Here is a 72,089-nt window from a genome sequence, read left to right as displayed (position 1 = left end):
AGAAAGCGCGTTTGCTGCGTTCTTAGAGCTGTACGAGCTCAGGAAAGTGGTTTTCTCACACAACTAATGGATATTTATGTAAAACATACAAAATAAGTTTGTAAACATTTTTAAACAGCAAAATCTCAAAAATAATAAACAAAAAACTTGTTTTTTAACATGTCATCCAAAATGCATGAATGTTGTGGAAATGATCATTCATTTGATTTTTTGCCTTGTTGAGCTGAGAAAACGCGTTTGCTGCGTTCTTAGAGCTGTACGAGCTCAGGAAAGTGGTTTTCTCACACAACTAATGGATATTTATGTAAAACATACAAAATAAGTTTGTAAACATTTTTAAACAGCAAAATCTTAAAAATAATAAACAAAAATAGTTGTTTTTTAAGATGTATGCCAAAATGCATGAATGTTGTGGAAATGATCATTCATTCGATTTTCTGCCTTAGTGAGCTGAGAAAGCGCGTTTGCTGCGTTCTTAGAGCTGTACGAGCTCAGGAAAGTGGTTTTCTCACACAACTAATGGATATTTATGTAAAACATACAAAATAAGTTTGTAAACATTTTTAAACAGCAAAATCTTAAAAATAATAAACAAAAATAGTTGTTTTTTAAGATGTATGCCAAAATGCATGAATGTTGTGGAAATGATCATTCATTCGATTTTCTGCATTAGTGAGCTGAGAAAGCGCGTTTGCTGCGTTCTTAGAGCTGTACGAGCTCAGGAAAGTGGTTTTCTCACACAACTAATGGATATTTATGTAAAACATACAAAATAAGTTTGTAAACATTTTTAAACAGCAAAATCTCAAAAATAATAAACAAAAAAGTTGTTTTTTAACATGTCATCCAAAATGCATGAATGTTATGGAAATGATCATTCATTTGATTTTTTGCCTTGTTGAGCTGAGAAAACGCGTTTGCTGCGTTCTTAGAGCTGTACGAGCTCAGGAAAGTGGTTTTCTCACACAACTAATGGATATTTATGTAAAACATACAAAATAAGTTTGTAAACATTTTTAAACAGCAAAATCTCAAAAATAATAAACAAAAAAGTTGTTTTTTAACATGTCATCCAAAATGCATGAATGTTGTGGAAATGATCATTCATTTGATTTTTTGCCTTGTTGAGCTGAGAAAACGCGTTTGCTGCGTTCTTAGAGCTGTACGAGCTCAGGAAAGTGGTTTTCTCACACAACTAATGGATATTTATGTAAAACATACAAAATAAGTTTGTAAACATTTTTAAACAGCAAAATCTTAAAAATAATAAACAAAAATAGTTGTTTTTTAAGATGTATGCCAAAATGCATGAATGTTGTGGAAATGATCATTCATTCGATTTTCTGCCTTAGTGAGCTGAGAAAGCGCGTTTGCTGCGTTCTTAGAGCTGTACGAGCTCAGGAAAGTGGTTTTCTCACACAACTAATGGATATTTATGTAAAACATACAAAATAAGTTTGTAAACATTTTTAAACAGCAAAATCTCAAAAATAATAAACAAAAAAGTTGTTTTTTAACATGTCATCCAAAATGCATGAATGTTGTGGAAATGATCATTCATTAGATTTTTTGCCTTGTTGAGCTGAGAAAACGCGTTTGCTGCGTTCTTAGAGCTGTACGAGCTCAGGAAAGTGGTTTTCTCACACAACTAATGGATATTTATGTAAAACATACAAAATAAGTTTGTAAACATTTTCAAACAGCAAAATCTTAAAAATAATAAACAAAAATAGTTGTTTTTTAAGATGTATGCCAAAATGCATGAATGTTGTGGAAATGATCGATCATTCATTTGATTTTTTGCCTTGTTGAGCTGAGAAAACGCGTTTGCTGCGTTCTTAGAGCTGTACGAGCTCAGGAAAGTGGTTTTCTCACACAACTAATGGATATTTATGTAAAACATACAAAATAAGTTTGTAAACATTTTTAAACAGCAAAATCTTAAAAATAATAAACAAAAATAGTTGTTTTTTAAGATGTATGCCAAAATGCATGAATGTTGTGGAAATGATCATTCATTCGATTTTCTGCCTTAGTGAGCTGAGAAAGCGCGTTTGCTGCGTTCTTAGAGCTGTACGAGCTCAGGAAAGTGGTTTTCTCACACAACTAATGGATATTTATGTAAAACATACAAAATAAGTTTGTAAACATTTTTAAACAGCAAAATCTCAAAAATAATAAACAAAAAAGTTGTTTTTTAACATGTCATCCAAAATGCATGAATGTTGTGGAAATGATCATTCATTAGATTTTTTGCCTTGTTGAGCTGAGAAAACGCGTTTGCTGCGTTCTTAGAGCTGTACGAGCTCAGGAAAGTGGTTTTCTCACACAACTAATGGATATTTATGTAAAACATACAAAATAAGTTTGTAAACATTTTTAAACAGCAAAATCTCAAAAATAATAAACAAAAATAGTTGTTTTTTAAGATGTCATCCAAAATGCATGAATGTTGTGGAAATGATCATTCATTAGATTTTTTGCCTTGTTGAGCTGAGAAAACGCGTTTGCTGCGTTCTTAGAGCTGTACGAGCTCAGGAAAGTGGTTTTCTCGCACAACTAATGGATATTTATGTAAAACATACAAAATAAGTTTGTAAACATTTTTAAACAGCAAAATCTTAAAAATAATAAACAAAAATAGTTGTTTTTTAAGATGTATGCCAAAATGCATGAATGTTGTGGAAATGATCATTCATTGGATTTTCTGCCTTAGTGAGCTGAGAAAGCGCGTTTGCTGCGTTCTTAGAGCTGTATGAGCTCAGGAAAGTGGTTTTCTCACACAACTAATGGATATTTATGTAAAACATACAAAATAAGTTTGTAAACATTTTTAAACAGCAAAATCTCAAAAATAATAAACAAAAAAGTTGTTTTTTAACATGTCATCCAAAATGCATGAATGTTGTGGAAATGATCATTCATTAGATTTTTTGCCTTGTTGAGCTGAGAAAACGCGTTTGCTGCGTTCTTAGAGCTGTACGAGTTTAGGAAAGTGGTTTTCTCGCACAACTAATGGATATTTATGTAAAACATACAAAATAAGTTTGTAAACATTTTTAAACAGCAAAATCTTAAAAATAATAAACAAAAATAGTTGTTTTTTAAGATGTATGCCAAAATGCATGAATGTTGTGGAAATGATCATTCATTGGATTTTCTGCCTTAGTGAGCTGAGAAAGCGCGTTTGCTGCGTTCTTAGAGCTGTATGAGCTCAGGAAAGTGGTTTTCTCACACAACTAATGGATATTTATGTAAAACATACAAAATAAGTTTGTAAACATTTTTAAACAGCAAAATCTCAAAAATAATAAACAAAAAAGTTGTTTTTTAACATGTCATCCAAAATGCATGAATGTTGTGGAAATGATCATTCATTAGATTTTTTGCCTTGTTGAGCTGAGAAAACGCGTTTGCTGCGTTCTTAGAGCTGTACGAGCTCAGGAAAGTGGTTTTCTCACACAACTAATGGATATAATTATGTAAAACATACAAAATAAGTTTGTAAACATTTTTAAACAGCAAAATCTTAAAAATAATAAACAAAAATAGTTGTTTTTTAAGATGTATGCCAAAATGCATGAATGTTGTGGAAATGATCATTCATTCGATTTTCTGCCTTAGTGAGCTGAGAAAGCGCGTTTGCTGCGTTCTTAGAGCTGTACGAGCTCAGGAAAGTGGTTTTCTCACACAACTAATGGATATTTATGTAAAACATACAAAATAAGTTTGTAAACATTTTTAAACAGCAAAATCTCAAAAATAATAAACAAAAAACTTGTTTTTTAACATGTCATCCAAAATGCATGAATGTTGTGGAAATGATCATTCATTAGATTTTTTGCCTTGTTGAGCTGAGAAAACGCGTTTGCTGCGTTCTTAGAGCTGTACGAGCTCAGGAAAGTGGTTTTCTCACACAACTAATGGATATTTATGTAAAACATACGAAATAAGTTTGTAAACATTTTTAAACAGCAAAATCTTAAAAATAATAAACAAAAATAGTTGTTTTTTAAGATGTATGCCAAAATGCATGAATGTTGTGGAAATGATCATTCATTCGATTTTCTGCCTTAGTGAGCTGAGAAAGCGCGTTTGCTGCGTTCTTAGAGCTGTACGAGCTCAGGAAAGTGGTTTTCTCACACAACTAATGGATATTTATGTAAAACATACAAAATAAGTTTGTAAACATTTTTAAACAGCAAAATCTTAAAAATAATAAACAAATATAGTTGTTTTTTAAGATGTATGCCAAAATGCATAAATGTTGTGGAAATGATCATTCATTCGATTTTCTGCCTTAGTGAGCTGAGAAAGCGCGTTTGCTGCGTTCTTAGAGCTGTACGAGCTCAGGAAAGTGGTTTTCTCACACAACTAATGGATATTTATGTAAAACATACAAAATAAGTTTGTAAACATTTTTAAACAGCAAAATCTCAAAAATAATAAACAAAAAAGTTGTTTTTTTAACATGTCATCCAAAATGCATGAATGTTATGGAAATGATCATTCATTTGATTTTTTGCCTTGTTGAGCTGAGAAAACGCGTTTGCTGCGTTCTTAGAGCTGTACGAGCTCAGGAAAGTGGTTTTCTCACACAACTAATGGATATTTATGTAAAACATACAAAATAAGTTTGTAAACATTTTTAAACAGCAAAATCTCAAAAATAATAAACAAAAAACTTGTTTTTTAACATGTCATCCAAAATGCATGAATGTTGTGGAAATGATCATTCATTTGATTTTTTGCCTTGTTGAGCTGAGAAAACGCGTTTGCTGCGTTCTTAGAGCTGTACGAGCTCAGGAAAGTGGTTTTCTCACACAACTAATGGATATATTTATGTAAAACATACAAAATAAGTTTGTAAACATTTTTAAACAGCAAAATCTTAAAAATAATAAACAAAAATAGTTGTTTTTTAAGATGTATGCCAAAATGCATGAATGTTGTGGAAATGATCATTCATTCGATTTTCTGCCTTAGTGAGCTGAGAAAGCGCGTTTGCTGCGTTCTTAGAGCTGTACGAGCTCAGGAAAGTGGTTTTCTCACACAACTAATGGATATTTATTTAAAACATACAAAATAAGTTTGTAAACATTTTTAAACAGCAAAATCTCAAAAATAATAAACAAAAAACTTGTTTTTTAACATGTCATCCAAAATGCATGAATGTTGTGGAAATGATCATTCATTAGATTTTTTGCCTTGTTGAGCTGAGAAAACGCGTTTGCTGCGTTCTTAGAGCTGTACGAGCTCAGGAAAGTGGTTTTCTCACACAACTAATGGATATTTATGTAAAACATACGAAATAAGTTTGTAAACATTTTTAAACAGCAAAATCTTAAAAATAATAAACAAAAATAGTTGTTTTTTAAGATGTATGCCAAAATGCATGAATGTTGTGGAAATGATCATTCATTCGATTTTCTGCCTTAGTGAGCTGAGAAAGCGCGTTTGCTGCGTTCTTAGAGCTGTACGAGCTCAGGAAAGTGGTTTTCTCACACAACTAATGGATATTTATGTAAAACATACAAAATAAGTTTGTAAACATTTTTAAACAGCAAAATCTTAAAAATAATAAACAAATATAGTTGTTTTTTAAGATGTATGCCAAAATGCATAAATGTTGTGGAAATGATCATTCATTCGATTTTCTGCCTTAGTGAGCTGAGAAAGCGCGTTTGCTGCGTTCTTAGAGCTGTACGAGCTCAGGAAAGTGGTTTTCTCACACAACTAATGGATATTTATGTAAAACATACAAAATAAGTTTGTAAACATTTTTAAACAGCAAAATCTCAAAAATAATAAACAAAAAAGTTGTTTTTTAACATGTCATCCAAAATGCATGAATGTTATGGAAATGATCATTCATTTGATTTTTTGCCTTGTTGAGCTGAGAAAACGCGTTTGCTGCGTTCTTAGAGCTGTACGAGCTCAGGAAAGTGGTTTTCTCACACAACTAATGGATATTTATGTAAAACATACAAAATAAGTTTGTAAACATTTTTAAACAGCAAAATCTCAAAAATAATAAACAAAAAACTTGTTTTTTAACATGTCATCCAAAATGCATGAATGTTGTGGAAATGATCATTCATTTGATTTTTTGCCTTGTTGAGCTGAGAAAACGCGTTTGCTGCGTTCTTAGAGCTGTACGAGCTCAGGAAAGTGGTTTTCTCACACAACTAATGGATATTTATGTAAAACATACAAAATAAGTTTGTAAACATTTTTAAACAGCAAAATCTTAAAAATAATAAACAAAAATAGTTGTTTTTTAAGATGTATGCCAAAATGCATGAATGTTGTGGAAATGATCATTCATTCGATTTTCTGCCTTAGTGAGCTGAGAAAGCGCGTTTGCTGCGTTCTTAGAGCTGTACGAGCTCAGGAAAGTGGTTTTCTCACACAACTAATGGATATTTATGTAAAACATACAAAATAAGTTTGTAAACATTTTTAAACAGCAAAATCTTAAAAATAATAAACAAAAATAGTTGTTTTTTAAGATGTATGCCAAAATGCATGAATGTTGTGGAAATGATCGATCATTCATTAGATTTTTTGCCTTGTTGAGCTGAGAAAACGCGTTTGCTGCGTTCTTAGAGCTGTACGAGCTCAGGAAAGTGGTTTTCTTACACAACTAATGGATATTTATGTAAAACATACAAAATAAGTTTGTAAACATTTTTAAACAGCAAAATCTCAAAAATAATAAACAAAAAAGTTGTTTTTTAACATGTCATCCAAAATGCATGAATGTTATGGAAATGATCATTCATTTGATTTTTTGCCTTGTTGAGCTGAGAAAACGCGTTTGCTGCGTTCTTAGAGCTGTACGAGCTCAGGAAAGTGGTTTTCTCACACAACTAATGGATATTTATGTAAAACATACAAAATAAGTTTGTAAACATTTTTAAACAGCAAAATCTCAAAAATAATAAACAAAAAACTTGTTTTTTAACATGTCATCCAAAATGCATGAATGTTGTGGAAATGATCATTCATTAGATTTTTTGCCTTGTTGAGCTGAGAAAACGCGTTTGCTGCGTTCTTAGAGCTGTACGAGCTCAGGAAAGTGGTTTTCTCACACAACTAATGGATATTTATGTAAAACATACGAAATAAGTTTGTAAACATTTTTAAACAGCAAAATCTTAAAAATAATAAACAAAAATAGTTGTTTTTTAAGATGTATGCCAAAATGCATGAATGTTGTGGAAATGATCATTCATTCGATTTTCTGCCTTAGTGAGCTGAGAAAGCGCGTTTGCTGCGTTCTTAGAGCTGTACGAGCTCAGGAAAGTGGTTTTCTCACACAACTAATGGATATTTATGTAAAACATACAAAATAAGTTTGTAAACATTTTTAAACAGCAAAATCTTAAAAATAATAAACAAATATAGTTGTTTTTTAAGATGTATGCCAAAATGCATAAATGTTGTGGAAATGATCATTCATTCGATTTTCTGCCTTAGTGAGCTGAGAAAGCGCGTTTGCTGCGTTCTTAGAGCTGTACGAGCTCAGGAAAGTGGTTTTCTCACACAACTAATGGATACTTATGTAAAACATACAAAATAAGTTTGTAAACATTTTTAAACAGCAAAATCTCAAAAATAATAAACAAAAAAGTTGTTTTTTAACATGTCATCCAAAATGCATGAATGTTATGGAAATGATCATTCATTTGATTTTTTGCCTTGTTGAGCTGAGAAAACGCGTTTGCTGCGTTCTTAGAGCTGTACGAGCTCAGGAAAGTGGTTTTCTCACACAACTAATGGATATTTATGTAAAACATACAAAATAAGTTTGTAAACATTTTTAAACAGCAAAATCTCAAAAATAATAAACAAAAAACTTGTTTTTTAACATGTCATCCAAAATGCATGAATGTTGTGGAAATGATCATTCATTTGATTTTTTGCCTTGTTGAGCTGAGAAAACGCGTTTGCTGCGTTCTTAGAGCTGTACGAGCTCAGGAAAGTGGTTTTCTCACACAACTAATGGATATTTATGTAAAACATACAAAATAAGTTTGTAAACATTTTTAAACAGCAAAATCTTAAAAATAATAAACAAAAATAGTTGTTTTTTAAGATGTATGCCAAAATGCATGAATGTTGTGGAAATGATCATTCATTGGATTTTCTGCCTTAGTGAGCTGAGAAAGCGCGTTTGCTGCGTTCTTAGAGCTGTATGAGCTCAGGAAAGTGGTTTTCTCACACAACTAATGGATATTTATGTAAAACATACAAAATAAGTTTGTAAACATTTTTAAACAGCAAAATCTCAAAAATAATAAACAAAAAACTTGTTTTTTAACATGTCATCCAAAATGCATGAATGTTGTGGAAATGATCATTCATTAGATTTTTTGCCTTGTTGAGCTGAGAAAACGCGTTTGCTGCGTTCTTAGAGCTGTACGAGCTCAGGAAAGTGGTTTTCTCGCACAACTAATGGATATTTATGTAAAACATACAAAATAAGTTTGTAAACATTTTTAAACAGCAAAATCTTAAAAATAATAAACAAAAATAGTTGTTTTTTAAGATGTATGCCAAAATGCATGAATGTTGTGGAAATGATCATTCATTGGATTTTCTGCCTTAGTGAGCTGAGAAAGCGTGTTTGCTGCGTTCTTAGAGCTGTATGAGCTCAGGAAAGTGGTTTTCTCACACAACTAATGGATATTTATGTAAAACATACAAAATAAGTTTGTAAACATTTTTAAACAGCAAAATCTCAAAAATAATAAACAAAAAAGTTGTTTTTTAACATGTCATCCAAAATGCATGAATGTTGTGGAAATGATCATTCATTAGATTTTTTGCCTTGTTGAGCTGAGAAAACGCGTTTGCTGCGTTCTTAGAGCTGTACGAGCTCAGGAAAGTGGTTTTCTCACACAACTAATGGATATAATTATGTAAAACATACAAAATAAGTTTGTAAACATTTTTAAACAGCAAAATCTTAAAAATAATAAACAAAAATAGTTGTTTTTTAAGATGTATGCCAAAATGCATGAATGTTGTGGAAATGATCATTCATTCGATTTTCTGCCTTAGTGAGCTGAGAAAGCGCGTTTGCTGCGTTCTTAGAGCTGTACGAGCTCAGGAAAGTGGTTTTCTCACACAACTAATGGATATTTATGTAAAACATACAAAATAAGTTTGTAAACATTCTTAAACAGCAAAATCTCAAAAATAATAAACAAAAAACTTGTTTTTTAACATGTCATCCAAAATGCATGAATGTTGTGGAAATGATCATTCATTAGATTTTTTGCCTTGTTGAGCTGAGAAAACGCGTTTGCTGCGTTCTTAGAGCTGTACGAGCTCAGGAAAGTGGTTTTCTCACACAACTAATGGATATTTATGTAAAACATACGAAATAAGTTTGTAAACATTTTTAAACAGCAAAATCTTAAAAATAATAAACAAAAATAGTTGTTTTTTAAGATGTATGCCAAAATGCATGAATGTTGTGGAAATGATCATTCATTCGATTTTCTGCCTTAGTGAGCTGAGAAAGCGCGTTTGCTGCGTTCTTAGAGCTGTACGAGCTCAGGAAAGTGGTTTTCTCACACAACTAATGGATATTTATGTAAAACATACAAAATAAGTTTGTAAACATTTTTAAACAGCAAAATCTTAAAAATAATAAACAAATATAGTTGTTTTTTAAGATGTATGCCAAAATGCATAAATGTTGTGGAAATGATCATTCATTCGATTTTCTGCCTTAGTGAGCTGAGAAAGCGCGTTTGCTGCGTTCTTAGAGCTGTACGAGCTCAGGAAAGTGGTTTTCTCACACAACTAATGGATATTTATGTAAAACATACAAAATAAGTTTGTAAACATTTTTAAACAGCAAAATCTCAAAAATAATAAACAAAAAAGTTGTTTTTTAACATGTCATCCAAAATGCATGAATGTTATGGAAATGATCATTCATTTGATTTTTTGCCTTGTTGAGCTGAGAAAACGCGTTTGCTGCGTTCTTAGAGCTGTACGAGCTCAGGAAAGTGGTTTTCTCACACAACTAATGGATATTTATGTAAAACATACAAAATAAGTTTGTAAACATTTTTAAACAGCAAAATCTCAAAAATAATAAACAAAAAACTTGTTTTTTAACATGTCATCCAAAATGCATGAATGTTGTGGAAATGATCATTCATTTGATTTTTTGCCTTGTTGAGCTGAGAAAACGCGTTTGCTGCGTTCTTAGAGCTGTACGAGCTCAGGAAAGTGGTTTTCTCACACAACTAATGGATATTTATGTAAAACATACAAAATAAGTTTGTAAACATTTTTAAACAGCAAAATCTTAAAAATAATAAACAAAAATAGTTGTTTTTTAAGATGTATGCCAAATTGCATAAATGTTGTGGAAATGATCATTCATTCGATTTTCTGCCTTAGTGAGCTGAGAAAGCGCGTTTGCTGCGTTCTTAGAGCTGTACGAGCTCAGGAAAGTGGTTTTCTCACACAACTAATGGATATTTATGTAAAACATACAAAATAAGTTTGTAAACATTTTTAAACAGCAAAATCTCAAAAATAATAAACAAAAAAGTTGTTTTTTAACATGTCATCCAAAATGCATGAATGTTGTGGAAATGATCATTCATTAGATTTTTTGCCTTGTTGAGCTGAGAAAACGCGTTTGCTGCGTTCTTAGAGCTGTACGAGCTCAGGAAAGTGGTTTTCTCACACAACTAATGGATATTTATGTAAAACATACAAAATAAGTTTGTAAACATTTTTAAACAGCAAAATCTCAAAAATAATAAACAAAAAAGTTGTTTTTTAACATGTCATCCAAAATGCATGAATGTTGTGGAAATGATCATTCATTAGATTTTTTGCCTTGTTGAGCTGAGAAAACGCGTTTGCTGCGTTCTTAGAGCTGTACGAGCTCAGGAAAGTGGTTTTCTCACACAACTAATGGATATTTATGTAAAACATACGAAATAAGTTTGTAAACATTTTTAAACAGCAAAATCTTAAAAATAATAAACAAAAATAGTTGTTTTTTAAGATGTATGCCAAAATGCATGAATGTTGTGGAAATGATCATTCATTCGATTTTCTGCCTTAGTGAGCTGAGAAAGCGCGTTTGCTGCGTTCTTAGAGCTGTACGAGCTCAGGAAAGTGGTTTTCTCACACAACTAATGGATATTTATGTAAAACATACAAAATAAGTTTGTAAACATTTTTAAACAGCAAAATCTTAAAAATAATAAACAAATATAGTTGTTTTTTAAGATGTATGCCAAAATGCATAAATGTTGTGGAAATGATCATTCATTCGATTTTCCGCCTTAGTGAGCTGAGAAAGCGCGTTTGCTGCGTTCTTAGAGCTGTACGAGCTCAGGAAAGTGGTTTTCTCACACAACTAATGGATATTTATGTAAAACATACAAAATAAGTTTGTAAACATTTTTAAACAGCAAAATCTCAAAAATAATAAACAAAAAAGTTGTTTTTTAACATGTCATCCAAAATGCATGAATGTTATGGAAATGATCATTCATTTGATTTTTTGCCTTGTTGAGCTGAGAAAACGCGTTTGCTGCGTTCTTAGAGCTGTACGAGCTCAGGAAAGTGGTTTTCTCACACAACTAATGGATATTTATGTAAAACATACAAAATAAGTTTGTAAACATTTTTAAACAGCAAAATCTCAAAAATAATAAACAAAAAACTTGTTTTTTAACATGTCATCCAAAATGCATGAATGTTGTGGAAATGATCATTCATTAGATTTTTTGCCTTGTTGAGCTGAGAAAACGCGTTTGCTGCGTTCTTAGAGCTGTACGAGCTCAGGAAAGTGGTTTTCTCACACAACTAATGGATATAATTATGTAAAACATACAAAATAAGTTTGTAAACATTTTTAAACAGCAAAATCTCAAAAATAATAAACAAAAAACTTGTTTTTTAACATGTCATCCAAAATGCATGAATGTTGTGGAAATGATCATTCATTTGATTTTTTGCCTTGTTGAGCTGAGAAAACGCGTTTGCTGCGTTCTTAGAGCTGTACGAGCTCAGGAAAGTGGTTTTCTCACACAACTAATGGATATTTATGTAAAACATACAAAATAAGTTTGTAAACATTTTTAAACAGCAAAATCTTAAAAATAATAAACAAAAATAGTTGTTTTTTAAGATGTATGCCAAAATGCATGAATGTTGTGGAAATGATCATTCATTCGATTTTCTGCCTTAGTGAGCTGAGAAAACGCGTTTGCTGCGTTCTTAGAGCTGTACGAGCTCAGGAAAGTGGTTTTCTCGCACAACTAATGGATATTTATGTAAAACATACAAAATAAGTTTGTAAACATTTTTAAACAGCAAAATCTTAAAAATAATAAACAAAAATAGTTGTTTTTTAAGATGTATGCCAAAATGCATGAATGTTGTGGAAATGATCATTCATTGGATTTTCTGCCTTAGTGAGCTGAGAAAGCGCGTTTGCTGCGTTCTTAGAGCTGTATGAGCTCAGGAAAGTGGTTTTCTCACACAACTAATGGATATTTATGTAAAACATACAAAATAAGTTTGTAAACATTTTTAAACAGCAAAATCTCAAAAATAATAAACAAAAAAGTTGTTTTTTAACATGTCATCCAAAATGCATGAATGTTGTGGAAATGATCATTCATTAGATTTTTTGCCTTGTTGAGCTGAGAAAACGCGTTTGCTGCGTTCTTAGAGCTGTACGAGCTCAGGAAAGTGGTTTTCTCGCACAACTAATGGATATTTATGTAAAACATACAAAATAAGTTTGTAAACATTTTTAAACAGCAAAATCTTAAAAATAATAAACAAAAATAGTTGTTTTTTAAGATGTATGCCAAAATGCATGAATGTTGTGGAAATGATCATTCATTGGATTTTCTGCCTTAGTGAGCTGAGAAAGCGCGTTTGCTGCGTTCTTAGAGCTGTATGAGCTCAGGAAAGTGGTTTTCTCACACAACTAATGGATATTTATGTAAAACATACAAAATAAGTTTGTAAACATTTTTAAACAGCAAAATCTCAAAAATAATAAACAAAAAAGTTGTTTTTTAACATGTCATCCAAAATGCATGAATGTTGTGGAAATGATCATTCATTAGATTTTTTGCCTTGTTGAGCTGAGAAAACGCGTTTGCTGCGTTCTTAGAGCTGTACGAGCTCAGGAAAGTGGTTTTCTCACACAACTAATGGATATAATTATGTAAAACATACAAAATAAGTTTGTAAACATTTTTAAACAGCAAAATCTTAAAAATAATAAACAAAATAGTTGTTTTTTAAGATGTATGCCAAAATGCATGAATGTTGTGGAAATGATCATTCATTCGATTTTCTGCCTTAGTGAGCTGAGAAAGCGCGTTTGCTGCGTTCTTAGAGCTGTACGAGCTCAGGAAAGTGGTTTTCTCACACAACTAATGGATATTTATGTAAAACATACAAAATAAGTTTGTAAACATTTTTAAACAGCAAAATCTCAAAAATAATAAACAAAAAACTTGTTTTTTAACATGTCATCCAAAATGCATGAATGTTGTGGAAATGATCATTCATTAGATTTTTTGCCTTGTTGAGCTGAGAAAACGCGTTTGCTGCGTTCTTAGAGCTGTACGAGCTCAGGAAAGTGGTTTTCTCACACAACTAATGGATATTTATGTAAAACATACGAAATAAGTTTGTAAACATTTTTAAACAGCAAAATCTTAAAAATAATAAACAAAAATAGTTGTTTTTTAAGATGTATGCCAAAATGCATAAATGTTGTGGAAATGATCATTCATTCGATTTTCTGCCTTAGTGAGCTGAGAAAGCGCGTTTGCTGCGTTCTTAGAGCTGTACGAGCTCAGGAAAGTGGTTTTCTCACACAACTAATGGATATTTATGTAAAACATACAAAATAAGTTTGTAAACATTTTTAAACAGCAAAATCTCAAAAATAATAAACAAAAAAGTTGTTTTTTAACATGTCATCCAAAATGCATGAATGTTATGGAAATGATCATTCATTTGATTTTTTGCCTTGTTGAGCTGAGAAAACGCGTTTGCTGCGTTCTTAGAGCTGTACGAGCTCAGGAAAGTGGTTTTCTCACACAACTAATGGATATTTATGTAAAACATACAAAATAAGTTTGTAAACATTTTTAAACAGCAAAATCTCAAAAATAATAAACAAAAAACTTGTTTTTTAACATGTCATCCAAAATGCATGAATGTTGTGGAAATGATCGATCATTCATTCGATTTTCTGCCTTAGTGAGCTGAGAAAGCGCGTTTGCTGCGTTCTTAGAGCTGTACGAGCTCAGGAAAGTGGTTTTCTCACACAACTAATGGATATTTATGTAAAACATACAAAATAAGTTTGTAAACATTTTTAAACAGCAAAATCTCAAAAATAATAAACAAAAAAGTTGTTTTTTAACATGTCATCCAAAATGCATGAATGTTGTGGAAATGATCATTCATTAGATTTTTTGCCTTGTTGAGCTGAGAAAACGCGTTTGCTGCGTTCTTAGAGCTGTACGAGCTCAGGAAAGTGGTTTTCTCACACAACTAATGGATATTTATGTAAAACATACGAAATAAGTTTGTAAACATTTTTAAACAGCAAAATCTTAAAAATAATAAACAAAAATAGTTGTTTTTTAAGATGTATGCCAAAATGCATGAATGTTGTGGAAATGATCATTCATTCGATTTTCTGCCTTAGTGAGCTGAGAAAGCGCGTTTGCTGCGTTCTTAGAGCTGTACGAGCTCAGGAAAGTGGTTTTCTCACACAACTAATGGATATTTATGTAAAACATACAAAATAAGTTTGTAAACATTTTTAAACAGCAAAATCTTAAAAATAATAAACAAATATAGTTGTTTTTTAAGATGTATGCCAAAATGCATAAATGTTGTGGAAATGATCATTCATTCGATTTTCTGCCTTAGTGAGCTGAGAAAGCGCGTTTGCTGCGTTCTTAGAGCTGTACGAGCTCAGGAAAGTGGTTTTCTCACACAACTAATGGATATTTATGTAAAACATACAAAATAAGTTTGTAAACATTTTTAAACAGCAAAATCTCAAAAATAATAAACAAAAAAGTTGTTTTTTAACATGTCATCCAAAATGCATGAATGTTATGGAAATGATCATTCATTTGATTTTTTGCCTTGTTGAGCTGAGAAAACGCGTTTGCTGCGTTCTTAGAGCTGTACGAGCTCAGGAAAGTGGTTTTCTCACACAACTAATGGATATTTATGTAAAACATACAAAATAAGTTTGTAAACATTTTTAAACAGCAAAATCTCAAAAATAATAAACAAAAAACTTGTTTTTTAACATGTCATCCAAAATGCATGAATGTTATGGAAATGATCATTCATTTGATTTTTTGCCTTGTTGAGCTGAGAAAACGCGTTTGCTGCGTTCTTAGAGCTGTACGAGCTCAGGAAAGTGGTTTTCTCACACAACTAATGGATATTTATGTAAAACATACAAAATAAGTTTGTAAACATTTTTAAACAGCAAAATCTCAAAAATAATAAACAAAAAACTTGTTTTTTAACATGTCATCCAAAATGCATGAATGTTGTGGAAATGATCATTCATTTGATTTTTTGCCTTGTTGAGCTGAGAAAACGCGTTTGCTGCGTTCTTAGAGCTGTACGAGCTCAGGAAAGTGGTTTTCTCACACAACTAATGGATATTTATGTAAAACATACAAAATAAGTTTGTAAACATTTTTAAACAGCAAAATCTTAAAAATAATAAACAAAAATAGTTGTTTTTTAAGATGTATGCCAAAATGCATGAATGTTGTGGAAATGATCATTCATTCGATTTTCTGCCTTAGTGAGCTGAGAAAACGCGTTTGCTGCGTTCTTAGAGCTGTACGAGCTCAGGAAAGTGGTTTTCTCGCACAACTAATGGATATTTATGTAAAACATACAAAATAAGTTTGTAAACATTTTTAAACAGCAAAATCTTAAAAATAATAAACAAAAATAGTTGTTTTTTAAGATGTATGCCAAAATGCATGAATGTTGTGGAAATGATCATTCATCGGATTTTCTGCCTTAGTGAGCTGAGAAAGCGCGTTTGCTGCGTTCTTAGAGCTGTATGAGCTCAGGAAAGTGGTTTTCTCACACAACTAATGGATATTTATGTAAAACATACAAAATAAGTTTGTAAACATTTTTAAACAGCAAAATCTTAAAAATAATAAACAAAAATAGTTGTTTTTTAAGATGTATGCCAAAATGCATGAATGTTGTGGAAATGATCATTCATTGGATTTTCTGCCTTCGTGAGCTGAGAAAGCGCGTTTGCTGCGTTCTTAGAGCTGTATGAGCTCAGGAAAGTGGTTTTCTCACACAACTAATGGATATTTATGTAAAACATACAAAATAAGTTTGTAAACATTTTTAAACAGCAAAATCTCAAAAATAATAAACAAAAAAGTTGTTTTTTAACATGTCATCCAAAATGCATGAATGTTGTGGAAATGATCATTCATTAGATTTTTTGCCTTGTTGAGCTGAGAAAACGCGTTTGCTGCGTTCTTAGAGCTGTACGAGCTCAGGAAAGTGGTTTTCTCGCACAACTAATGGATATTTATGTAAAACATACAAAATAAGTTTGTAAACATTTTTAAACAGCAAAATCTTAAAAATAATAAACAAAAATAGTTGTTTTTTAAGATGTATGCCAAAATGCATGAATGTTGTGGAAATGATCATTCATTGGATTTTCTGCCTTAGTGAGCTGAGAAAGCGCGTTTGCTGCGTTCTTAGAGCTGTATGAGCTCAGGAAAGTGGTTTTCTTACACAACTAATGGATATTTATGTAAAACATACAAAATAAGTTTGTAAACATTTTTAAACAGCAAAATCTCAAAAATAATAAACAAAAAAGTTGTTTTTTAACATGTCATCCAAAATGCATGAATGTTGTGGAAATGATCATTCATTAGATTTTTTGCCTTGTTGAGCTGAGAAAACGCGTTTGCTGCGTTCTTAGAGCTGTACGAGCTCAGGAAAGTGGTTTTCTCACACAACTAATGGATATAATTATGTAAAACATACAAAATAAGTTTGTAAACATTTTTAAACAGCAAAATCTTAAAAATAATAAACAAAAATAGTTGTTTTTTAAGATGTATGCCAAAATGCATGAATGTTGTGGAAATGATCATTCATTCGATTTTCTGCCTTAGTGAGCTGAGAAAGCGCGTTTGCTGCGTTCTTAGAGCTGTACGAGCTCAGGAAAGTGGTTTTCTCACACAACTAATGGATATTTATGTAAAACATACAAAATAAGTTTGTAAACATTTTTAAACAGCAAAATCTCAAAAATAATAAACAAAAAAGTTGTTTTTTAACATGTCATCCAAAATGCATGAATGTTATGGAAATGATCATTCATTTGATTTTTTGCCTTGTTGAGCTGAGAAAACGCGTTTGCTGCGTTCTTAGAGCTGTACGAGCTCAGGAAAGTGGTTTTCTCACACAACTAATGGATATTTATGTAAAACATACAAAATAAGTTTGTAAACATTTTTAAACAGCAAAATCTCAAAAATAATAAACAAAAAACTTGTTTTTTAACATGTCATCCAAAATGCATGAATGTTGTGGAAATGATCATTCATTTGATTTTTTGCCTTGTTGAGCTGAGAAAACGCGTTTGCTGCGTTCTTAGAGCTGTACGAGCTCAGGAAAGTGGTTTTCTCACACAACTAATGGATATTTATGTAAAACATACAAAATAAGTTTGTAAACATTTTTAAACAGCAAAATCTTAAAAATAATAAACAAAAATAGTTGTTTTTTAAGATGTATGCCAAAATGCATGAATGTTGTGGAAATGATCATTCATTCGATTTTCTGCCTTAGTGAGCTGAGAAAGCGCGTTTGCTGCGTTCTTAGAGCTGTACGAGCTCAGGAAAGTGGTTTTCTCACACAACTAATGGATATTTATGTAAAACATACAAAATAAGTTTGTAAACATTTTTAAACAGCAAAATCTCAAAAATAATAAACAAAAAACTTGTTTTTTAACATGTCATCCAAAATGCATGAATGTTGTGGAAATGATCATTCATTAGATTTTTTGCCTTGTTGAGCTGAGAAAACGCGTTTGCTGCGTTCTTAGAGCTGTACGAGCTCAGGAAAGTGGTTTTCTCACACAACTAATGGATATTTATGTAAAACATACAAAATAAGTTTGTAAACATTTTTAAACAGCAAAATCTCAAAAATAATAAACAAAAAAGTTGTTTTTTAACATGTCATCCAAAATGCATGAATGTTGTGGAAATGATCATTCATTAGATTTTTTGCCTTGTTGAGCTGAGAAAACGCGTTTGCTGCGTTCTTAGAGCTGTACGAGCTCAGGAAAGTGGTTTTCTCACACAACTAATGGATATATTTATGTAAAACATACAAAATAAGTTTGTAAACATTTTTAAACAGCAAAATCTTAAAAATAATAAACAAAAATAGTTGTTTTTTAAGATGTATGCCAAAATGCATGAATGTTGTGGAAATGATCATTCATTCGATTTTCTGCCTTAGTGAGCTGAGAAAGCGCGTTTGCTGCGTTCTTAGAGCTGTACGAGCTCAGGAAAGTGGTTTTCTCACACAACTAATGGATATTTATGTAAAACATACAAAATAAGTTTGTAAACATTTTTAAACAGCAAAATCTCAAAAATAATAAACAAAAAACTTGTTTTTTAACATGTCATCCAAAATGCATGAATGTTGTGGAAATGATCATTCATTAGATTTTTTGCCTTGTTGAGCTGAGAAAACGCGTTTGCTGCGTTCTTAGAGCTGTACGAGCTCAGGAAAGTGGTTTTCTCACACAACTAATGGATATTTATGTAAAACATACGAAATAAGTTTGTAAACATTTTTAAACAGCAAAATCTTAAAAATAATAAACAAAAATAGTTGTTTTTTAAGATGTATGCCAAAATGCATGAATGTTGTGGAAATGATCATTCATTCGATTTTCTGCCTTAGTGAGCTGAGAAAGCGCGTTTGCTGCGTTCTTAGAGCTGTACGAGCTCAGGAAAGTGGTTTTCTCACACAACTAATGGATATTTATGTAAAACATACAAAATAAGTTTGTAAACATTTTTAAACAGCAAAATCTTAAAAATAATAAACAAATATAGTTGTTTTTTAAGATGTATGCCAAAATGCATAAATGTTGTGGAAATGATCATTCATTCGATTTTCTGCCTTAGTGAGCTGAGAAAGCGCGTTTGCTGCGTTCTTAGAGCTGTACGAGCTCAGGAAAGTGGTTTTCTCACACAACTAATGGATATTTATGTAAAACATACAAAATAAGTTTGTAAACATTTTTAAACAGCAAAATCTCAAAAATAATAAACAAAAAAGTTGTTTTTTAACATGTCATCCAAAATGCATGAATGTTGTGGAAATGATCATTCATTAGATTTTTTGCCTTGTTGAGCTGAGAAAACGCGTTTGCTGCGTTCTTAGAGCTGTACGAGCTCAGGAAAGTGGTTTTCTCACACAACTAATGGATATTTATGTAAAACATACAAAATAAGTTTGTAAACATTTTTAAACAGCAAAATCTCAAAAATAATAAACAAAAAAGTTGTTTTTTAACATGTCATCCAAAATGCATGAATGTTGTGGAAATGATCATTCATTAGATTTTTTGCCTTGTTGAGCTGAGAAAACGCGTTTGCTGCGTTCTTAGAGCTGTACGAGCTCAGGAAAGTGGTTTTCTCACACAACTAATGGATATATTTATGTAAAACATACAAAATAAGTTTGTAAACATTTTTAAACAGCAAAATCTTAAAAATAATAAACAAAAATAGTTGTTTTTTAAGATGTATGCCAAAATGCATGAATGTTGTGGAAATGATCATTCATTCGATTTTCTGCCTTAGTGAGCTGAGAAAGCGCGTTTGCTGCGTTCTTAGAGCTGTACGAGCTCAGGAAAGTGGTTTTCTCACACAACTAATGGATATTTATGTAAAACATACAAAATAAGTTTGTAAACATTTTTAAACAGCAAAATCTCAAAAATAATAAACAAAAAACTTGTTTTTTAACATGTCATCCAAAATGCATGAATGTTGTGGAAATGATCATTCATTAGATTTTTTGCCTTGTTGAGCTGAGAAAACGCGTTTGCTGCGTTCTTAGAGCTGTACGAGCTCAGGAAAGTGGTTTTCTCACACAACTAATGGATATTTATGTAAAACATACAAAATAAGTTTGTAAACATTTTTAAACAGCAAAATCTTAAAAATAATAAACAAAAATAGTTGTTTTTTAAGATGTATGCCAAAATGCATGAATGTTGTGGAAATGATCATTCATTCGATTTTCTGCCTTAGTGAGCTGAGAAAGCGCGTTTGCTGCGTTCTTAGAGCTGTACGAGCTCAGGAAAGTGGTTTTCTCACACAACTAATGGATATTTATGTAAAACATACAAAATAAGTTTGTAAACATTTTTAAACAGCAAAATCTTAAAAATAATAAACAAATATAGTTGTTTTTTAAGATGTATGCCAAAATGCATAAATGTTGTGGAAATGATCATTCATTCGATTTTCTGCCTTAGTGAGCTGAGAAAGCGCGTTTGCTGCGTTCTTAGAGCTGTACGAGCTTAGGAAAGTGGTTTTCTCACACAACTAATGGATATTTATGTAAAACATACAAAATAAGTTTGTAAACATTTTTAAACAGCAAAATCTCAAAAATAATAAACAAAAAAGTTGTTTTTTAACATGTCATCCAAAATGCATGAATGTTATGGAAATGATCATTCATTTGATTTTTTGCCTTGTTGAGCTGAGAAAACGCGTTTGCTGCGTTCTTAGAGCTGTACGAGCTCAGGAAAGTGGTTTTCTCACACAACTAATGGATATTTATGTAAAACATACAAAATAAGTTTGTAAACATTTTTAAACAGCAAAATCTCAAAAATAATAAACAAAAAACTTGTTTTTTAACATGTCATCCAAAATGCATGAATGTTGTGGAAATGATCATTCATTTGATTTTTTGCCTTGTTGAGCTGAGAAAACGCGTTTGCTGCGTTCTTAGAGCTGTACGAGCTCAGGAAAGTGGTTTTCTCACACAACTAATGGATATTTATGTAAAACATACAAAATAAGTTTGTAAACATTTTTAAACAGCAAAATCTTAAAAATAATAAACAAAAATAGTTGTTTTTTAAGATGTATGCCAAAATGCATGAATGTTGTGGAAATGATCATTCATTCGATTTTCTGCCTTAGTGAGCTGAGAAAGCGCGTTTGCTGCGTTCTTAGAGCTGTACGAGCTCAGGAAAGTGGTTTTCTCACACAACTAATGGATATTTATGTAAAACATACAAAATAAGTTTGTAAACATTTTTAAACAGCAAAATCTCAAAAATAATAAACAAAAATAGTTGTTTTTTAAGATGTATGCCAAAATGCATGAATGTTGTGGAAATGATCATTCATTCGATTTTCTGCCTTAGTGAGCTGAGAAAGCGCGTTTGCTGCGTTCTTAGAGCTGTACGAGCTCAGGAAAGTGGTTTTCTCACACAACTAATGGATATTTATGTAAAACATACAAAATAAGTTTGTAAACATTTTTAAACAGCAAAATCTCAAAAATAATAAACAAAAAAGTTGTTTTTTAACATGTCATCCAAAATGCATGAATGTTGTGGAAATGATCATTCATTAGATTTTTTGCCTTGTTGAGCTGAGAAAACGCGTTTGCTGCGTTCTTAGAGCTGTACGAGCTCAGGAAAGTGGTTTTCTCACACAACTAATGGATATTTATGTAAAACATACAAAATAAGTTTGTAAACATTTTTAAACAGCAAAATCTCAAAAATAATAAACAAAAAAGTTGTTTTTTAACATGTCATCCAAAATGCATGAATGTTGTGGAAATGATCATTCATTTGATTTTTTGCCTTGTTGAGCTGAGAAAACGCGTTTGCTGCGTTCTTAGAGCTGTACGAGCTCAGGAAAGTGGTTTTCTCACACAACTAATGGATATTTATGTAAAACATACAAAATAAGTTTGTAAACATTTTTAAACAGCAAAATCTTAAAAATAATAAACAAAAATAGTTGTTTTTTAAGATGTATGCCAAAATGCATGAATGTTGTGGAAATGATCATTCATTCGATTTTCTGCCTTAGTGAGCTGAGAAAGCGCGTTTGCTGCGTTCTTAGAGCTGTACGAGCTCAGGAAAGTGGTTTTCTCACACAACTAATGGATATTTATGTAAAACATACAAAATAAGTTTGTAAACATTTTTAAACAGCAAAATCTCAAAAATAATAAACAAAAAAGTTGTTTTTTAACATGTCATCCAAAATGCATGAATGTTGTGGAAATGATCATTCATTAGATTTTTTGCCTTGTTGAGCTGAGAAAACGCGTTTGCTGCGTTCTTAGAGCTGTACGAGCTCAGGAAAGTGGTTTTCTCACACAACTAATGGATATTTATGTAAAACATACAAAATAAGTTTGTAAACATTTTTAAACAGCAAAATCTCAAAAATAATAAACAAAAAACTTGTTTTTTAACATGTCATCCAAAATGCATGAATGTTGTGGAAATGATCATTCATTAGATTTTTTGCCTTGTTGAGCTGAGAAAACGCGTTTGCTGCGTTCTTAGAGCTGTACGAGCTCAGGAAAGTGGTTTTCTCACACAACTAATGGATATATTTATGTAAAACATACAAAATAAGTTTGTAAACATTTTTAAACAGCAAAATCTTAAAAATAATAAACAAAAATAGTTGTTTTTTAAGATGTATGCCAAAATGCATGAATGTTGTGGAAATGATCATTCATTCGATTTTCTGCCTTAGTGAGCTGAGAAAGCGCGTTTGCTGCGTTCTTAGAGCTGTACGAGCTCAGGAAAGTGGTTTTCTCACACAACTAATGGATATTTATGTAAAACATACAAAATAAGTTTGTAAACATTTTTAAACAGCAAAATCTCAAAAATAATAAACAAAAAACTTGTTTTTTAACATGTCATCCAAAATGCATGAATGTTGTGGAAATGATCATTCATTAGATTTTTTGCCTTGTTGAGCTGAGAAAACGCGTTTGCTGCGTTCTTAGAGCTGTACGAGCTCAGGAAAGTGGTTTTCTCACACAACTAATGGATATTTATGTAAAACATATAAAATAAGTTTGTAAACATTTTTAAACAGCAAAATCTTAAAAATAATAAACAAAAATAGTTGTTTTTTAAGATGTATGCCAAAATGCATGAATGTTGTGGAAATGATCATTCATTCGATTTTCTGCCTTAGTGAGCTGAGAAAGCGCGTTTGCTGCGTTCTTAGAGCTGTACGAGCTCAGGAAAGTGGTTTTCTCACACAACTAATGGATATTTATGTAAAACATACAAAATAAGTTTGTAAACATTTTTAAACAGCAAAATCTCAAAAATAATAAACAAAAAAGTTGTTTTTTAACATGTCATCCAAAATGCATGAATGTTGTGGAAATGATCATTCATTTGATTTTTTACCTTGTTGAGCTGAGAAAACGCGTTTGCTGCGTTCTTAGAGCTGTACGAGCTCAGGAAAGTGGTTTTCTCACACAACTAATGGATATTTATGTAAAACATACAAAATAAGTTTGTAAACATTTTTAAACAGCAAAATCTTAAAAATAATAAACAAAAATAGTTGTTTTTTAAGATGTATGCCAAAATGCATGAATGTTGTGGAAATGATCATTCATTCGATTTTCTGCCTTAGTGAGCTGAGAAAGCGCGTTTGCTGCGTTCTTAGAGCTGTACGAGCTCAGGAAAGTGGTTTTCTCACACAACTAATGGATATTTATGTAAAACATACAAAATAAGTTTGTAAACATTTTTAAACAGCAAAATCTCAAAAATAATAAACAAAAAAGTTGTTTTTTAACATGTCATCCAAAATGCATGAATGTTGTGGAAATGATCATTCATTTGATTTTTTGCCTTGTTGAGCTGAGAAAACGCGTTTGCTGCGTTCTTAGAGCTGTACGAGCTCAGGAAAGTGGTTTTCTCACACAACTAATGGATATTTATGTAAAACATACAAAATAAGTTTGTAAACATTTTTAAACAGCAAAATCTTAAAAATAATAAACAAAAATAGTTGTTTTTTAAGATGTATGCCAAAATGCATGAATGTTGTGGAAATGATCATTCATTCGATTTTCTGCCTTAGTGAGCTGAGAAAGCGCGTTTGCTGCGTTCTTAGAGCTGTACGAGCTCAGGAAAGTGGTTTTCTCACACAACTAATGGATATTTATGTAAAACATACAAAATAAGTTTGTAAACATTTTTAAACAGCAAAATCTCAAAAATAATAAACAAAAAAGTTGTTTTTTAACATGTCATCCAAAATGCATGAATGTTGTGGAAATGATCATTCATTAGATTTTTTGCCTTGTTGAGCTGAGAAAACGCGTTTGCTGCGTTCTTAGAGCTGTACGAGCTCAGGAAAGTGGTTTTCTCACACAACTAATGGATATTTATGTAAAACATACAAAATAAGTTTGTAAACATTTTTAAACAGCAAAATCTCAAAAATAATAAACAAAAAAGTTGTTTTTTAACATGTCATCCAAAATGCATGAATGTTGTGGAAATGATCATTCATTAGATTTTTTGCCTTGTTGAGCTGAGAAAACGCGTTTGCTGCGTTCTTAGAGCTGTACGAGCTCAGGAAAGTGGTTTTCTCACACAACTAATGGATATTTATGTAAAACATACAAAATAAGTTTGTAAACATTTTCAAACAGCAAAATCTTAAAAATAATAAACAAAAATAGTTGTTTTTTAAGATGTATGCCAAAATGCATGAATGTTGTGGAAATGATCATTCATTCGATTTTCTGCCTTAGTGAGCTGAGAAAGCGCGTTTGCTGCGTTCTTAGAGCTGTACGAGCTCAGGAAAGTGGTTTTCTCACACAACTAATGGATATTTATGTAAAACATACAAAATAAGTTTGTAAACATTTTTAAACAGCAAAATCTTAAAAATAATAAACAAAAAAGTTGTTTTTTAACATGTCATCCAAAATGCATGAATGTTATGGAAATGATCATTCATTTGATTTTTTGCCTTGTTGAGCTGAGAAAACGCGTTTGCTGCGTTCTTAGAGCTGTACGAGCTCAGGAAAGTGGTTTTCTCACACAACTAATGGATATTTATGTAAAACATACAAAATAAGTTTGTAAACATTTTTAAACAGCAAAATCTCAAAAATAATAAACAAAAAACTTGTTTTTTAACATGTCATCCAAAATGCATGAATGTTGTGGAAATGATCATTCATTTGATTTTTTGCCTTGTTGAGCTGAGAAAACGCGTTTGCTGCGTTCTTAGAGCTGTACGAGCTCAGGAAAGTGGTTTTCTCACACAACTAATGGATATTTATGTAAAACATACAAAATAAGTTTGTAAACATTTTTAAACAGCAAAATCTTAAAAATAATAAACAAAAATAGTTGTTTTTTAAGATGTATGCCAAAATGCATGAATGTTGTGGAAATGATCATTCATTCGATTTTCTGCCTTAGTGAGCTGAGAAAGCGCGTTTGCTGCGTTCTTAGAGCTGTACGAGCTCAGGAAAGTGGTTTTCTCACACAACTAATGGATATTTATGTAAAACATACAAAATAAGTTTGTAAACATTTTTAAACAGCAAAATCTCAAAAATAATAAACAAAAAAGTTGTTTTTTAACATGTCATCCAAAATGCATGAATGTTGTGGAAATGATCATTCATTAGATTTTTTGCCTTGTTGAGCTGAGAAAACGCGTTTGCTGCGTTCTTAGAGCTGTACGAGCTCAGGAAAGTGGTTTTCTCACACAACTAATGGATATTTATGTAAAACATACAAAATAAGTTTGTAAACATTTTTAAACAGCAAAATCTCAAAAATAATAAACAAAAAAGTTGTTTTTTAACATGTCATCCAAAATGCATGAATGTTGTGGAAATGATCATTCATTAGATTTTTTGCCTTGTTGAGCTGAGAAAACGCGTTTGCTGCGTTCTTAGAGCTGTACGAGCTCAGGAAAGTGGTTTTCTCACACAACTAATGGATATTTATGTAAAACATACAAAATAAGTTTGTAAACATTTTCAAACAGCAAAATCTTAAAAATAATAAACAAAAATAGTTGTTTTTTAAGATGTATGCCAAAATGCATGAATGTTGTGGAAATGATCATTCATTCGATTTTCTGCCTTAGTGAGCTGAGAAAGCGCGTTTGCTGCGTTCTTAGAGCTGTACGAGCTCAGGAAAGTGGTTTTCTCACACAACTAATGGATATTTATGTAAAACATACAAAATAAGTTTGTAAACATTTTTAAACAGCAAAATCTTAAAAATAATAAACAAAAATAGTTGTTTTTTAAGATGTATGCCAAAATGCATGAATGTTGTGGAAATGATCATTCATTCGATTTTCTGCCTTAGTGAGCTGAGAAAGCGCGTTTGCTGCGTTCTTAGAGCTGTACGAGCTCAGGAAAGTGGTTTTCTCACACAACTAATGGATATTTATGTAAAACATACAAAATAAGTTTGTAAACATTTTTAAACAGCAAAATCTCAAAAATAATAAACAAAAAACTTGTTTTTTAACATGTCATCCAAAATGCATGAATGTTGTGGAAATGATCATTCATTCGATTTTCTGCCTTAGTGAGCTGAGAAAGCGCGTTTGCTGCGTTCTTAGAGCTGTACGAGCTCAGGAAAGTGGTTTTCTCACACAACTAATGGATATTTATGTAAAACATACAAAATAAGTTTGTAAACATTTTTAAACAGCAAAATCTTAAAAATAATAAACAAAAATAGTTGTTTTTTAAGATGTATGCCAAAATGCATGAATGTTGTGGAAATGATCATTCATTCGATTTTCTGCCTTAGTGAGCTGAGAAAGCGCGTTTGCTGCGTTCTTAGAGCTGTACGAGCTCAGGAAAGTGGTTTTCTCACACAACTAATGGATATTTATGTAAAACATACAAAATAAGTTTGTAAACATTTTTAAACAGCAAAATCTCAAAAATAATAAACAAAAAAGTTGTTTTTTAACATGTCATCCAAAATGCATGAATGTTGTGGAAATGATCATTCATTAGATTTTTTGCCTTGTTGAGCTGAGAAAACGCGTTTGCTGCGTTCTTAGAGCTGTACGAGCTCAGGAAAGTGGTTTTCTCACACAACTAATGGATATTTATGTAAAACATACAAAATAAGTTTGTAAACATTTTTAAACAGCAAAATCTCAAAAATAATAAACAAAAAAGTTGTTTTTTAACATGTCATCCAAAATGCATGAATGTTGTGGAAATGATCATTCATTAGATTTTTTGCCTTGTTGAGCTGAGAAAACGCGTTTGCTGCGTTCTTAGAGCTGTACGAGCTCAGGAAAGTGGTTTTCTCACACAACTAATGGATATTTATGTAAAACATACAAAATAAGTTTGTAAACATTTTCAAACAGCAAAATCTTAAAAATAATAAACAAAAATAGTTGTTTTTTAAGATGTATGCCAAAATGCATGAATGTTGTGGAAATGATCATTCATTCGATTTTCTGCCTTAGTGAGCTGAGAAAGCGCGTTTGCTGCGTTCTTAGAGCTGTACGAGCTCAGGAAAGTGGTTTTCTCACACAACTAATGGATATTTATGTAAAACATACAAAATAAGTTTGTAAACATTTTTAAACAGCAAAATCTTAAAAATAATAAACAAAAATAGTTGTTTTTTAAGATGTATGCCAAAATGCATGAATGTTGTGGAAATGATCATTCATTCGATTTTCTGCCTTAGTGAGCTGAGAAAGCGCGTTTGCTGCGTTCTTAGAGCTGTACGAGCTCAGGAAAGTGGTTTTCTCACACAACTAATGGATATTTATGTAAAACATACAAAATAAGTTTGTAAACATTTTTAAACAGCAAAATCTCAAAAATAATAAACAAAAAACTTGTTTTTTAACATGTCATCCAAAATGCATGAATGTTGTGGAAATGATCATTCATTTGATTTTTTACCTTGTTGAGCTGAGAAAACGCGTTTGCTGCGTTCTTAGAGCTGTACGAGCTCAGGAAAGTGGTTTTCTCACACAACTAATGGATATTTATGTAAAACATACAAAATAAGTTTGTAAACATTTTTAAACAGCAAAATCTTAAAAATAATAAACAAAAATAGTTGTTTTTTAAGATGTATGCCAAAATGCATGAATGTTGTGGAAATGATCATTCATTCGATTTTCTGCCTTAGTGAGCTGAGAAAGCGCGTTTGCTGCGTTCTTAGAGCTGTACGAGCTCAGGAAAGTGGTTTTCTCACACAACTAATGGATATTTATGTAAAACATACAAAATAAGTTTGTAAACATTTTTAAACAGCAAAATCTCAAAAATAATAAACAAAAAAGTTGTTTTTTAACATGTCATCCAAAATGCATGAATGTTGTGGAAATGATCATTCATTCGATTTTTTGCCTTGTTGAGCTGAGAAAACGCGTTTGCTGCGTTCTTAGAGCTGTACGAGCTCAGGAAAGTGGTTTTCTCACACAACTAATGGATATTTATGTAAAACATACAAAATAAGTTTGTAAACATTTTTAAACAGCAAAATCTCAAAAATAATAAACAAAAAAGTTGTTTTTTAAGATGTATGCCAAAATGCATGAATGTTGTGGAAATGATCATTCATTCGATTTTTTGCCTTGTTGAGCTGAGAAAACGCGTTTGCTGCGTTCTTAGAGCTGTACGAGCTCAGGAAAGTGGTTTTCTCACACAACTAATGGATATTTATGTAAAACATACAAAATAAGTTTGTAAACATTTTCAAACAGCAAAATCTTAAAAATAATAAACAAAAATAGTTGTTTTTTAAGATGTATGCCAAAATGCATGAATGTTGTGGAAATGATCATTCATTCGATTTTCTGCCTTAGTGAGCTGAGAAAGCGCGTTTGCTGCGTTCTTAGAGCTGTACGAGCTCAGGAAAGTGGTTTTCTCACACAACTAATGGATATTTATGTAAAACATACAAAATAAGTTTGTAAACATTTTTAAACAGCAAAATCTTAAAAATAATAAACAAAAATAGTTGTTTTTTAAGATGTATGCCAAAATGCATGAATGTTGTGGAAATGATCATTCATTCGATTTTCTGCCTTAGTGAGCTGAGAAAGCGCGTTTGCTGCGTTCTTAGAGCTGTACGAGCTCAGGAAAGTGGTTTTCTCACACAACTAATGGATATTTATGTAAAACATACAAAATAAGTTTGTAAACATTTTTAAACAGCAAAATCTCAAAAATAATAAACAAAAAACTTGTTTTTTAACATGTCATCCAAAATGCATGAATGTTGTGGAAATGATCATTCATTCGATTTTTTGCCTTGTTGAGCTGAGAAAACGCGTTTGCTGCGTTCTTAGAGCTGTACGAGCTCAGGAAAGTGGTTTTCTCACACAACTAATGGATATTTATGTAAAACATACAAAATAAGTTTGTAAACATTTTCAAACAGCAAAATCTTAAAAATAATAAACAAAAATAGTTGTTTTTTAAGATGTATGCCAAAATGCATGAATGTTGTGGAAATGATCATTCATTCGATTTTCTGCCTTAGTGAGCTGAGAAAGCGCGTTTGCTGCGTTCTTAGAGCTGTACGAGCTCAGGAAAGTGGTTTTCTCACACAACTAATGGATATTTATGTAAAACATACAAAATAAGTTTGTAAACATTTTTAAACAGCAAAATCTTAAAAATAATAAACAAAAATAGTTGTTTTTTAAGATGTATGCCAAAATGCATGAATGTTGTGGAAATGATCATTCATTCGATTTTCTGCCTTAGTGAGCTGAGAAAGCGCGTTTGCTGCGTTCTTAGAGCTGTACGAGCTCAGGAAAGTGGTTTTCTCACACAACTAATGGATATTTATGTAAAACATACAAAATAAGTTTGTAAACATTTTTAAACAGCAAAATCTCAAAAATAATAAACAAAAAAGTTGTTTTTTAACATGTCATCCAAAATGCATGAATGTTGTGGAAATGATCATTCATTTGATTTTTTGCCTTGTTGAGCTGAGAAAACGCGTTTGCTGCGTTCTTAGAGCTGTACGAGCTCAGGAAAGTGGTTTTCTCACACAACTAATGGATATTTATGTAAAACATACAAAATAAGTTTGTAAACATTTTTAAACAGCAAAATCTTAAAAATAATAAACAAAAATAGTTGTTTTTTAAGATGTATGCCAAAATGCATGAATGTTGTGGAAATGATCATTCATTCGATTTTCTGCCTTAGTGAGCTGAGAAAGCGCGTTTGCTGCGTTCTTAGAGCTGTACGAGCTCAGGAAAGTGGTTTTCTCACACAACTAATGGATATTTATGTAAAACATACAAAATAAGTTTGTAAACATTTTTAAACAGCAAAATCTCAAAAATAATAAACAAAAAAGTTGTTTTTTAACATGTCATCCAAAATGCATGAATGTTGTGGAAATGATCATTCATTTGATTTTTTGCCTTGTTGAGCTGAGAAAACGCGTTTGCTGCGTTCTTAGAGCTGTACGAGCTCAGGAAAGTGGTTTTCTCACACAACTAATGGATATTTATGTAAAACATACAAAATAAGTTTGTAAACATTTTTAAACAGCAAAATCTTAAAAATAATAAACAAAAATAGTTGTTTTTTAAGATGTATGCCAAAATGCATGAATGTTGTGGAAATGATCATTCATTCGATTTTCTGCCTTAGTGAGCTGAGAAAGCGCGTTTGCTGCGTTCTTAGAGCTGTACGAGCTCAGGAAAGTGGTTTTCTCACACAACTAATGGATATTTATGTAAAACATACAAAATAAGTTTGTAAACATTTTTAAACAGCAAAATCTCAAAAATAATAAACAAAAAACTTGTTTTTTAACATGTCATCCAAAATGCATGAATGTTGTGGAAATGATCATTCATTTGATTTTTTGCCTTGTTGAGCTGAGAAAACGCGTTTGCTGCGTTCTTAGAGCTGTACGAGCTCAGGAAAGTGGTTTTCTCACACAACTAATGGATATTTATGTAAAACATACAAAATAAGTTTGTAAACATTTTTAAACAGCAAAATCTTAAAAATAATAAACAAAAATAGTTGTTTTTTAAGATGTATGCCAAAATGCATGAATGTTGTGGAAATGATCATTCATTCGATTTTCTGCCTTAGTGAGCTGAGAAAGCGCGTTTGCTGCGTTCTTAGAGCTGTACGAGCTCAGGAAAGTGGTTTTCTCACACAACTAATGGATATTTATGTAAAACATACAAAATAAGTTTGTAAACATTTTTAAACAGCAAAATCTCAAAAATAATAAACAAAAAAGTTGTTTTTTAACATGTCATCCAAAATGCATGAATGTTGTGGAAATGATCATTCATTAGATTTTTTGCCTTGTTGAGCTGAGAAAACGCGTTTGCTGCGTTCTTAGAGCTGTACGAGCTCAGGAAAGTGGTTTTCTCACACAACTAATGGATATTTATGTAAAACATACAAAATAAGTTTGTAAACATTTTTAAACAGCAAAATCTCAAAAATAATAAACAAAAAAGTTGTTTTTTAACATGTCATCCAAAATGCATGAATGTTGTGGAAATGATCATTCATTAGATTTTTTGCCTTGTTGAGCTGAGAAAACGCGTTTGCTGCGTTCTTAGAGCTGTACGAGCTCAGGAAAGTGGTTTTCTCACACAACTAATGGATATTTATGTAAAACATACAAAATAAGTTTGTAAACATTTTCAAACAGCAAAATCTTAAAAATAATAAACAAAAATAGTTGTTTTTTAAGATGTATGCCAAAATGCATGAATGTTGTGGAAATGATCATTCATTCGATTTTCTGCCTTAGTGAGCTGAGAAAGCGCGTTTGCTGCGTTCTTAGAGCTGTACGAGCTCAGGAAAGTGGTTTTCTCACACAACTAATGGATATTTATGTAAAACATACAAAATAAGTTTGTAAACATTTTTAAACAGCAAAATCTTAAAAATAATAAACAAAAATAGTTGTTTTTTAAGATGTATGCCAAAATGCATGAATGTTGTGGAAATGATCATTCATTCGATTTTCTGCCTTAGTGAGCTGAGAAAGCGCGTTTGCTGCGTTCTTAGAGCTGTACGAGCTCAGGAAAGTGGTTTTCTCACACAACTAATGGATATTTATGTAAAACATACAAAATAAGTTTGTAAACATTTTTAAACAGCAAAATCTCAAAAATAATAAACAAAAAAGTTGTTTTTTAACATGTCATCCAAAATGCATGAATGTTGTGGAAATGATCATTCATTAGATTTTTTGCCTTGTTGAGCTGAGAAAACGCGTTTGCTGCGTTCTTAGAGCTGTACGAGCTCAGGAAAGTGGTTTTCTCACACAACTAATGGATATTTATGTAAAACATACAAAATAAGTTTGTAAACATTTTTAAACAGCAAAATCTCAAAAATAATAAACAAAAAAGTTGTTTTTTAACATGTCATCCAAAATGCATGAATGTTGTGGAAATGATCATTCATTAGATTTTTTGCCTTGTTGAGCTGAGAAAACGCGTTTGCTGCGTTCTTAGAGCTGTACGAGCTCAGGAAAGTGGTTTTCTCACACAACTAATGGATATATTTATGTAAAACATACAAAATAAGTTTGTAAACATTTTTAAACAGCAAAATCTTAAAAATAATAAACAAAAATAGTTGTTTTTTAAGATGTATGCCAAAATGCATGAATGTTGTGGAAATGATCATTCATTCGATTTTCTGCCTTAGTGAGCTGAGAAAGCGCGTTTGCTGCGTTCTTAGAGCTGTACGAGCTCAGGAAAGTGGTTTTCTCACACAACTAATGGATATTTATGTAAAACATACAAAATAAGTTTGTAAACATTTTTAAACAGCAAAATCTCAAAAATAATAAACAAAAAAGTTGTTTTTTAACATGTCATCCAAAATGCATGAATGTTGTGGAAATGATCATTCATTAGATTTTTTGCCTTGTTGAGCTGAGAAAACGCGTTTGCTGCGTTCTTAGAGCTGTACGAGCTCAGGAAAGTGGTTTTCTCACACAACTAATGGATATTTATGTAAAACATATAAAATAAGTTTGTAAACATTTTTAAACAGCAAAATCTTAAAAATAATAAACAAAAATAGTTGTTTTTTAAGATGTATGCCAAAATGCATGAATGTTGTGGAAATGATCATTCATTCGATTTTCTGCCTTAGTGAGCTGAGAAAGCGCGTTTGCTGCGTTCTTAGAGCTGTACGAGCTCAGGAAAGTGGTTTTCTCACACAACTAATGGATATTTATGTAAAACATACAAAATAAGTTTGTAAACATTTTTAAACAGCAAAATCTCAAAAATAATAAACAAAAAAGTTGTTTTTTAACATGTCATCCAAAATGCATGAATGTTGTGGAAATGATCATTCATTTGATTTTTTACCTTGTTGAGCTGAGAAAACGCGTTTGCTGCGTTCTTAGAGCTGTACGAGCTCAGGAAAGTGGTTTTCTCACACAACTAATGGATATTTATGTAAAACATACAAAATAAGTTTGTAAACATTTTTAAACAGCAAAATCTTAAAAATAATAAACAAAAATAGTTGTTTTTTAAGATGTATGCCAAAATGCATGAATGTTGTGGAAATGATCATTCATTCGATTTTCTGCCTTAGTGAGCTGAGAAAGCGCGTTTGCTGCGTTCTTAGAGCTGTACGAGCTCAGGAAAGTGGTTTTCTCACACAACTAATGGATATTTATGTAAAACATACAAAATAAGTTTGTAAACATTTTTAAACAGCAAAATCTCAAAAATAATAAACAAAAAAGTTGTTTTTTAACATGTCATCCAAAATGCATGAATGTTGTGGAAATGATCATTCATTTGATTTTTTGCCTTGTTGAGCTGAGAAAACGCGTTTGCTGCGTTCTTAGAGCTGTACGAGCTCAGGAAAGTGGTTTTCTCACACAACTAATGGATATTTATGTAAAACATACAAAATAAGTTTGTAAACATTTTTAAACAGCAAAATCTTAAAAATAATAAACAAAAATAGTTGTTTTTTAAGATGTATGCCAAAATGCATGAATGTTGTGGAAATGATCATTCATTCGATTTTCTGCCTTAGTGAGCTGAGAAAGCGCGTTTGCTGCGTTCTTAGAGCTGTACGAGCTCAGGAAAGTGGTTTTCTCACACAACTAATGGATATTTATGTAAAACATACAAAATAAGTTTGTAAACATTTTTAAACAGCAAAATCTCAAAAATAATAAACAAAAAAGTTGTTTTTTAACATGTCATCCAAAATGCATGAATGTTGTGGAAATGATCATTCATTTGATTTTTTGCCTTGTTGAGCTGAGAAAACGCGTTTGCTGCGTTCTTAGAGCTGTACGAGCTCAGGAAAGTGGTTTTCTCACACAACTAATGGATATTTATGTAAAACATACAAAATAAGTTTGTAAACATTTTTAAACAGCAAAATCTTAAAAATAATAAACAAAAATAGTTGTTTTTTAAGATGTATGCCAAAATGCATGAATGTTGTGGAAATGATCATTCATTCGATTTTCTGCCTTAGTGAGCTGAGAAAGCGCGTTTGCTGCGTTCTTAGAGCTGTACGAGCTCAGGAAAGTGGTTTTCTCACACAACTAATGGATATTTATGTAAAACATACAAAATAAGTTTGTAAACATTTTTAAACAGCAAAATCTCAAAAATAATAAACAAAAAAGTTGTTTTTTAACATGTCATCCAAAATGCATGAATGTTGTGGAAATGATCATTCATTTGATTTTTTGCCTTGTTGAGCTGAGAAAACGCGTTTGCTGCGTTCTTAGAGCTGTACGAGCTCAGGAAAGTGGTTTTCTCACACAACTAATGGATATTTATGTAAAACATACAAAATAAGTTTGTAAACATTTTTAAACAGCAAAATCTTAAAAATAATAAACAAAAATAGTTGTTTTTTAAGATGTATGCCAAAATGCATGAATGTTGTGGAAATGATCATTCATTCGATTTTCTGCCTTAGTGAGCTGAGAAAGCGCGTTTGCTGCGTTCTTAGAGCTGTACGAGCTCAGGAAAGTGGTTTTCTCACACAACTAATGGATATTTATGTAAAACATACAAAATAAGTTTGTAAACATTTTTAAACAGCAAAATCTCAAAAATAATAAACAAAAAAGTTGTTTTTTAACATGTCATCCAAAATGCATGAATGTTGTGGAAATGATCATTCATTTGATTTTTTGCCTTGTTGAGCTGAGAAAACGCGTTTGCTGCGTTCTTAGAGCTGTACGAGCTCAGGAAAGTGGTTTTCTCACACAACTAATGGATATTTATGTAAAACATACAAAATAAGTTTGTAAACATTTTTAAACAGCAAAATCTTAAAAATAATGAACAAAAAATAGTTGTTTTTTAAGATGTATGCCAAAATGCATGAATGTTGTGGAAATGATCATTCATTCGATTTTCTGCCTTAGTGAGCTGAGAAAGCGCGTTTGCTGCGTTCTTAGAGCTGTACGAGCTCAGGAAAGTGGTTTTCTCACACAACTAATGGATATTTATGTAAAACATACAAAATAAGTTTGTAAACATTTTTAAACAGCAAAATCTCAAAAATAATAAACAAAAAAGTTGTTTTTTAACATGTCATCCAAAATGCATGAATGTTGTGGAAATGATCATTCATTAGATTTTTTGCCTTGTTGAGCTGAGAAAACGCGTTTGCTGCGTTCTTAGAGCTGTACGAGCTCAGGAAAGTGGTTTTCTCACACAACTAATGGATATTTATGTAAAACATACAAAATAAGTTTGTAAACATTTTTAAACAGCAAAATCTCAAAAATAATAAACAAAAAAGTTGTTTTTTAACATGTCATCCAAAATGCATGAATGTTGTGGAAATGATCATTCATTAGATTTTTTGCCTTGTTGAGCTGAGAAAACGCGTTTGCTGCGTTCTTAGAGCTGTACGAGCTCAGGAAAGTGGTTTTCTCACACAACTAATGGATATTTATGTAAAACATACAAAATAAGTTTGTAAACATTTTCAAACAGCAAAATCTTAAAAATAATAAACAAAAATAGTTGTTTTTTAAGATGTATGCCAAAATGCATGAATGTTGTGGAAATGATCATTCATTCGATTTTCTGCCTTAGTGAGCTGAGAAAGCGCGTTTGCTGCGTTCTTAGAGCTGTACGAGCTCAGGAAAGTGGTTTTCTCACACAACTAATGGATATTTATGTAAAACATACAAAATAAGTTTGTAAACATTTTTAAACAGCAAAATCTTAAAAATAATAAACAAAAATAGTTGTTTTTTAAGATGTATGCCAAAATGCATGAATGTTGTGGAAATGATCATTCATTCGATTTTCTGCCTTAGTGAGCTGAGAAAGCGCGTTTGCTGCGTTCTTAGAGCTGTACGAGCTCAGGAAAGTGGTTTTCTCACACAACTAATGGATATTTATGTAAAACATACAAAATAAGTTTGTAAACATTTTTAAACAGCAAAATCTTAAAAATAATAAACAAAAATAGTTGTTTTTTAAGATGTATGCCAAAATGCATGAATGTTGTGGAAATGATCATTCATTCGATTTTCTGCCTTAGTGAGCTGAGAAAGCGCGTTTGCTGCGTTCTTAGAGCTGTACGAGCTCAGGAAAGTGGTTTTCTCACACAACTAATGGATATTTATGTAAAACATACAAAATAAGTTTGTAAACATTTTTAAACAGCAAAATCTCAAAAATAATAAACAAAAAAGTTGTTTTTTAACATGTCATCCAAAATGCATGAATGTTGTGGAAATGATCATTCATTAGATTTTTTGCCTTGTTGAGCTGAGAAAACGCGTTTGCTGCGTTCTTAGAGCTGTACGAGCTCAGGAAAGTGGTTTTCTCACACAACTAATGGATATTTATGTAAAACATACAAAATAAGTTTGTAAACATTTTTAAACAGCAAAATCTCAAAAATAATAAACAAAAAAGTTGTTTTTTAACATGTCATCCAAAATGCATGAATGTTGTGGAAATGATCATTCATTAGATTTTTTGCCTTGTTGAGCTGAGAAAACGCGTTTGCTGCGTTCTTAGAGCTGTACGAGCTCAGGAAAGTGGTTTTCTCACACAACTAATGGATATTTATGTAAAACATACAAAATAAGTTTGTAAACATTTTCAAACAGCAAAATCTTAAAAATAATAAACAAAAATAGTTGTTTTTTAAGATGTATGCCAAAATGCATGAATGTTGTGGAAATGATCATTCATTCGATTTTCTGCCTTAGTGAGCTGAGAAAGCGCGTTTGCTGCGTTCTTAGAGCTGTACGAGCTCAGGAAAGTGGTTTTCTCACACAACTAATGGATATTTATGTAAAACATACAAAATAAGTTTGTAAACATTTTTAAACAGCAAAATCTTAAAAATAATAAACAAAAATAGTTGTTTTTTAAGATGTATGCCAAAATGCATGAATGTTGTGGAAATGATCATTCATTCGATTTTCTGCCTTAGTGAGCTGAGAAAGCGCGTTTGCTGCGTTCTTAGAGCTGTACGAGCTCAGGAAAGTGGTTTTCTCACACAACTAATGGATATTTATGTAAAACATACAAAATAAGTTTGTAAACATTTTTAAACAGCAAAATCTCAAAAATAATAAACAAAAAAGTTGTTTTTTAACATGTCATCCAAAATGCATGAATGTTGTGGAAATGATCATTCATTAGATTTTTTGCCTTGTTGAGCTGAGAAAACGCGTTTGCTGCGTTCTTAGAGCTGTACGAGCTCAGGAAAGTGGTTTTCTCACACAACTAATGGATATTTATGTAAAACATACAAAATAAGTTTGTAAACATTTTTAAACAGCAAAATCTCAAAAATAATAAACAAAAAAGTTGTTTTTTAACATGTCATCCAAAATGCATGAATGTTGTGGAAATGATCATTCATTAGATTTTTTGCCTTGTTGAGCTGAGAAAACGCGTTTGCTGCGTTCTTAGAGCTGTACGAGCTCAGGAAAGTGGTTTTCTCACACAACTAATGGATATTTATGTAAAACATACAAAATAAGTTTGTAAACATTTTCAAACAGCAAAATCTTAAAAATAATAAACAAAAATAGTTGTTTTTTAAGATGTATGCCAAAATGCATGAATGTTGTGGAAATGATCATTCATTCGATTTTCTGCCTTAGTGAGCTGAGAAAGCGCGTTTGCTGCGTTCTTAGAGCTGTACGAGCTCAGGAAAGTGGTTTTCTCACACAACTAATGGATATTTATGTAAAACATACAAAATAAGTTTGTAAACATTTTCAAACAGCAAAATCTTAAAAATAATAAACAAAAATAGTTGTTTTTTAAGATGTATGCCAAAATGCATGAATGTTGTGGAAATGATCATTCATTCGATTTTCTGCCTTAGTGAGCTGAGAAAGCGCGTTTGCTGCGTTCTTAGAGCTGTACGAGCTCAGGAAAGTGGTTTTCTCACACAACTAATGGATATTTATGTAAAACATACAAAATAAGTTTGTAAACATTTTTAAACAGCAAAATCTTAAAAATAATAAACAAAAATAGTTGTTTTTTAAGATGTATGCCAAAATGCATGAATGTTGTGGAAATGATCATTCATTCGATTTTCTGCCTTAGTGAGCTGAGAAAGCGCGTTTGCTGCGTTCTTAGAGCTGTACGAGCTCAGGAAAGTGGTTTTCTCACACAACTAATGGATATTTATGTAAAACATACAAAATAAGTTTGTAAACATTTTTAAACAGCAAAATCTCAAAAATAATAAACAAAAAACTTGTTTTTTAACATGTCATCCAAAATGCATGAATGTTGTGGAAATGATCATTCATTTGATTTTTTACCTTGTTGAGCTGAGAAAACGCGTTTGCTGCGTTCTTAGAGCTGTACGAGCTCAGGAAAGTGGTTTTCTCACACAACTAATGGATATTTATGTAAAACATACAAAATAAGTTTGTAAACATTTTTAAACAGCAAAATCTTAAAAATAATAAACAAAAATAGTTGTTTTTTAAGATGTATGCCAAAATGCATGAATGTTGTGGAAATGATCATTCATTCGATTTTCTGCCTTAGTGAGCTGAGAAAGCGCGTTTGCTGCGTTCTTAGAGCTGTACGAGCTCAGGAAAGTGGTTTTCTCACACAACTAATGGATATTTATGTAAAACATACAAAATAAGTTTGTAAACATTTTTAAACAGCAAAATCTCAAAAATAATAAACAAAAAAGTTGTTTTTTAACATGTCATCCAAAATGCATGAATGTTGTGGAAATGATCATTCATTTGATTTTTTGCCTTGTTGAGCTGAGAAAACGCGTTTGCTGCGTTCTTAGAGCTGTACGAGCTCAGGAAAGTGGTTTTCTCACACAACTAATGGATATTTATGTAAAACATACAAAATAAGTTTGTAAACATTTTTAAACAGCAAAATCTTAAAAATAATAAACAAAAATAGTTGTTTTTTAAGATGTATGCCAAAATGCATGAATGTTGTGGAAATGATCATTCATTCGATTTTCTGCCTTAGTGAGCTGAGAAAGCGCGTTTGCTGCGTTCTTAGAGCTGTACGAGCTCAGGAAAGTGGTTTTCTCACACAACTAATGGATATTTATGTAAAACATACAAAATAAGTTTGTAAACATTTTTAAACAGCAAAATCTCAAAAATAATAAACAAAAAAGTTGTTTTTTAACATGTCATCCAAAATGCATGAATGTTGTGGAAATGATCATTCATTAGATTTTTTGCCTTGTTGAGCTGAGAAAACGCGTTTGCTGCGTTCTTAGAGCTGTACGAGCTCAGGAAAGTGGTTTTCTCACACAACTAATGGATATTTATGTAAAACATACAAAATAAGTTTGTAAACATTTTTAAACAGCAAAATCTCAAAAATAATAAACAAAAAAGTTGTTTTTTAACATGTCATCCAAAATGCATGAATGTTGTGGAAATGATCATTCATTAGATTTTTTGCCTTGTTGAGCTGAGAAAACGCGTTTGCTGCGTTCTTAGAGCTGTACGAGCTCAGGAAAGTGGTTTTCTCACACAACTAATGGATATTTATGTAAAACATACAAAATAAGTTTGTAAACATTTTCAAACAGCAAAATCTTAAAAATAATAAACAAAAATAGTTGTTTTTTAAGATGTATGCCAAAATGCATGAATGTTGTGGAAATGATCATTCATTCGATTTTCTGCCTTAGTGAGCTGAGAAAGCGCGTTTGCTGCGTTCTTAGAGCTGTACGAGCTCAGGAAAGTGGTTTTCTCACACAACTAATGGATATTTATGTAAAACATACAAAATAAGTTTGTAAACATTTTTAAACAGCAAAATCTTAAAAATAATAAACAAAAATAGTTGTTTTTTAAGATGTATGCCAAAATGCATGAATGTTGTGGAAATGATCATTCATTCGATTTTCTGCCTTAGTGAGCTCAGAAAGCGCGTTTGCTGCGTTCTTAGAGCTGTACGAGCTCAGGAAAGTGGTTTTCTCACACAACTAATGGATATTTATGTAAAACATACAAAATAAGTTTGTAAACATTTTTAAACAGCAAAATCTCAAAAATAATAAACAAAAAACTTGTTTTTTAACATGTCATCCAAAATGCATGAATGTTGTGGAAATGATCATTCATTCGATTTTTTGCCTTGTTGAGCTGAGAAAACGCGTTTGCTGCGTTCTTAGAGCTGTACGAGCTCAGGAAAGTGGTTTTCTCACACAACTAATGGATATTTATGTAAAACATACAAAATAAGTTTGTAAACATTTTCAAACAGCAAAATCTTAAAAATAATAAACAAAAATAGTTGTTTTTTAAGATGTATGCCAAAATGCATGAATGTTGTGGAAATGATCATTCATTCGATTTTCTGCCTTAGTGAGCTGAGAAAGCGCGTTTGCTGCGTTCTTAGAGCTGTACGAGCTCAGGAAAGTGGTTTTCTCACACAACTAATGGATATTTATGTAAAACATACAAAATAAGTTTGTAAACATTTTTAAACAGCAAAATCTTAAAAATAATAAACAAAAATAGTTGTTTTTTAAGATGTATGCCAAAATGCATGAATGTTGTGGAAATGATCATTCATTCGATTTTCTGCCTTAGTGAGCTGAGAGAGCGCGTTTGCTGCGTTCTTAGAGCTGTACGAGCTCAGGAAAGTGGTTTTCTCACACAACTAATGGATATTTATGTAAAACATACAAAATAAGTTTGTAAACATTTTTAAACAGCAAAATCTCAAAAATAATAAACAAAAAAGTTGTTTTTTAACATGTCATCCAAAATGCATGAATGTTGTGGAAATGATCATTCATTAGATTTTTTGCCTTGTTGAGCTGAGAAAACGCGTTTGCTGCGTTCTTAGAGCTGTACGAGCTCAGGAAAGTGGTTTTCTCACACAACTAATGGATATTTATGTAAAACATACAAAATAAGTTTGTAAACATTTTTAAACAGCAAAATCTTAAAAATAATAAACAAAAATAGTTGTTTTTTAAGATGTATGCCAAAATGCATGAATGTTGTGGAAATGATCATTCATTCGATTTTCTGCCTTAGTGAGCTGAGAAAGCGCGTTTGCTGCGTTCTTAGAGCTGTACGAGCTCAGGAAAGTGGTTTTCTCACACAACTAATGGATATTTATGTAAAACATACAAAATAAGTTTGTAAACATTTTTAAACAGCAAAATCTCAAAAATAATAAACAAAAAAGTTGTTTTTTAACATGTCATCCAAAATGCATGAATGTTGTGGAAATGATCATTCATTTGATTTTTTGCCTTGTTGAGCTGAGAAAACGCGTTTGCTGCGTTCTTAGAGCTGTACGAGCTCAGGAAAGTGGTTTTCTCACACAACTAATGGATATTTATGTAAAACATACAAAATAAGTTTGTAAACATTTTTAAACAGCAAAATCTTAAAAATAATAAACAAAAATAGTTGTTTTTTAAGATGTATGCCAAAATGCATGAATGTTGTGGAAATGATCATTCATTCGATTTTCTGCCTTAGTGAGCTGAGAAAGCGCGTTTGCTGCGTTCTTAGAGCTGTACGAGCTCAGGAAAGTGGTTTTCTCACACAACTAATGGATATTTATGTAAAACATACAAAATAAGTTTGTAAACATTTTTAAACAGCAAAATCTCAAAAATAATAAACAAAAAAGTTGTTTTTTAACATGTCATCCAAAATGCATGAATGTTGTGGAAATGATCATTCATTAGATTTTTTGCCTTGTTGAGCTGAGAAAACGCGTTTGCTGCGTTCTTAGAGCTGTACGAGCTCAGGAAAGTGGTTTTCTCACACAACTAATGGATATTTATGTAAAACATACAAAATAAGTTTGTAAACATTTTTAAACAGCAAAATCTCAAAAATAATAAACAAAAAAGTTGTTTTTTAACATGTCATCCAAAATGCATGAATGTTGTGGAAATGATCATTCATTCGATTTTTTGCCTTGTTGAGCTGAGAAAACGCGTTTGCTGCGTTCTTAGAGCTGTACGAGCTCAGGAAAGTGGTTTTCTCACACAACTAATGGATATTTATGTAAAACATACAAAATAAGTTTGTAAACATTTTCAAACAGCAAAATCTTAAAAATAATAAACAAAAATAGTTGTTTTTTAAGATGTATGCCAAAATGCATGAATGTTGTGGAAATGATCATTCATTCGATTTTCTGCCTTAGTGAGCTGAGAAAGCGCGTTTGCTGCGTTCTTAGAGCTGTACGAGCTCAGGAAAGTGGTTTTCTCACACAACTAATGGATATTTATGTAAAACATACAAAATAAGTTTGTAAACATTTTTAAACAGCAAAATCTTAAAAATAATAAACAAAAATAGTTGTTTTTTAAGATGTATGCCAAAATGCATGAATGTTGTGGAAATGATCATTCATTCGATTTTCTGCCTTAGTGAGCTGAGAAAGCGCGTTTGCTGCGTTCTTAGAGCTGTACGAGCTCAGGAAAGTGGTTTTCTCACACAACTAATGGATATTTATGTAAAACATACAAAATAAGTTTGTAAACATTTTTAAACAGCAAAATCTCAAAAATAATAAACAAAAAACTTGTTTTTTAACATGTCATCCAAAATGCATGAATGTTGTGGAAATGATCATTCATTCGATTTTCTGCCTTAGTGAGCTGAGAAAGCGCGTTTGCTGCGTTCTTAGAGCTGTACGAGCTCAGGAAAGTGGTTTTCTCACACAACTAATGGATATTTATGTAAAACATACAAAATAAGTTTGTAAACATTTTTAAACAGCAAAATCTTAAAAATAATAAACAAAAATAGTTGTTTTTTAAGATGTATGCCAAAATGCATGAATGTTGTGGAAATGATCATTCATTCGATTTTCTGCCTTAGTGAGCTGAGAAAGCGCGTTTGCTGCGTTCTTAGAGCTGTACGAGCTCAGGAAAGTGGTTTTCTCACACAACTAATGGATATTTATGTAAAACATACAAAATAAGTTTGTAAACATTTTTAAACAGCAAAATCTCAAAAATAATAAACAAAAAAGTTGTTTTTTAACATGTCATCCAAAATGCATGAATGTTGTGGAAATGATCATTCATTAGATTTTTTGCCTTGTTGAGCTGAGAAAACGCGTTTGCTGCGTTCTTAGAGCTGTACGAGCTCAGGAAAGTGGTTTTCTCACACAACTAATGGATATTTATGTAAAACATACAAAATAAGTTTGTAAACATTTTTAAACAGCAAAATCTCAAAAATAATAAACAAAAAAGTTGTTTTTTAACATGTCATCCAAAATGCATGAATGTTGTGGAAATGATCATTCATTAGATTTTTTGCCTTGTTGAGCTGAGAAAACGCGTTTGCTGCGTTCTTAGAGCTGTACGAGCTCAGGAAAGTGGTTTTCTCACACAACTAATGGATATTTATGTAAAACATACAAAATAAGTTTGTAAACATTTTTAAACAGCAAAATCTCAAAAATAATAAACAAAAAAGTTGTTTTTTAACATGTCATCCAAAATGCATGAATGTTGTGGAAATGATCATTCATTAGATTTTTTGCCTTGTTGAGCTGAGAAAACGCGTTTGCTGCGTTCTTAGAGCTGTACGAGCTCAGGAAAGTGGTTTTCTCACACAACTAATGGATATTTATGTAAAACATACAAAATAAGTTTGTAAACATTTTCAAACAGCAAAATCTTAAAAATAATAAACAAAAATAGTTGTTTTTTAAGATGTATGCCAAAATGCATGAATGTTGTGGAAATGATCATTCATTCGATTTTCTGCCTTAGTGAGCTGAGAAAGCGCGTTTGCTGCGTTCTTAGAGCTGTACGAGCTCAGGAAAGTGGTTTTCTCACACAACTAATGGATATTTATGTAAAACATACAAAATAAGTTTGTAAACATTTTTAAACAGCAAAATCTTAAAAATAATAAACAAAAATAGTTGTTTTTTAAGATGTATGCCAAAATGCATGAATGTTGTGGAAATGATCATTCATTCGATTTTCTGCCTTAGTGAGCTGAGAAAGCGCGTTTGCTGCGTTCTTAGAGCTGTACGAGCTCAGGAAAGTGGTTTTCTCACACAACTAATGGATATTTATGTAAAACATACAAAATAAGTTTGTAAACATTTTTAAACAGCAAAATCTCAAAAATAATAAACAAAAAACTTGTTTTTTAACATGTCATCCAAAATGCATGAATGTTGTGGAAATGATCATTCATTCGATTTTTTGCCTTGTTGAGCTGAGAAAACGCGTTTGCTGCGTTCTTAGAGCTGTACGAGCTCAGGAAAGTGGTTTTCTCACACAACTAATGGATATTTATGTAAAACATACAAAATAAGTTTGTAAACATTTTCAAACAGCAAAATCTTAAAAATAATAAACAAAAATAGTTGTTTTTTAAGATGTATGCCAAAATGCATGAATGTTGTGGAAATGATCATTCATTCGATTTTCTGCCTTAGTGAGCTGAGAAAGCGCGTTTGCTGCGTTCTTAGAGCTGTACGAGCTCAGGAAAGTGGTTTTCTCACACAACTAATGGATATTTATGTAAAACATACAAAATAAGTTTGTAAACATTTTTAAACAGCAAAATCTCAAAAATAATAAACAAAAAACTTGTTTTTTAACATGTCATCCAAAATGCATGAATGTTGTGGAAATGATCATTCATTTGATTTTTTACCTTGTTGAGCTGAGAAAACGCGTTTGCTGCGTTCTTAGAGCTGTACGAGCTCAGGAAAGTGGTTTTCTCACACAACTAATGGATATTTATGTAAAACATACAAAATAAGTTTGTAAACATTTTTAAACAGCAAAATCTTAAAAATAATAAACAAAAATAGTTGTTTTTTAAGATGTATGCCAAAATGCATGAATGTTGTGGAAATGATCATTCATTCGATTTTCTGCCTTAGTGAGCTGAGAAAGCGCGTTTGCTGCGTTCTTAGAGCTGTACGAGCTCAGGAAAGTGGTTTTCTCACACAACTAATGGATATTTATGTAAAACATACAAAATAAGTTTGTAAACATTTTTAAACAGCAAAATCTTAAAAATAATAAACAAAAATAGTTGTTTTTTAAGATGTATGCCAAAATGCATGAATGTTGTGGAAATGATCATTCATTCGATTTTCTGCCTTAGTGAGCTGAGAAAGCGCGTTTGCTGCGTTCTTAGAGCTGTACGAGCTCAGGAAAGTGGTTTTCTCACACAACTAATGGATATTTATGTAAAACATACAAAATAAGTTTGTAAACATTTTTAAACAGCAAAATCTCAAAAATAATAAACAAAAAAGTTGTTTTTTAACATGTCATCCAAAATGCATGAATGTTGTGGAAATGATCATTCATTAGATTTTTTGCCTTGTTGAGCTGAGAAAACGCGTTTGCTGCGTTCTTAGAGCTGTACGAGCTCAGGAAAGTGGTTTTCTCACACAACTAATGGATATTTATGTAAAACATACAAAATAAGTTTGTAAACATTTTTAAACAGCAAAATCTCAAAAATAATAAACAAAAAAGTTGTTTTTTAACATGTCATCCAAAATGCATGAATGTTGTGGAAATGATCATTCATTAGATTTTTTGCCTTGTTGAGCTGAGAAAACGCGTTTGCTGCGTTCTTAGAGCTGTACGAGCTCAGGAAAGTGGTTTTCTCACACAACTAATGGATATTTATGTAAAACATACAAAATAAGTTTGTAAACATTTTCAAACAGCAAAATCTTAAAAATAATAAACAAAAATAGTTGTTTTTTAAGATGTATGCCAAAATGCATGAATGTTGTGGAAATGATCATTCATTCGATTTTCTGCCTTAGTGAGCTGAGAAAACGCGTTTGCTGCGTTCTTAGAGCTGTACGAGCTCAGGAAAGTGGTTTTCTCACACAACTAATGGATATTTATGTAAAACATACAAAATAAGTTTGTAAACATTTTCAAACAGCAAAATCTTAAAAATAATAAACAAAAATAGTTGTTTTTTAAGATGTATGCCAAAATGCATGAATGTTGTGGAAATGATCATTCATTCGATTTTCTGCCTTAGTGAGCTGAGAAAGCGCGTTTGCTGCGTTCTTAGAGCTGTACGAGCTCAGGAAAGTGGTTTTCTCACACAACTAATGGATATTTATGTAAAACATACAAAATAAGTTTGTAAACATTTTCAAACAGCAAAATCTTAAAAATAATAAACAAAAATAGTTGTTTTTTAAGATGTATGCCAAAATGCATGAATGTTGTGGAAATGATCATTCATTCGATTTTCTGCCTTAGTGAGCTGAGAAAGCGCGTTTGCTGCGTTCTTAGAGCTGTACGAGCTCAGGAAAGTGGTTTTCTCACACAACTAATGGATATTTATGTAAAACATACAAAATAAGTTTGTAAACATTTTTAAACAGCAAAATCTCAAAAATAATAAACAAAAAACTTGTTTTTTAACATGTCATCCAAAATGCATGAATGTTGTGGAAATGATCATTCATTTGATTTTTTACCTTGTTGAGCTGAGAAAACGCGTTTGCTGCGTTCTTAGAGCTGTACGAGCTCAGGAAAGTGGTTTTCTCACACAACTAATGGATATTTATGTAAAACATACAAAATAAGTTTGTAAACATTTTTAAACAGCAAAATCTTAAAAATAATAAACAAAAATAGTTGTTTTTTAAGATGTATGCCAAAATGCATGAATGTTGTGGAAATGATCATTCATTCGATTTTCTGCCTTAGTGAGCTGAGAAAGCGCGTTTGCTGCGTTCTTAGAGCTGTACGAGCTCAGGAAAGTGGTTTTCTCACACAACTAATGGATATTTATGTAAAACATACAAAATAAGTTTGTAAACATTTTTAAACAGCAAAATCTTAAAAATAATAAACAAAAATAGTTGTTTTTTAAGATGTATGCCAAAATGCATGAATGTTGTGGAAATGATCATTCATTCGATTTTCTGCCTTAGTGAGCTGAGAAAGCGCGTTTGCTGCGTTCTTAGAGCTGTACGAGCTCAGGAAAGTGGTTTTCTCACACAACTAATGGATATTTATGTAAAACATACAAAATAAGTTTGTAAACATTTTTAAACAGCAAAATCTCAAAAATAATAAACAAAAAACTTGTTTTTTAACATGTCATCCAAAATGCATGAATGTTGTGGAAATGATCATTCATTAGATTTTTTGCCTTGTTGAGCTGAGAAAACGCGTTTGCTGCGTTCTTAGAGCTGTACGAGCTCAGGAAAGTGGTTTTCTCACACAACTAATGGATATTTATGTAAAACATACAAAATAAGTTTGTAAACATTTTTAAACAGCAAAATCTCAAAAATAATAAACAAAAAAGTTGTTTTTTAACATGTCATCCAAAATGCATGAATGTTGTGGAAATGATCATTCATTAGATTTTTTGCCTTGTTGAGCTGAGAAAACGCGTTTGCTGCGTTCTTAGAGCTGTACGAGCTCAGGAAAGTGGTTTTCTCACACAACTAATGGATATTTATGTAAAACATACAAAATAAGTTTGTAAACATTTTTAAACAGCAAAATCTTAAAAATAATAAACAAAAATAGTTGTTTTTTAAGATGTATGCCAAAATGCATGAATGTTGTGGAAATGATCATTCATTCGATTTTCTGCCTTAGTGAGCTGAGAAAGCGCGTTTGCTGCGTTCTTAGAGCTGTACGAGCTCAGGAAAGTGGTTTTCTCACACAACTAATGGATATTTATGTAAAACATACAAAATAAGTTTGTAAACATTTTTAAACAGCAAAATCTTAAAAATAATAAACAAAAATAGTTGTTTTTTAAGATGTATGCCAAAATGCATGAATGTTGTGGAAATGATCATTCATTCGATTTTCTGCCTTAGTGAGCTGAGAAAGCGCGTTTGCTGCGTTCTTAGAGCTGTACGAGCTCAGGAAAGTGGTTTTCTCACACAACTAATGGATATTTATGTAAAACATACAAAATAAGTTTGTAAACATTTTTAAACAGCAAAATCTCAAAAATAATAAACAAAAAACTTGTTTTTTAACATGTCATCCAAAATGCATGAATGTTGTGGAAATGATCATTCATTCGATTTTTTGCCTTGTTGAGCTGAGAAAACGCGTTTGCTGCGTTCTTAGAGCTGTACGAGCTCAGGAAAGTGGTTTTCTCACACAACTAATGGATATTTATGTAAAACATACAAAATAAGTTTGTAAACATTTTCAAACAGCAAAATCTTAAAAATAATAAACAAAAATAGTTGTTTTTTAAGATGTATGCCAAAATGCATGAATGTTGTGGAAATGATCATTCATTCGATTTTCTGCCTTAGTGAGCTGAGAAAGCGCGTTTGCTGCGTTCTTAGAGCTGTACGAGCTCAGGAAAGTGGTTTTCTCACACAACTAATGGATATTTATGTAAAACATACAAAATAAGTTTGTAAACATTTTTAAACAGCAAAATCTTAAAAATAATAAACAAAAATAGTTGTTTTTTAAGATGTATGCCAAAATGCATGAATGTTGTGGAAATGATCATTCATTCGATTTTCTGCCTTAGTGAGCTGAGAAAGCGCGTTTGCTGCGTTCTTAGAGCTGTACGAGCTCAGGAAAGTGGTTTTCTCACACAACTAATGGATATTTATGTAAAACATACAAAATAAGTTTGTAAACATTTTTAAACAGCAAAATCTCAAAAATAATAAACAAAAAACTTGTTTTTTAACATGTCATCCAAAATGCATGAATGTTGTGGAAATGATCATTCATTCGATTTTTTGCCTTGTTGAGCTGAGAAAACGCGTTTGCTGCGTTCTTAGAGCTGTACGAGCTCAGGAAAGTGGTTTTCTCACACAACTAATGGATATTTATGTAAAACATACAAAATAAGTTTGTAAACATTTTTAAACAGCAAAATCTTAAAAATAATAAACAAAAATAGTTGTTTTTTAAGATGTATGCCAAAATGCATGAATGTTGTGGAAATGATCATTCATTCGATTTTCTGCCTTAGTGAGCTGAGAAAGCGCGTTTGCTGCGTTCTTAGAGCTGTACGAGCTCAGGAAAGTGGTTTTCTCACACAACTAATGGATATTTATGTAAAACATACAAAATAAGTTTGTAAACATTTTTAAACAGCAAAATCTTAAAAATAATAAACAAAAATAGTTGTTTTTTAAGATGTATGCCAAAATGCATGAATGTTGTGGAAATGATCATTCATTCGATTTTCTGCCTTAGTGAGCTGAGAAAGCGCGTTTGCTGCGTTCTTAGAGCTGTACGAGCTCAGGAAAGTGGTTTTCTCACACAACTAATGGATATTTATGTAAAACATACAAAATAAGTTTGTAAACATTTTTAAACAGCAAAATCTCAAAAATAATAAACAAAAAAGTTGTTTTTTAACATGTCATCCAAAATGCATGAATGTTGTGGAAATGATCATTCATTTGATTTTTTGCCTTGTTGAGCTGAGAAAACGCGTTTGCTGCGTTCTTAGAGCTGTACGAGCTCAGGAAAGTGGTTTTCTCACACAACTAATGGATATTTATGTAAAACATACAAAATAAGTTTGTAAACATTTTTAAACAGCAAAATCTTAAAAATAATAAACAAAAATAGTTGTTTTTTAAGATGTATGCCAAAATGCATGAATGTTGTGGAAATGATCATTCATTCGATTTTCTGCCTTAGTGAGCTGAGAAAGCGCGTTTGCTGCGTTCTTAGAGCTGTACGAGCTCAGGAAAGTGGTTTTCTCACACAACTAATGGATATTTATGTAAAACATACAAAATAAGTTTGTAAACATTTTTAAACAGCAAAATCTCAAAAATAATAAACAAAAAAGTTGTTTTTTAACATGTCATCCAAAATGCATGAATGTTGTGGAAATGATCATTCATTTGATTTTTTGCCTTGTTGAGCTGAGAAAACGCGTTTGCTGCGTTCTTAGAGCTGTACGAGCTCAGGAAAGTGGTTTTCTCACACAACTAATGGATATTTATGTAAAACATACAAAATAAGTTTGTAAACATTTTTAAACAGCAAAATCTTAAAAATAATAAACAAAAATAGTTGTTTTTTAAGATGTATGCCAAAATGCATGAATGTTGTGGAAATGATCATTCATTCGATTTTCTGCCTTAGTGAGCTGAGAAAGCGCGTTTGCTGCGTTCTTAGAGCTGTACGAGCTCAGGAAAGTGGTTTTCTCACACAACTAATGGATATTTATGTAAAACATACAAAATAAGTTTGTAAACATTTTTAAACAGCAAAATCTCAAAAATAATAAACAAAAAAGTTGTTTTTTAACATGTCATCCAAAATGCATGAATGTTGTGGAAATGATCATTCATTAGATTTTTTGCCTTGTTGAGCTGAGAAAACGCGTTTGCTGCGTTCTTAGAGCTGTACGAGCTCAGGAAAGTGGTTTTCTCACACAACTAATGGATATTTATGTAAAACATACAAAATAAGTTTGTAAACATTTTTAAACAGCAAAATCTCAAAAATAATAAACAAAAAAGTTGTTTTTTAACATGTCATCCAAAATGCATGAATGTTGTGGAAATGATCATTCATTAGATTTTTTGCCTTGTTGAGCTGAGAAAACGCGTTTGCTGCGTTCTTAGAGCTGTACGAGCTCAGGAAAGTGGTTTTCTCACACAACTAATGGATATTTATGTAAAACATACAAAATAAGTTTGTAAACATTTTCAAACAGCAAAATCTTAAAAATAATAAACAAAAATAGTTGTTTTTTAAGATGTATGCCAAAATGCATGAATGTTGTGGAAATGATCATTCATTCGATTTTCTGCCTTAGTGAGCTGAGAAAGCGCGTTTGCTGCGTTCTTAGAGCTGTACGAGCTCAGGAAAGTGGTTTTCTCACACAACTAATGGATATTTATGTAAAACATACAAAATAAGTTTGTAAACATTTTTAAACAGCAAAATCTTAAAAATAATAAACAAAAATAGTTGTTTTTTAAGATGTATGCCAAAATGCATGAATGTTGTGGAAATGATCATTCATTCGATTTTCTGCCTTAGTGAGCTGAGAAAGCGCGTTTGCTGCGTTCTTAGAGCTGTACGAGCTCAGGAAAGTGGTTTTCTCACACAACTAATGGATATTTATGTAAAACATACAAAATAAGTTTGTAAACATTTTTAAACAGCAAAATCTCAAAAATAATAAACAAAAAAGTTGTTTTTTAACATGTCATCCAAAATGCATGAATGTTGTGGAAATGATCATTCATTAGATTTTTTGCCTTGTTGAGCTGAGAAAACGCGTTTGCTGCGTTCTTAGAGCTGTACGAGCTCAGGAAAGTGGTTTTCTCACACAACTAATGGATATTTATGTAAAACATACAAAATAAGTTTGTAAACATTTTTAAACAGCAAAATCTTAAAAATAATAAACAAAAATAGTTGTTTTTTAAGATGTATGCCAAAATGCATGAATGTTGTGGAAATGATCATTCATTCGATTTTCTGCCTTAGTGAGCTGAGAAAGCGCGTTTGCTGCGTTCTTAGAGCTGTACGAGCTCAGGAAAGTGGTTTTCTCACACAACTAATGGATATTTATGTAAAACATACAAAATAAGTTTGTAAACATTTTTAAACAGCAAAATCTTAAAAATAATAAACAAAAATAGTTGTTTTTTAAGATGTATGCCAAAATGCATGAATGTTGTGGAAATGATCATTCATTCGATTTTCTGCCTTAGTGAGCTGAGAAAGCGCGTTTGCTGCGTTCTTAGAGCTGTACGAGCTCAGGAAAGTGGTTTTCTCACACAACTAATGGATATTTATGTAAAACATACAAAATAAGTTTGTAAACATTTTTAAACAGCAAAATCTCAAAAATAATAAACAAAAAAGTTGTTTTTTAACATGTCATCCAAAATGCATGAATGTTGTGGAAATGATCATTCATTAGATTTTTTGCCCTGTTGAGCTGAGAAAACGCGTTTGCTGCGTTCTTAGAGCTGTACGAGCTCAGGAAAGTGGTTTTCTCACACAACTAATGGATATTTATGTAAAACATACAAAATAAGTTTGTAAACATTTTTAAACAGCAAAATCTCAAAAATAATAAACAAAAAAGTTGTTTTTTAACATGTCATCCAAAATGCATGAATGTTGTGGAAATGATCATTCATTAGATTTTTTGCCTTGTTGAGCTGAGAAAACGCGTTTGCTGCGTTCTTAGAGCTGTACGAGCTCAGGAAAGTGGTTTTCTCACACAACTAATGGATATTTATGTAAAACATACAAAATAAGTTTGTAAACATTTTCAAACAGCAAAATCTTAAAAATAATAAACAAAAATAGTTGTTTTTTAAGATGTATGCCAAAATGCATGAATGTTGTGGAAATGATCATTCATTCGATTTTCTGCCTTAGTGAGCTGAGAAAGCGCGTTTGCTGCGTTCTTAGAGCTGTACGAGCTCAGGAAAGTGGTTTTCTCACACAACTAATGGATATTTATGTAAAACATACAAAATAAGTTTGTAAACATTTTTAAACAGCAAAATCTTAAAAATAATAAACAAAAATAGTTGTTTTTTAAGATGTATGCCAAAATGCATGAATGTTGTGGAAATGATCATTCATTCGATTTTCTGCCTTAGTGAGCTGAGAAAGCGCGTTTGCTGCGTTCTTAGAGCTGTACGAGCTCAGGAAAGTGGTTTTCTCACACAACTAATGGATATTTATGTAAAACATACAAAATAAGTTTGTAAACATTTTTAAACAGCAAAATCTCAAAAATAATAAACAAAAAAGTTGTTTTTTAACATGTCATCCAAAATGCATGAATGTTGTGGAAATGATCATTCATTTGATTTTTTGCCTTGTTGAGCTGAGAAAACGCGTTTGCTGCGTTCTTAGAGCTGTACGAGCTCAGGAAAGTGGTTTTCTCACACAACTAATGGATATTTATGTAAAACATACAAAATAAGTTTGTAAACATTTTTAAACAGCAAAATCTTAAAAATAATAAACAAAAATAGTTGTTTTTTAAGATGTATGCCAAAATGCATGAATGTTGTGGAAATGATCATTCATTCGATTTTCTGCCTTAGTGAGCTGAGAAAGCGCGTTTGCTGCGTTCTTAGAGCTGTACGAGCTCAGGAAAGTGGTTTTCTCACACAACTAATGGATATTTATGTAAAACATACAAAATAAGTTTGTAAACATTTTTAAACAGCAAAATCTCAAAAATAATAAACAAAAAACTTGTTTTTTAACATGTCATCCAAAATGCATGAATGTTGTGGAAATGATCATTCATTTGATTTTTTACCTTGTTGAGCTGAGAAAACGCGTTTGCTGCGTTCTTAGAGCTGTACGAGCTCAGGAAAGTGGTTTTCTCACACAACTAATGGATATTTATGTAAAACATACAAAATAAGTTTGTAAACATTTTTAAACAGCAAAATCTTAAAAATAATAAACAAAAATAGTTGTTTTTTAAGATGTATGCCAAAATGCATGAATGTTGTGGAAATGATCATTCATTCGATTTTCTGCCTTAGTGAGCTGAGAAAGCGCGTTTGCTGCGTTCTTAGAGCTGTACGAGCTCAGGAAAGTGGTTTTCTCACACAACTAATGGATATTTATGTAAAACATACAAAATAAGTTTGTAAACATTTTTAAACAGCAAAATCTCAAAAATAATAAACAAAAAAGTTGTTTTTTAACATGTCATCCAAAATGCATGAATGTTGTGGAAATGATCATTCATTAGATTTTTTGCCTTGTTGAGCTGAGAAAACGCGTTTGCTGCGTTCTTAGAGCTGTACGAGCTCAGGAAAGTGGTTTTCTCACACAACTAATGGATATTTATGTAAAACATACAAAATAAGTTTGTAAACATTTTTAAACAGCAAAATCTTAAAAATAATAAACAAAAATAGTTGTTTTTTAAGATGTATGCCAAAATGCATGAATGTTGTGGAAATGATCATTCATTCGATTTTCTGCCTTAGTGAGCTGAGAAAGCGCGTTTGCTGCGTTCTTAGAGCTGTACGAGCTCAGGAAAGTGGTTTTCTCACACAACTAATGGATATTTATGTAAAACATACAAAATAAGTTTGTAAACATTTTTAAACAGCAAAATCTCAAAAATAATAAACAAAAAAGTTGTTTTTTAACATGTCATCCAAAATGCATGAATGTTATGGAAATGATCATTCATTCGATTTTTTGCCTTGTTGAGCTGAGAAAACGCGTTTGCTGCGTTCTTAGAGCTGTACGAGCTCAGGAAAGTGGTTTTCTCACACAACTAATGGATATTTATGTAAAACATACAAAATAAGTTTGTAAACATTTTTAAACAGCAAAATCTCAAAAATAATAAACAAAAAACTTGTTTTTTAACATGTCATCCAAAATGCATGAATGTTGTGGAAATGATCATTCATTTGATTTTTTACCTTGTTGAGCTGAGAAAACGCGTTTGCTGCGTTCTTAGAGCTGTACGAGCTCAGGAAAATGGTTTTCTCACACAACTAATGGATATTTATGTAAAACATACAAAATAAGTTTGTAAACATTTTTAAACAGCAAAATCTTAAAAATAATAAACAAAAATAGTTGTTTTTTAAGATGTATGCCAAAATGCATGAATGTTGTGGAAATGATCATTCATTCGATTTTCTGCCTTAGTGAGCTGAGAAAGCGCGTTTGCTGCGTTCTTAGAGCTGTACGAGCTCAGGAAAGTGGTTTTCTCACACAACTAATGGATATTTATGTAAAACATACAAAATAAGTTTGTAAACATTTTTAAACAGCAAAATCTCAAAAATAATAAACAAAAAACTTGTTTTTTAACATGTCATCCAAAATGCATGAATGTTGTGGAAATGATCATTCATTCGATTTTTTGCCTTGTTGAGCTGAGAAAACGCGTTTGCTGCGTTCTTAGAGCTGTACGAGCTCAGGAAAGTGGTTTTCTCACACAACTAATGGATATTTATGTAAAACATACAAAATAAGTTTGTAAACATTTTCAAACAGCAAAATCTTAAAAATAATAAACAAAAATAGTTGTTTTTTAAGATGTATGCCAAAATGCATGAATGTTGTGGAAATGATCATTCATTCGATTTTCTGCCTTAGTGAGCTGAGAAAGCGCGTTTGCTGCGTTCTTAGAGCTGTACGAGCTCAGGAAAGTGGTTTTCTCACACAACTAATGGATATTTATGTAAAACATACAAAATAAGTTTGTAAACATTTTTAAACAGCAAAATCTTAAAAATAATAAACAAAAATAGTTGTTTTTTAAGATGTATGCCAAAATGCATGAATGTTGTGGAAATGATCATTCATTCGATTTTCTGCCTTAGTGAGCTGAGAAAGCGCGTTTGCTGCGTTCTTAGAGCTGTACGAGCTCAGGAAAGTGGTTTTCTCACACAACTAATGGATATTTATGTAAAACATACAAAATAAGTTTGTAAACATTTTTAAACAGCAAAATCTCAAAAATAATAAACAAAAAACTTGTTTTTTAACATGTCATCCAAAATGCATGAATGTTGTGGAAATGATCATTCATTCGATTTTTTGCCTTGTTGAGCTGAGAAAACGCGTTTGCTGCGTTCTTAGAGCTGTACGAGCTCAGGAAAGTGGTTTTCTCACACAACTAATGGATATTTATGTAAAACATACAAAATAAGTTTGTAAACATTTTCAAACAGCAAAATCTTAAAAATAATAAACAAAAATAGTTGTTTTTTAAGATGTATGCCAAAATGCATGAATGTTGTGGAAATGATCATTCATTCGATTTTCTGCCTTAGTGAGCTGAGAAAGCGCGTTTGCTGCGTTCTTAGAGCTGTACGAGCTCAGGAAAGTGGTTTTCTCACACAACTAATGGATATTTATGTAAAACATACAAAATAAGTTTGTAAACATTTTTAAACAGCAAAATCTTAAAAATAATAAACAAAAATAGTTGTTTTTTAAGATGTATGCCAAAATGCATGAATGTTGTGGAAATGATCATTCATTCGATTTTCTGCCTTAGTGAGCTGAGAAAGCGCGTTTGCTGCGTTCTTAGAGCTGTACGAGCTCAGGAAAGTGGTTTTCTCACACAACTAATGGATATTTATGTAAAACATACAAAATAAGTTTGTAAACATTTTTAAACAGCAAAATCTCAAAAATAATAAACAAAAAACTTGTTTTTTAACATGTCATCCAAAATGCATGAATGTTGTGGAAATGATCATTCATTTGATTTTTTACCTTGTTGAGCTGAGAAAACGCGTTTGCTGCGTTCTTAGAGCTGTACGAGCTCAGGAAAGTGGTTTTCTCACACAACTAATGGATATTTATGTAAAACATACAAAATAAGTTTGTAAACATTTTTAAACAGCAAAATCTTAAAAATAATAAACAAAAATAGTTGTTTTTTAAGATGTATGCCAAAATGCATGAATGTTGTGGAAATGATCATTCATTCGATTTTCTGCCTTAGTGAGCTGAGAAAGCGCGTTTGCTGCGTTCTTAGAGCTGTACGAGCTCAGGAAAGTGGTTTTCTCACACAACTAATGGATATTTATGTAAAACATACAAAATAAGTTTGTAAACATTTTTAAACAGCAAAATCTCAAAAATAATAAACAAAAAAGTTGTTTTTTAACATGTCATCCAAAATGCATGAATGTTGTGGAAATGATCATTCATTAGATTTTTTGCCTTGTTGAGCTGAGAAAACGCGTTTGCTGCGTTCTTAGAGCTGTACGAGCTCAGGAAAGTGGTTTTCTCACACAACTAATGGATATTTATGTAAAACATACAAAATAAGTTTGTAAACATTTTTAAACAGCAAAATCTTAAAAATAATAAACAAAAATAGTTGTTTTTTAAGATGTATGCCAAAATGCATGAATGTTGTGGAAATGATCATTCATTCGATTTTCTGCCTTAGTGAGCTGAGAAAGCGCGTTTGCTGCGTTCTTAGAGCTGTACGAGCTCAGGAAAGTGGTTTTCTCACACAACTAATGGATATTTATGTAAAACATACAAAATAAGTTTGTAAACATTTTTAAACAGCAAAATCTCAAAAATAATAAACAAAAAAGTTGTTTTTTAACATGTCATCCAAAATGCATGAATGTTATGGAAATGATCATTCATTTGATTTTTTGCCTTGTTGAGCTGAGAAAACGCGTTTGCTGCGTTCTTAGAGCTGTACGAGCTCAGGAAAGTGGTTTTCTCACACAACTAATGGATATTTATGTAAAACATACAAAATAAGTTTGTAAACATTTTTAAACAGCAAAATCTTAAAAATAATAAACAAAAAACTTGTTTTTTAACATGTCATCCAAAATGCATGAATGTTGTGGAAATGATCATTCATTTGATTTTTTACCTTGTTGAGCTGAGAAAACGCGTTTGCTGCGTTCTTAGAGCTGTACGAGCTCAGGAAAGTGGTTTTCTCACACAACTAATGGATATTTATGTAAAACATACAAAATAAGTTTGTAAACATTTTTAAACAGCAAAATCTTAAAAATAATAAACAAAAATAGTTGTTTTTTAAGATGTATGCCAAAATGCATGAATGTTGTGGAAATGATCATTCATTCGATTTTCTGCCTTAGTGAGCTGAGAAAGCGCGTTTGCTGCGTTCTTAGAGCTGTACGAGCTCAGGAAAGTGGTTTTCTCACACAACTAATGGATATTTATGTAAAACATACAAAATAAGTTTGTAAACATTTTTAAACAGCAAAATCTCAAAAATAATAAACAAAAAAGTTGTTTTTTAACATGTCATCCAAAATGCATGAATGTTGTGGAAATGATCATTCATTTGATTTTTTGCCTTGTTGAGCTGAGAAAACGCGTTTGCTGCGTTCTTAGAGCTGTACGAGCTCAGGAAAGTGGTTTTCTCACACAACTAATGGATATTTATGTAAAACATACAAAATAAGTTTGTAAACATTTTTAAACAGCAAAATCTTAAAAATAATAAACAAAAATAGTTGTTTTTTAAGATGTATGCCAAAATGCATGAATGTTGTGGAAATGATCATTCATTCGATTTTCTGCCTTAGTGAGCTGAGAAAGCGCGTTTGCTGCGTTCTTAGAGCTGTACGAGCTCAGGAAAGTGGTTTTCTCACACAACTAATGGATATTTATGTAAAACATACAAAATAAGTTTGTAAACATTTTTAAACAGCAAAATCTCAAAAATAATAAACAAAAAACTTGTTTTTTAACATGTCATCCAAAATGCATGAATGTTGTGGAAATGATCATTCATTTGATTTTTTACCTTGTTGAGCTGAGAAAACGCGTTTGCTGCGTTCTTAGAGCTGTACGAGCTCAGGAAAGTGGTTTTCTCACACAACTAATGGATATTTATGTAAAACATACAAAATAAGTTTGTAAACATTTTTAAACAGCAAAATCTTAAAAATAATAAACAAAAATAGTTGTTTTTTAAGATGTATGCCAAAATGCATGAATGTTGTGGAAATGATCATTCATTCGATTTTCTGCCTTAGTGAGCTGAGAAAGCGCGTTTGCTGCGTTCTTAGAGCTGTACGAGCTCAGGAAAGTGGATTTCTCACACAACTAATGGATATTTATGTAAAACATACAAAATAAGTTTGTAAACATTTTTAAACAGCAAAATCTCAAAAATAATAAACAAAAAAGTTGTTTTTTAACATGTCATCCAAAATGCATGAATGTTGTGGAAATGATCATTCATTAGATTTTTTGCCTTGTTGAGCTGAGAAAACGCGTTTGCTGCGTTCTTAGAGCTGTACGAGCTCAGGAAAGTGGTTTTCTCACACAACTAATGGATATTTATGTAAAACATACAAAATAAGTTTGTAAACATTTTTAAACAGCAAAATCTTAAAAATAATAAACAAAAATAGTTGTTTTTTAAGATGTATGCCAAAATGCATGAATGTTGTGGAAATGATCATTCATTCGATTTTCTGCCTTAGTGAGCTGAGAAAGCGCGTTTGCTGCGTTCTTAGAGCTGTACGAGCTCAGGAAAGTGGTTTTCTCACACAACTAATGGATATTTATGTAAAACATACAAAATAAGTTTGTAAACATTTTTAAACAGCAAAATCTCAAAAATAATAAACAAAAAAGTTGTTTTTTAACATGTCATCCAAAATGCATGAATGTTATGGAAATGATCATTCATTTGATTTTTTGCCTTGTTGAGCTGAGAAAACGCGTTTGCTGCGTTCTTAGAGCTGTACGAGCTCAGGAAAGTGGTTTTCTCACACAACTAATGGATATTTATGTAAAACATACAAAATAAGTTTGTAAACATTTTTAAACAGCAAAATCTTAAAAATAATAAACAAAAAACTTGTTTTTTAACATGTCATCCAAAATGCATGAATGTTGTGGAAATGATCATTCATTTGATTTTTTACCTTGTTGAGCTGAGAAAACGCGTTTGCTGCGTTCTTAGAGCTGTACGAGCTCAGGAAAGTGGTTTTCTCACACAACTAATGGATATTTATGTAAAACATACAAAATAAGTTTGTAAACATTTTTAAACAGCAAAATCTTAAAAATAATAAACAAAAATAGTTGTTTTTTAAGATGTATGCCAAAATGCATGAATGTTGTGGAAATGATCATTCATTCGATTTTCTGCCTTAGTGAGCTGAGAAAGCGCGTTTGCTGCGTTCTTAGAGCTGTACGAGCTCAGGAAAGTGGTTTTCTCACACAACTAATGGATATTTATGTAAAACATACAAAATAAGTTTGTAAACATTTTTAAACAGCAAAATCTCAAAAATAATAAACAAAAAAGTTGTTTTTTAACATGTCATCCAAAATGCATGAATGTTGTGGAAATGATCATTCATTTGATTTTTTGCCTTGTTGAGCTGAGAAAACGCGTTTGCTGCGTTCTTAGAGCTGTACGAGCTCAGGAAAGTGGTTTTCTCACACAACTAATGGATATTTATGTAAAACATACAAAATAAGTTTGTAAACATTTTTAAACAGCAAAATCTTAAAAATAATAAACAAAAATAGTTGTTTTTTAAGATGTATGCCAAAATGCATGAATGTTGTGGAAATGATCATTCATTCGATTTTCTGCCTTAGTGAGCTGAGAAAGCGCGTTTGCTGCGTTCTTAGAGCTGTACGAGCTCAGGAAAGTGGTTTTCTCACACAACTAATGGATATTTATGTAAAACATACAAAATAAGTTTGTAAACATTTTTAAACAGCAAAATCTCAAAAATAATAAACAAAAAAGTTGTTTTTTAACATGTCATCCAAAATGCATGAATGTTGTGGAAATGATCATTCATTAGATTTTTTGCCTTGTTGAGCTGAGAAAACGCGTTTGCTGCGTTCTTAGAGCTGTACGAGCTCAGGAAAGTGGTTTTCTCACACAACTAATGGATATTTATGTAAAACATACACAATAAGTTTGTAAACATTTTTAAACAGCAAAATCTTAAAAATAATAAACAAAAATAGTTGTTTTTTAAGATGTATGACAAAATGCATGAATGTTGTGGAAATGATCATTCATTCGATTTTCTGCCTTAGTGAGCTGAGAAAGCGCGTTTGCTGCGTTCTTAGAGCTGTACGAGCTCAGGAAAGTGGTTTTCTCACACAACTAATGGATATTTATGTAAAACATACAAAATAAGTTTGTAAACATTTTTAAACAGCAAAATCTTAAAAATAATAAACAAAAATAGTTGTTTTTTAAGATGTATGCCAAAATGCATGAATGTTGTGGAAATGATCATTCATTCGATTTTCTGCCTTAGTGAGCTGAGAAAGCGGGTTTGCTGCGTTCTTAGAGCTGTACGAGCTCAGGAAAGTGGTTTTCTCACACAACTAATGGATATTTATGTAAAACATACAAAATAAGTTTGTAAACATTTTTAAACAGCAAAATCTCAAAAATAATAAACAAAAAACTTGTTTTTTAACATGTCATCCAAAATGCATGAATGTTGTGGAAATGATCATTCATTTGATTTTTTGCCTTGTTGAGCTGAGAAAACGCGTTTGCTGCGTTCTTAGAGCTGTACGAGCTCAGGAAAGTGGTTTTCTCACACAACTAATGGATATTTATGTAAAACATACAAAATAAGTTTGTAAACATTTTCAAACAGCAAAATCTTAAAAATAATAAACAAAAATAGTTGTTTTTTAAGATGTATGCCAAAATGCATGAATGTTGTGGAAATGATCATTCATTCGATTTTCTGCCTTAGTGAGCTGAGAAAGCGCGTTTGCTGCGTTCTTAGAGCTGTACGAGCTCAGGAAAGTGGTTTTCTCACACAACTAATGGATATTTATGTAAAACATACAAAATAAGTTTGTAAACATTTTTAAACAGCAAAATCTTAAAAATAATAAACAAAAATAGTTGTTTTTTAAGATGTATGCCAAAATGCATGAATGTTGTGGAAATGATCATTCATTCGATTTTCTGCCTTAGTGAGCTGAGAAAGCGCGTTTGCTGCGTTCTTAGAGCTGTACGAGCTCAGGAAAGTGGTTTTCTCACACAACTAATGGATATTTATGTAAAACATACAAAATAAGTTTGTAAACATTTTTAAACAGCAAAATCTCAAAAATAATAAACAAAAAAGTTGTTTTTTAACATGTCATCCAAAATGCATGAATGTTGTGGAAATGATCATTCATTAGATTTTTTGCCTTGTTGAGCTGAGAAAACGCGTTTGCTGCGTTCTTAGAGCTGTACGAGCTCAGGAAAGTGGTTTTCTCACACAACTAATGGATATTTATGTAAAACATACAAAATAAGTTTGTAAACATTTTTAAACAGCAAAATCTTAAAAATAATAAACAAAAATAGTTGTTTTTTAAGATGTATGCCAAAATGCATGAATGTTGTGGAAATGATCATTCATTCGATTTTCTGCCTTAGTGAGCTGAGAAAGCGCGTTTGCTGCGTTCTTAGAGCTGTACGAGCTCAGGAAAGTGGTTTTCTCACACAACTAATGGATATTTATGTAAAACATACAAAATAAGTTTGTAAACATTTTTAAACAGCAAAATCTCAAAAATAATAAACAAAAAACTTGTTTTTTAACATGTCATCCAAAATGCATGAATGTTATGGAAATGATCATTCATTTGATTGTTTGCCTTGTTGAGCTGAGAAAACGCGTTTGCTGCGTTCTTAGAGCTGTACGAGCTCAGGAAAGTGGTTTTCTCACACAACTAATGGATATTTATGTAAAACATACAAAATAAGTTTGTAAACATTTTTAAACAGCAAAATCTTAAAAATAATAAACAAAAAACTTGTTTTTTAACATGTCATCCAAAATGCATGAATGTTGTGGAAATGATCATTCATTTGATTTTTTACCTTGTTGAGCTGAGAAAACGCGTTTGCTGCGTTCTTAGAGCTGTACGAGCTCAGGAAAGTGGTTTTCTCACACAACTAATGGATATTTATGTAAAACATACAAAATAAGTTTGTAAACATTTTTAAACAGCAAAATCTTAAAAATAATAAACAAAAATAGTTGTTTTTTAAGATGTATGCCAAAATGCATGAATGTTGTGGAAATGATCATTCATTCGATTTTCTGCCTTAGTGAGCTGAGAAAGCGCGTTTGCTGCGTTCTTAGAGCTGTACGAGCTCAGGAAAGTGGTTTTCTCACACAACTAATGGATATTTATGTAAAACATACAAAATAAGTTTGTAAACATTTTTAAACAGCAAAATCTCAAAAATAATAAACAAAAAAGTTGTTTTTTAACATGTCATCCAAAATGCATGAATGTTGTGGAAATGATCATTCATTTGATTTTTTGCCTTGTTGAGCTGAGAAAACGCGTTTGCTGCGTTCTTAGAGCTGTACGAGCTCAGGAAAGTGGTTTTCTCACACAACTAATGGATATTTATGTAAAACATACAAAATAAGTTTGTAAACATTTTTAAACAGCAAAATCTTAAAAATAATAAACAAAAATAGTTGTTTTTTAAGATGTATGCCAAAATGCATGAATGTTGTGGAAATGATCATTCATTCGATTTTCTGCCTTAGTGAGCTGAGAAAGCGCGTTTGCTGCGTTCTTAGAGCTGTACGAGCTCAGGAAAGTGGTTTTCTCACACAACTAATGGATATTTATGTAAAACATACAAAATAAGTTTGTAAACATTTTTAAACAGCAAAATCTCAAAAATAATAAACAAAAAAGTTGTTTTTTAACATGTCATCCAAAATGCATGAATGTTGTGGAAATGATCATTCATTAGATTTTTTGCCTTGTTGAGCTGAGAAAACGCGTTTGCTGCGTTCTTAGAGCTGTACGAGCTCAGGAAAGTGGTTTTCTCACACAACTAATGGATATTTATGTAAAACATACAAAATAAGTTTGTAAACATTTTTAAACAGCAAAATCTTAAAAATAATAAACAAAAATAGTTGTTTTTTAAGATGTATGCCAAAATGCATGAATGTTGTGGAAATGATCATTCATTCGATTTTCTGCCTTAGTGAGCTGAGAAAGCGCGTTTGCTGCGTTCTTAGAGCTGTACGAGCTCAGGAAAGTGGTTTTCTCACACAACTAATGGATATTTATGTAAAACATACAAAATAAGTTTGTAAACATTTTTAAACAGCAAAATCTCAAAAATAATAAACAAAAAAGTTGTTTTTTAACATGTCATCCAAAATGCATGAATGTTATGGAAATGATCATTCATTTGATTTTTTGCCTTGTTGAGCTGAGAAAACGCGTTTGCTGCGTTCTTAGAGCTGTACGAGCTCAGGAAAGTGGTTTTCTCACACAACTAATGGATATTTATGTAAAACATACAAAATAAGTTTGTAAACATTTTTAAACAGCAAAATCTCAAAAATAATAAACAAAAAACTTGTTTTTTAACATGTCATCCAAAATGCATGAATGTTGTGGAAATGATCATTCATTTGATTTTTTACCTTGTTGAGCTGAGAAAACGCGTTTGCTGCGTTCTTAGAGCTGTACGAGCTCAGGAAAGTGGTTTTCTCACACAACTAATGGATATTTATGTAAAACATACAAAATAAGTTTGTAAACATTTTTAAACAGCAAAATCTTAAAAATAATAAACAAAAATAGTTGTTTTTTAAGATGTATGCCAAAATGCATGAATGTTGTGGAAATGATCATTCATTCGATTTTCTGCCTTAGTGAGCTGAGAAAGCGCGTTTGCTGCGTTCTTAGAGCTGTACGAGCTCAGGAAAGTGGTTTTCTCACACAACTAATGGATATTTATGTAAAACATACAAAATAAGTTTGTAAACATTTTTAAACAGCAAAATCTCAAAAATAATAAACAAAAAAGTTGTTTTTTAACATGTCATCCAAAATGCATGAATGTTGTGGAAATGATCATTCATTTGATTTTTTGCCTTGTTGAGCTGAGAAAACGCGTTTGCTGCGTTCTTAGAGCTGTACGAGCTCAGGAAAGTGGTTTTCTCACACAACTAATGGATATTTATGTAAAACATACAAAATAAGTTTGTAAACATTTTTAAACAGCAAAATCTTAAAAATAATAAACAAAAATAGTTGTTTTTTAAGATGTATGCCAAAATGCATGAATGTTGTTGAAATGATCATTCATTCGATTTTCTGCCTTAGTGAGCTGAGAAAGCGCGTTTGCTGCGTTCTTAGAGCTGTACGAGCTCAGGAAAGTGGTTTTCTCACACAACTAATGGATATTTATGTAAAACATACAAAATAAGTTTGTAAACATTTTTAAACAGCAAAATCTCAAAAATAATAAACAAAAAACTTGTTTTTTGACATGTCATCCAAAATGCATGAATGTTGTGGAAATGATCATTCATTTGATTTTTTACCTTGTTGAGCTGAGAAAACGCGTTTGCTGCGTTCTTAGAGCTGTACGAGCTCAGGAAAGTGGTTTTCTCACACAACTAATGGATATTTATGTAAAACATACAAAATAAGTTTGTAAACATTTTTAAACAGCAAAATCTTAAAAATAATAAACAAAAATAGTTGTTTTTTAAGATGTATGCCAAAATGCATGAATGTTGTGGAAATGATCATTCATTCGATTTTCTGCCTTAGTGAGCTGAGAAAGCGCGTTTGCTGCGTTCTTAGAGCTGTACGAGCTCAGGAAAGTGGTTTTCTCACACAACTAATGGATATTTATGTAAAACATACAAAATAAGTTTGTAAACATTTTTAAACAGCAAAATCTCAAAAATAATAAACAAAAAAGTTGTTTTTTAACATGTCATCCAAAATGCATGAATGTTGTGGAAATGATCATTCATTTGATTTTTTGCCTTGTTGAGCTGAGAAAACGCGTTTGCTGCGTTCTTAGAGCTGTACGAGCTCAGGAAAGTGGTTTTCTCACACAACTAATGGATATTTATGTAAAACATACAAAATAAGTTTGTAAACATTTTTAAACAGCAAAATCTTAAAAATAATAAACAAAAATAGTTGTTTTTTAAGATGTATGCCAAAATGCATGAATGTTGTGGAAATGATCATTCATTCGATTTTCTGCCTTAGTGAGCTGAGAAAGCGCGTTTGCTGCGTTCTTAGAGCTGTACGAGCTCAGGAAAGTGGTTTTCTCACACAACTAATGGATATTTATGTAAAACATACAAAATAAGTTTGTAAACATTTTTAAACAGCAAAATCTCAAAAATAATAAACAAAAAAGTTGTTTTTTAACATGTCATCCAAAATGCATGAATGTTGTGGAAATGATCATTCATTTGATTTTTTGCCTTGTTGAGCTGAGAAAACGCGTTTGCTGCGTTCTTAGAGCTGTACGAGCTCAGGAAAGTGGTTTTCTCACACAACTAATGGATATTTATGTAAAACATACAAAATAAGTTTGTAAACATTTTTAAACAGCAAAATCTTAAAAATAATAAACAAAAATAGTTGTTTTTTAAGATGTATGCCAAAATGCATGAATGTTGTGGAAATGATCATTCATTCGATTTTCTGCCTTAGTGAGCTGAGAAAGCGCGTTTGCTGCGTTCTTAGAGCTGTACGAGCTCAGGAAAGTGGTTTTCTCACACAACTAATGGATATTTATGTAAAACATACAAAATAAGTTTGTAAACATTTTTAAACAGCAAAATCTCAAAAATAATAAACAAAAAACTTGTTTTTTAACATGTCATCCAAAATGCATGAATGTTGTGGAAATGATCATTCATTTGATTTTTTACCTTGTTGAGCTGAGAAAACGCGTTTGCTGCGTTCTTAGAGCTGTACGAGCTCAGGAAAGTGGTTTTCTCACACAACTAATGGATATTTATGTAAAACATACAAAATAAGTTTGTAAACATTTTTAAACAGCAAAATCTTAAAAATAATAAACAAAAATAGTTGTTTTTTAAGATGTATGCCAAAATGCATGAATGTTGTGGAAATGATCATTCATTCGATTTTCTGCCTTAGTGAGCTGAGAAAGCGCGTTTGCTGCGTTCTTAGAGCTGTACGAGCTCAGGAAAGTGGTTTTCTCACACAACTAATGGATATTTATGTAAAACATACAAAATAAGTTTGTAAACATTTTTAAACAGCAAAATCTCAAAAATAATAAACAAAAAAGTTGTTTTTTAACATGTCATCCAAAATGCATGAATGTTGTGGAAATGATCATTCATTAGATTTTTTGCCTTGTTGAGCTGAGAAAACGCGTTTGCTGCGTTCTTAGAGCTGTACGAGCTCAGGAAAGTGGTTTTCTCACACAACTAATGGATATTTATGTAAAACATACAAAATAAGTTTGTAAACATTTTCAAACAGCAAAATCTTAAAAATAATAAACAAAAATAGTTGTTTTTTAAGATGTATGCCAAAATGCATGAATGTTGTGGAAATGATCATTCATTCGATTTTCTGCCTTAGTGAGCTGAGAAAGCGCGTTTGCTGCGTTCTTAGAGCTGTACGAGCTCAGGAAAGTGTTTTTCTCACACAACTAATGGATATTTATGTAAAACATACAAAATAAGTTTGTAAACATTTTTAAACAGCAAAATCTTAAAAATAATAAACAAAAATAGTTGTTTTTTAAGATGTATGCCAAAATGCATGAATGTTGTGGAAATGATCATTCATTCGATTTTCTGCCTTAGTGAGCTGAGAAAGCGCGTTTGCTGCGTTCTTAGAGCTGTACGAGCTCAGGAAAGTGGTTTTCTCACACAACTAATGGATATTTATGTAAAACATACAAAATAAGTTTGTAAACATTTTTAAACAGCAAAATCTCAAAAATAATAAACAAAAAAGTTGTTTTTTAACATGTCATCCAAAATGCATGAATGTTGTGGAAATGATCATTCATTAGATTTTTTGCCTTGTTGAGCTGAGAAAACGCGTTTGCTGCGTTCTTAGAGCTGTACGAGCTCAGGAAAGTGGTTTTCTCACACAACTAATGGATATTTATGTAAAACATACAAAATAAGTTTGTAAACATTTTTAAACAGCAAAATCTCAAAAATAATAAACAAAAAAGTTGTTTTTTAACATGTCATCCAAAATGCATGAATGTTGTGGAAATGATCATTCATTAGATTTTTTGCCTTGTTGAGCTGAGAAAACGCGTTTGCTGCGTTCTTAGAGCTGTACGAGCTCAGGAAAGTGGTTTTCTCACACAACTAATGGATATTTATGTAAAACATACAAAATAAGTTTGTAAACATTTTTAAACAGCAAAATCTCAAAAATAATAAACAAAAAAGTTGTTTTTTAACATGTCATCCAAAATGCATGAATGTTGTGGAAATGATCATTCATTAGATTTTTTGCCTTGTTGAGCTGAGAAAACGCGTTTGCTGCGTTCTTAGAGCTGTACGAGCTCAGGAAAGTGGTTTTCTCACACAACTAATGGATATTTATGTAAAACATACAAAATAAGTTTGTAAACATTTTTAAACAGCAAAATCTCAAAAATAATAAACAAAAAAGTTGTTTTTTAACATGTCATCCAAAATGCATGAATGTTATGGAAATGATCATTCATTTGATTTTTTGCCTTGTTGAGCTGAGAAAACGCGTTTGCTGCGTTCTTAGAGCTGTACGAGCTCAGGAAAGTGGTTTTCTCTCACAACTAATGGATATTTATGTAAAACATACAAAATAAGTTTGTAAACATTTTAAACAGCAAAATCTCAAAAATAATAAACAAAAAAGTTGTTTTTTAAGATGTATGCCAAAATGCATGAATGTTGTGGAAATGCTCATTCATTCGATTTTCTGCCTTAGTGAGCTGAGAAAGCGCGTTTGCTGCGTTCTTAGAGCTGTACGAGCTCAGGAAAGTGGTTTTCTCACACAACTAATGGATATATATGTAAAACATACAAAATAAGTTTGTAAACATTTTTAAACAGCAAAATCTCAAAAATAATAAACAAAAAAGTTGTTTTTTAACATGTCATCCAAAATGCATGAATGTTGTGGAAATGATCATTCATTAGATTTTTTGCCTTGTTGAGCTGAGAAAACGCGTTTGCTGCGTTCTTAGAGCTGTACGAGCTCAGGAAAGTGGTTTTCTCACACAACTAATGGATATTTATGTAAAACATACAAAATAAGTTTGTAAACATTTTTAAACAGCAAAATCTTAAAAATAATAAACAAAAATAGTTGTTTTTTAAGATGTATGCCAAAATGCATGAATGTTGTGGAAATGATCATTCATTCGATTTTCTGCCTTAGTGAGCTGAGAAAGCGCGTTTGCTGCGTTCTTAGAGCTGTACGAGCTCAGGAAAGTGGTTTTCTCACACAACTAATGGATATTTATGTAAAACATACAAAATAAGTTTGTAAACATTTTTAAACAGCAAAATCTCAAAAATAATAAACAAAAAAGTTGTTTTTTAACATGTCATCCAAAATGCATGAATGTTGTGGAAATGATCATTCATTTGATTTTTTGCCTTGTTGAGCTGAGAAAACGCGTTTGCTGCGTTCTTAGAGCTGTACGAGCTCAGGAAAGTGGTTTTCTCACACAACTAATGGATATTTATGTAAAACATACAAAATAAGTTTGTAAACATTTTTAAACAGCAAAATCTTAAAAATAATAAACAAAAATAGTTGTTTTTTAAGATGTATGCCAAAATGCATGAATGTTGTGGAAATGATCATTCATTCGATTTTCTGCCTTAGTGAGCTGAGAAAGCGCGTTTGCTGCGTTCTTAGAGCTGTACGAGCTCAGGAAAGTGGTTTTCTCACACAACTAATGGATATTTATGTAAAACATACAAAATAAGTTTGTAAACATTTTTAAACAGCAAAATCTCAAAAATAATAAACAAAAAAGTTGTTTTTTAACATGTCATCCAAAATGCATGAATGTTGTGGAAATGATCATTCATTTGATTTTTTGCCTTGTTGAGCTGAGAAAACGCGTTTGCTGCGTTCTTAGAGCTGTACGAGCTCAGGAAAGTGGTTTTCTCACACAACTAATGGATATTTATGTAAAACATACAAAATAAGTTTGTAAACATTTTTAAACAGCAAAATCTTAAAAATAATAAACAAAAATAGTTGTTTTTTAAGATGTATGCCAAAATGCATGAATGTTGTGGAAATGATCATTCATTCGATTTTCTGCCTTAGTGAGCTGAGAAAGCGCGTTTGCTGCGTTCTTAGAGCTGTACGAGCTCAGGAAAGTGGTTTTCTCACACAACTAATGGATATTTATGTAAAACATACAAAATAAGTTTGTAAACATTTTTAAACAGCAAAATCTCAAAAATAATAAACAAAAAACTTGTTTTTTAACATGTCATCCAAAATGCATGAATGTTGTGGAAATGATCATTCATTTGATTTTTTACCTTGTTGAGCTGAGAAAACGCGTTTGCTGCGTTCTTAGAGCTGTACGAGCTCAGGAAAGTGGTTTTCTCACACAACTAATGGATATTTATGTAAAACATACAAAATAAGTTTGTAAACATTTTTAAACAGCAAAATCTTAAAAATAATAAACAAAAATAGTTGTTTTTTAAGATGTATGCCAAAATGCATGAATGTTGTGGAAATGATCATTCATTCGATTTTCTGCCTTAGTGAGCTGAGAAAGCGCGTTTGCTGCGTTCTTAGAGCTGTACGAGCTCAGGAAAGTGGTTTTCTCACACAACTAATGGATATTTATGTAAAACATACAAAATAAGTTTGTAAACATTTTTAAACAGCAAAATCTCAAAAATAATAAACAAAAAAGTTGTTTTTTAACATGTCATCCAAAATGCATGAATGTTGTGGAAATGATCATTCATTTGATTTTTTGCCTTGTTGAGCTGAGAAAACGCGTTTGCTGCGTTCTTAGAGCTGTACGAGCTCAGGAAAGTGGTTTTCTCACACAACTAATGGATATTTATGTAAAACATACAAAATAAGTTTGTAAACATTTTTAAACAGCAAAATCTTAAAAATAATAAACAAAAATAGTTGTTTTTTAAGATGTATGCCAAAATGCATGAATGTTGTGGAAATGATCATTCATTCGATTTTCTGCCTTAGTGAGCTGAGAAAGCGCGTTTGCTGCGTTCTTAGAGCTGTACGAGCTCAGGAAAGTGGTTTTCTCACACAACTAATGGATATTTATGTAAAACATACAAAATAAGTTTGTAAACATTTTTAAACAGCAAAATCTTAAAAATAATAAACAAAAATAGTTGTTTTTTAAGATGTATGCCAAAATGCATGAATGTTGTGGAAATGATCATTCATTCGATTTTCTGCCTTAGTGAGCTGAGAAAGCGCGTTTGCTGCGTTCTTAGAGCTGTACGAGCTCAGGAAAGTGGTTTTCTCACACAACTAATGGATATTTATGTAAAACATACAAAATAAGTTTGTAAACATTTTTAAACAGCAAAATCTCAAAAATAATAAACAAAAAAGTTGTTTTTTAACATGTCATCCAAAATGCATGAATGTTGTGGAAATGATCATTCATTAGATTTTTTGCCTTGTTGAGCTGAGAAAACGCGTTTGCTGCGTTCTTAGAGCTGTACGAGCTCAGGAAAGTGGTTTTCTCACACAACTAATGGATATTTATGTAAAACATACAAAATAAGTTTGTAAACATTTTTAAACAGCAAAATCTCAAAAATAATAAACAAAAAAGTTGTTTTTTAACATGTCATCCAAAATGCATGAATGTTGTGGAAATGATCATTCATTAGATTTTTTGCCTTGTTGAGCTGAGAAAACGCGTTTGCTGCGTTCTTAGAGCTGTACGAGCTCAGGAAAGTGGTTTTCTCACACAACTAATGGATATTTATGTAAAACATACAAAATAAGTTTGTAAACATTTTCAAACAGCAAAATCTTAAAAATAATAAACAAAAATAGTTGTTTTTTAAGATGTATGCCAAAATGCATGAATGTTGTGGAAATGATCATTCATTCGATTTTCTGCCTTAGTGAGCTGAGAAAGCGCGTTTGCTGCGTTCTTAGAGCTG

This window comes from Clarias gariepinus, chromosome 9, assembly GCF_024256425.1.
Source record: "Clarias gariepinus isolate MV-2021 ecotype Netherlands chromosome 9, CGAR_prim_01v2, whole genome shotgun sequence".
Classification (NCBI taxonomy): domain Eukaryota; kingdom Metazoa; phylum Chordata; class Actinopteri; order Siluriformes; family Clariidae; genus Clarias; species Clarias gariepinus.
The sequence above is the reverse complement of the archived record's forward strand: the minus strand, read 5'-3'. Positions refer to the sequence as shown.